Source organism: Hesperophylax consimilis, chromosome 2, assembly GCF_061612785.1.
Source record: "Hesperophylax consimilis isolate HC1 chromosome 2, BYU_Hcon_1.0, whole genome shotgun sequence".
Taxonomy (NCBI): domain Eukaryota; kingdom Metazoa; phylum Arthropoda; class Insecta; order Trichoptera; family Limnephilidae; genus Hesperophylax; species Hesperophylax consimilis.
Window position 1 is genome coordinate 4,711,999 of NC_142837.1, and position 72,089 is coordinate 4,784,087.

A 72,089-nucleotide genomic window follows, 5' to 3' on the forward strand; every position below is an offset into this window, starting at 1 on the left:
TTTGGGTCCCTGACCATTTGGGAATTGAGGGTAACGAGAAAGCCGATTCTCTAGCTAAACTTGGAACAATTTCTGGCTCTTATCCTTTAGATTTTAGAATTCCTATCTCTGACGTCATCCCAATTCTTAAATCCAACATGATTCGCTCCTGGGAACAAAATTGGACTAATACGAAAACCCGAACTGGTGCTTTTTATGCTGGAATACATAATCATATACCAAGTAAACCTTGGTTCCACGGCAAGAAAAAATCCAAAAGAATTATATCCTGTATCTCGAGAATGAGAATTGGTCATTGCTCCATTGCATCCCATTTGTTTAAAATCCGGGTCCTAGATAGTCCACTCTGCCAGTGCGGCATGGAAAATGAGACTCTTGATCATGTTTTCTTTAATTGTAAAAATCATTCGTCTTTTAAAGGCATTTATCGTTTACTTATAAAAATCACCCACCAATCTCCCCTTAGTATTCCTTATTTACTTTTTCTCAACAATTCCCGCATTTTCTCAGTTCTATACAAGTTCATAGACTTGAATGACTTCAATATTTGAGATTTCCTATTCCCGTATAGATTTCCCATAAAAGTATAACCATCTCCCCTAATTTTAACGGCACATAGCACTCTTTTTAGGGTGAAAGGGTGAAAAAAAAAGGAAAGAAAAAATGCAACGTAGATGCAAGATCAGCGCAGTAGCCGAGATTTAGTGTGAAAGAGAGAGCTTGAGCAAGTGTTATTGTTTTTATAAACAGTAAACTCTTTCTGTCTCACTGATACGGTGATCAAGTAATTTCAGCATTTAAATAAACAACATTGTATTTTTCATTTTACTGTATTCGTGTTATTATTGAAATTTCCAAATTACTAGGATGAAAGGGGATGAAGTTTATAAGTATTTAGGATACCCACTATCAAATAGATTATACTAGTATTAAAAATGATATTAGGATTAAATTTCAAACTAGGTTCAGGAAAATTTTAAAATACAATCTATCTGCTAAAAAATTTGTAAAACAATAAATACTTGGGCAATACCTCTATTAACTTACGCATTTGGCAAAATTAAATGGTCCAATACAGATTTAGATAAATTAGAACGATTAATTAGAACTACGCTAGCAAAATGTAATTTCCATCATCCAAATTCAGCTATAGAACGAATTAATTTACCTTGAAATTTAGGAGGTAGAGGCATAGTCAAAATAACTTATTTGAAACATAATCAGGTAGAAATGCTAAGAAATTTTTTCCATAGAAAGCTAATGGCTCAGAAATGCACAATATAATTTGCAAGGCAGATAGAAACATTACACTTTTAAATTTATACGACGAGAATGCCAACATTTTTATAAATCCCAACAAAGAATTATTAGATTCCTGGTCAAATAAAATTTTACACGCAAAACACTTCAATTATCTCAATCAAACGTATGTTGATAAACTTTCTTCAAACAAATGGCTGATTATTGGAGAGTTAAGCGCAGAAATAGAAGGATTTATGCTTGCCATTCAGGAAAAAGTCATTAATACTAAGAATTATAGGAAGCATATAATCAAAAATACAAATCGAATTGATGATTTATGTAGAAAATGTTTGTTTTTCCGGAAACAATAGAACATATTATATCGGGATATTCTATACTAGCGCCGTCCGAGTATACATTTAGGCTCAATCAAGTTTTAAAAATAATTCACCGAAGTTTGGTAACTAAACATAACTTGATTGACTGCCGTAATATAGTACCATATTATGAATACGAACCAAATTCATTTTTAGAAAATGAATTTTATAAAATATATTATGATAAAACTATACTAACAGACCGATATTGTTTTACATGACTTATATCATTGATGTCGCTATTCCGAATTCCTGTAATATTCAAAATTATAAATTTAAATCTGCTTCTTGAGTCGCCCAGTATAGTTATGAGTCTATTCCTGTCCTGTTCAGTCCATTTATATTACCTACATAGTATGTAATCAAATACCTCACTGTACTTTACCGTACGTACCTCGTAGAAGGCCAAAGTTAGTAAGCTACTTGGAGTGATGTGATTTTCCATTGAATGGTTTCTATAACTCCCCACATTACCGACCTCTTAAATTCAAAATACACTTCTTAAACATACTTACACACAACTTACTCACATAATTGTATGTAGGCGGGTGTATCGTCAGGTGATTATTTCTTACATTGACCCCAGATTCTTAATGGAAGTTAAAATAATATATTGAGCGCTTTCCGCAGGGTATGAATGTAAATAAATATGTCAACGTTAAAACAGTTAATTTTTTTTGAAACATTAGAAGTAATTTTAAAAAATATCAATTTTGTGCGACAAATTATACATGTGAATAAAATGGACTATATTTAAATTATGTTAATTAAACGAATTTAAATGTAATATTTGTGAATAAAATAAAATAACGTAAAGTAATAAAAATAAAATCATTAAGGCAGTAATAAAAACTAAGCAATATTTATGAAATTAATTATCCGGTTGTTTATAATATGTGTACTATGAAGGTTTATTTATTATTCTTTTAAGATAAATTTATATTGTTGTATAGCTTTTTTTGTTTTTTAATCCATATCTTAATTATATCTGTGTAATGTTTTTTGTTCCTCATTCTTTGATTTAAAAAAAGAATGATAATTTAATTAAATATAATTCTCTTCAAGAAGAGATGGGAAAGAGAAGGATTAGGAAAGAGAAAGGATTGGGGAATAAAGATAGGTGGAAATTGGTGTTCGCTAGTGGTGTGAGAAAAAATGCCATTGCAAGATCTTTAATTGCTTTAAAATATTTTGGCTTAGAATGTATATGACATTATGCAGTGAACTTATTACCGCTGAACTTGAAATTTGCAACAAATGGCATAAAAATTTGGCTGATCGGTGGCCAAGTTAATATCGCATTTGGGTCCCATTCAGGCGTAGTGTGTTCAATTCCTCGGCTGGCTAAGTCCTCCATCACAACACAAGCAAAATTTTCCGATTACTGTGTTGGTAGTAGGGAATTTTCAAGGGGATTCTCAGGAGATTTTTCACTGTCGTCAGGTTATTTGTAACCCGGGAATTTTTGTCTTTTTTTTTAAGTAATAAATATTATATCGCTCGAGAGGAGTTTGAGAGTCCCTGATCTCAGAGCGCAGTGAAGACATATTGCTAGGTAATATATCGCTATGAGGAAATGTGTCTCCAAAACTAATTCATCGGCAAAAATTTTCACTTACAAGGTCATCAATAACTCTGTTTGCTCGAGGCGGCTTCCAGGTAAACAAATCAAGGCACGCGCCCCGAGCGATAAAGTCTGTGATATTTATTTTATTTTCTGGACAAACACCGAGAGGCGATGTCAATGTATAACACATGCTTGTATGTCGTTTTGAATGTTGAAGAGGATAATTGGTTCATATAAGCGACGCGACGTATAAAAAGGGTGAATAGTTTAGAGCGTTGTTCCAGGCAACAGCCTGCAAGGTAAAGATTTCCCTGATGGTAGTCAAAAATACAATTAATGTCAAATCCTCCGTAAAAATGAGTTATTTTTCTTCGCAGTTGACTACTACAAAGAAATTTTATATATTTTCGCAAATGGATCATATTACTTTAACAATGCTGAGATCACAACTTCGGAAAATATCAAACAGTATCGAAGATATCACCTGTCAAAATGTTGATATTTACGGCCGGCCGAAAAGTTTGTGACATCACGGAACATGCAGCACTGCCATTCGAATTATAAATTCTACTGCAGCGTGTCTCCTATGACGCTACGAAACACAATTGCATACGTTTTACCCGAGTTCACTTTGAAAGCTTATAACTTTGTCACTTTTGTAAATATCGATAAACTATTTATACAGTAGTCATTACTCTTTAAAGAATATGCATTTTTATCAAAATAAAATGAAAATAGTAGACGAACTTATTTTAAAAAAAAACAAAGATCGAAAGAAAAATCTTTTAAAAACCAGGTACGTGTTTAAGCCACCATCTCTTAATTCTAATAAATAACAAATCTCTACATAATATGTTATATTATAGGAATACTGTTATAACGCTATATCGGATAACGTGATAAATACTTCAACGGCAGATGTTTTTCAGTTGCGACCCGGAAAAAGGCTTGAAAGCGCCCTGAAATATAGACAAATAGGCTGGCTACTAATAAACGTCACGAATATTTTATACAATAGATAAAAAACCGTGCACGTGAAACCGACATTTAACACACTGACATTTAGCGGGAATAATAAACCCAAACGCCCAAGCGTGGGATCAATGTCAGATGGCAAATTCGATGTTGCCGGATTTTCAAATAAATAAAGCTTAAGATTTTTTTTATTAGTACTTAATCGAATCTAAGCTTGTTAAGTATTTAAACAATGTGAAACTTTGGCACTGTTTAACGGTTGGGAAGTGTTTGTTTATTATTAAGGCTATAGTCTTTAATCAGATTCTATCATGTTGTTAACTTTTTACAAAAAAAAAAAAAATTATTTGTTTTATATACTCAATGACATTATTATTCATTTTATGAAACAGTTTATTTATAAACAAGTTCTGCTTTGTAATTATTATTACGTGTGACATCTGTTTCGCTCTCTGAAGGCATTATCTAACTGTGGCATTATCACTTACAGACGATGTATTTATATTTCTAGATAGGAAAGGAAAGATTTAATTGTTTTTTTTTTAATTATCTACTGATTTCTCTTACTAATTTCTGAGTAAAATGACTGCAATTGTTAATGGTTATTATCCTTTTAAAATTTTCCCTAATTACTGTTTTGTTTAAGTTTGACTAAAGGTCATCATTCTAATTCTTAAAATAATTATTTCTTATTTTTCCGCTGTCACAGAAACAATAAGAAATCGTTTATTTTGCAATACAGTTAAATCCGACAACTTTTATGATAGGATAGGTATAATAAAACTGGTAGTTATAATAAAACTGGATTATTTATTTTTAATGTTTTCATTTTTAATAAATCACCCAGTGCGCATAACGTCATTAGATATAATTTTTTTTAATTTTTAAAAAGTAAGACAAACATTCATGGGTTACGAATAACCTGACAATATTTGAAAATTTCCTACTACCACCACAGTAAGCGGCAAATGTTGCTTGTGTTGTGATGGAGGACTTAGGCAGCCGAGGAATTGAACACACTACGCCTGGGTGGGACCCAAATGCGATATTAGCTCAGCCACCGATCAGCCAAATTTTTTATGCCATTTGTTGCAAATTTCAAGTTCAGCGGTAATAAGTTCACTGCATAATGTCATATACATTCTAAGCCAAAATGTTTTAAAGCAATTAAAGATCTTGCAATGGCATTTTTTCTCACACCACTAGCAAACACCAATTTCCACCGATGTCAACTCGGCCACCGACCATTATAATACGTTAACATACATAAAAACTTAATTGAGTGTGTTGCGCTACCTACTTCTTTAGCCAACGTTACGGACAGCATTACATATGATGGACATTGAAAAATAAGGAGGTGGCGCAACATGGCATAATACCCCAAAAATAAATCACTATAATACATTTGGCCGTGAAAATCTCAAATAATATCTAAACTGAATTTACCTCCAATCTACAAAGATGTATAACTAAAGCGACCACTAGAGATACAATATTATAGTCAATATATTGTACAATAGATGACCCACAAGTTGCAATATTGCTGTCCAATAATTTAGTTTACGACTGAGACTTGTTCAGTCAACAACCATTCATTTAGTCATAGCTTCGAAAAAGAGGGGGAGAAAAAAACACAGATGGATGAAAGAATGGTTCAAAAAAGAAATAAATACACTCATGAAAATTTGTTAGGTGAACTAAGAATATGTGAACCAGCTGATTACCGAAACTTTCTGCAGATGGACGGTACACTATTTGATGAACTTTTGAGACTGGTTATAACTGAGATTTAAAAAAGGGACACTACAATGCGAAATCCTATTCCAGCAAGCCAACGTTTGTCAATAACATTACGTTATTTAGCTACTGGAAATAGTTTGGAGGATTTAAAATTTAAAAGTGCTATTTCTCCACAATCCAAAGACATCGTTGTATTTTAAACTTGCACAGTCATAATACACTGCTTTAAAGATTACATAAATGTAAGTAAAATCCAACCAATTTGAGAACAAATTAACGAAAAAAGTTCAGGAAAAAAAAATTATTGAAAATTTTCATGAACTTTCTTTATCAATTTGTTGTCTATACATAATTTGTACAGACGGAGCTTGTTGAAAGGTATCATAACAAATGGGGCTTGGTTGCATAATATATTATTTTTTTTATGATACATAGAGTACAAAAAAGAGAGACAAAAAATCTGCCAAAAACCAATAAACGATAATGATAATAAGAAGGTATAAAATTAGTTGATAACAATAGTTTACAAAGTCGGTAGAAATAGTTAGCACATACTCCGTTTAAAGTTTGCCAAGTTCAAATTATTGTCAAATAAATTTATATTAAGTATTTTTTACCAAAACTGTGTAAACGTTGTACTGGAGAGTAAAAACTATAGTTGGAATGAGATGTATGTATGTAAAATGTTTATATTTGCCTAGTGTACGTGAATTGAGTAGATGTGCGACTTGGAGAACTAATCTTCTTCTTTACTTATTTTATCATTCTCAGCCATCTCGATCATAAACCCATACCTCACTATTATGTTCACTGCTTGACTGCGGGGACAGAAATTAACCAATATTGTTCAATATCACCCACAAACATTCAGTATTTATTAGATAAGATCATACTGTACAGTAAATATCTAACTATTTTTGATTGACTCAATACACTTTTTACAATCCTTTTATATAACCTATAGACCTTCAATATTATTGTGCAGAATACATTATTATGCAATATACTGACCATAATATTCTATATTATTATGTAATATACCGACCATATTATTCAACATAATTGTGTAATATACTGACCATAATATTCAATATTATTGTACAATATATTGACCATAATATTGAATATCTAGGGGCCGCTTTAGACTTTATAGCTAGTGACTTACAATGAGTAAATGACTAACGACTTTCTCACGAACTTAGCACCATATTAAGTACGATAATGAGAACAACTGAGGAAATCCACCTTCCTAATTGTATTAATTCTATGTCAAAATAATATATATTATTTCCCACGTCGAGTTTCAAACCAGCATCAATATCGTCTGGGTCCAGAGCCAAGGAACCTCATGCTCTGCGACGAAATTCGTTATATTATATAATGTTTTTGTTTGCGAGACCTTTGATTACAACCGCCTCTAGGTAAAATTGAATTATGCAAAACTTGCTCAAGTTAATTGAATTTCCAAGAATAAATACAAAGGGTTTGTCCATTCGAACTAATCCTAAAGAGCGTAGTACTGATTTTATTAATTTCGCGGAAATAATTCCTCGACAATAAATAATTCTATGAATTCAATTTATCTTCATAACATTAAACAATTTTTGGCTTATTTTTTTAAAATTGTTCCAAAACAATAAAACTTCCAAGATAAAAATATTAAAATATGAGAATTTTTTTCGAAGAAATATGATAAATAAAAAAATGGCAGTAAATAAACGAGTTACGGTAGTAGAGTTGGTTAATTCATTCCTTTCGGGTAGGGGAAATTTATAAACTCTCTCTCGCAACCTAACCATTTATTTCCCTTCTGTGTCTTTTTCTATTTCATTTCGTATGAATATTATCTATATAAATATATATATATATATATATATATATATATATATATATATATATATATATATATATATATATATATATATCCCTATCCCCATATTATATATATGCTTATATTTCATTTCGTATGAATATTATCTATTCATATATATGTAGAATAATGTTCTCGGTTTACCCGCGTAAAGTAGTCCTTAAAAGGACTTTTTAATTTCTGACGTTTCGGACAGATCTCACTGTCCATCTTCAGAGGCCTTATGTCCTGAATTTCGTCTCAAACTGAACGCTTTCGCGTGTCTGTTCGGTCCGGAAGTCAAGATACAAGTGGGTGCTTATCAATTCTTATGTCTAGGACGAAGTATGCGTGTTGATATGAATAGATAATATTCATACGAAATGAAATATAAGCATATATATAATATGTGGATAGGGCATAGGAAATAAATAAGCATATATATATATATATATATATATATATATATATATATATATATATATGCTTATTTATTTCCTATGCCCTATCATTGTGGAAACTCATTATATTTACAAGCGTAGAAAAAGCTTTTTGGAATTTTGTCCTATTTCATGGCACAAAAACTTATTTTTGTTTACAATGCAATAGATCAATGATCTTTGTAATTAAATTGCCTATTAATTTTGATTTTTTCACTACTATTTATTCTATTATTTCCGGATTAACTAACCGATTAAGGAATTCAGAGGTTGCGGGTATAAATTAAATTAATTTTATTTATTTCACAAGTATAAATTGAAGAAACCGGCTCGGTTGGAGAAACAAAATCTACCGCTTCTTCGTCTTGTGCCTTCGGTCGGCCGAAAAATTGCAGTTGACAGCGAGAGAATCGATGATAATCCAGATACATCAACACATCATTCTCAACAATTAACTATTTTCACAAACTATGAATACCATTAAAAATGTGCGGAAGATTAAAAGCGTAATTAAAAAAATGTGTAATATTAATATTTGTATTCATTTTTTATTTATTTATCAACGCCGTACTGGGCTTTTACATAAAGATCACAACATAAATTTAAAACCACAGTATAACACAAATAATAAAGCATAAAATACAGTAAACTTAAATTAAGTTATTATCACAATTAACTTTAAAAGAAATTCTTTAAATTTATATACCTACGTGTAATACAAAATAAAAATAAATTATGAAAGATATTATGTATATTTAAATAAGCATATTATGTAAGTTTTTAGATTTTCACGACCAAAAGCATTTTTTTTGTTTGTTTTTGGGGTGTTATGCCGTATCTTCGGATCTACCGGATCTGCCCTGATGATGGACACTGCAACGCTGTCCGAAACGTCGGCTAAAGAAGGAGTTAGCGCAACACGGCATAACACCCCAAAAACAAACAACAAGCATATTATGCTTAAATTATTATTACCTACTCGTTATTTACATGATCCGAAAATTGCTGAACTGATTTGGATTGGTACGGGTCTAGAATTAGAACAAAAATATCAGCGACATCCGTAAACTCATTGTCCAGCCTATGTACCCTCTCGATAACTGAATTGAATACAAAGTTACTTTTCTGAAATAAAATATTCCATCTAGTATGTTTGGGAGGTTCATGTAGTGACAACAAATTTATAATGTCAGGGCTATCAAACATAGAATTAATAATTTTAAATAATAAAAGAAGATCAAATATTTTTCGCCTTTCTGATAATTTAGTTAACTTCGTCAGTTTACATAGTTGATTTTTTTTTTATTTATTTATATTACACGCCCATAGTGGCTTTTACAAACATGTGATATAATTATAATAATCAAGCACTATGTTATTATAGCCTTCTTTTAACTACATTCCGTGCAGTTGAACACATCAACTATTTCTGAGAGAACATTGCCAACTGCATGCAATCTAGGTATAAGCGAGCATCTAAATGAATCCGTCCTGACAATTCTGCTGCAATTAAAAATAATTTTAGTTCGACTAGTTCTTGTAGGTATATGAAAGATAATTAGACTCAATTAATCAGGGCTGTCTATAATACCACTAACAATTTTATAAATAAAAATCAAGTCGGAAACAAGTCTTCTGTCTGAGGGTTTTAATAAGTTTAGTTCTTTCATCAAGTGATTGTAATCAATTGATTGTAATTTTAAAACAATCCAACCCCCCACATTCCAAAACGATCTCTGGTTACAATGTCATGACGACGTATATAACGGTAGTGGGTTGTAATACGGCTGTTATCGATGATGACCTGAGTCCTGTGTGACATCAACAACGCCACTTTCGATAGTAAAAACGAACAAGTCGTTTTGGTGACAAATCAAATTTATTCGTTAACGTGAAACAATTTTAAAAAGCCTTCGTCATCGTAATTTGTTTCGAGCAAAACAAGTAAAACACCCTATTGAACATTTGCAGACCCAGTTTATTGCAGAAATGTATTCAAAAAAGGTTTAAATAGTAAATATAAGAATTATCCGTTATTAAATATTGGATAGTGCACAAGATGCAACTACAAGGTACAAGAAGCCTATACGATCATACCATTTAATTTTTCTTTATCTCTTCATACACTTTCTTCCTTTTTATTAATTTATTATTACTCGTATATTCATTAGTTATGATTAAGAACCGTTCTCATCCTAGGCAAAATTACCAAGATATTTTCTGAACATGCTAGGTTACTATGGACTATAAATAAATACTTTTTCAATCAATTTTACCTTTGTCTAATTAGGTGTATGTTTTGTATGTACTCGTATCTCTTAATTTCGTATCTTTCTAGACAAGAGTTTGCGTTCATTTTATTATTTCTAGACTCATTGTACCATCTAATGCTACTTTTAAAACTATTTGTACCCTGAGATACTTACAAGCAACTCGATTTTTGCTCGACGCGTATTCTTTGTTGTTAGCGTTCGCACACAACGCGACGCGTCGACAACTGGTTTGACGTCACTTGCATACTACTGACAGTGCTGGTAGCACGCTAAGCTATTTGCATACGCTTTTACTACCAGCTTGATAGAAATTGTATTGGAGCACAATTTATCATATCAAATTAGTTGTGGAGTTGGGAAAATATTCATGTTTTAATAAATAAATAAATAAATAACAAATGCTCTATGCTCGGGCCAGTTATTGTTACATAGTATTTGGTTCTGTTGTTTCCCACCCGCGTTCCGCGCCTTTTACCTACATGAGTCAGTTGTTAAAGTATCGCGCCGCCCGCAAGGTTCAACCGACCGCTTCCGCATAACCTATCTTGAGTTATTAAAACCACCGCGCCGCGCTATAAACGGCAAATGTTATACCGCAAAGAACGCCGTGAAAAGTTCATAAAAATAGCAATCTATAACGCATTGAACCATTTCGCAAATCCAATATCACTATTCCTTTCCTTGACCTCCTCCAATACTAACAATTACCCCACTGGTGATTACCGCAGTGCAAAGTGGAAAGGTGCCGACAGCTTGGAGATATTGGTAAGTCGATCAAACAATATCACAAAATACCGCAATTACAGTCCATTCACGCCGCAACACTCTACAAGAAATATTTACTTCGTATAGGTGAATAGAAAATCATCCTTTAGATCCTTCGAACTTATAATAAAGATAAAGATGAACAATATTGTGTTCATCGCTACAGTCACTTAACATCGTATTAACTCCACGACTCTACGTTTAAAAATAACCAAGTTCAGTATTATTCGGGTAGCGTCGTGTACGGAAACCAGCTATAAAGAGTAGCATATCAGTAGGCGACCTTGTTAAGTATCTTTGAGTATACGAAGGGCCTATTTTTTGTTTCTCGCTGGTGGCCCCGAAGAATATGTCACCAGAACCCCTCAAACGGTGGTACTCAAAAATTATTACTTCTATTTATAAAAGACAATATTAGCAATTCTTAAACTAAAATTTGTAACAGAAAAATCAGAAAGGATACGGTCTTTTCTAGGACTTGAACCCAGGACCCTCGCCTTGCCGGGGCGCAGTTCTACCAACTGAGCTAATGGGACCCTCTCATCTTCGGTCATATTTGACTGTATCATACTTCAATTAGAACTACCAACATTATCTTAATTTTGTCACCGCACATTTTTATTGGCTGCTATCTTTAACTAAATGCAATCTAGTCAGTGTCTTGGGTAAATATATCATATTTTTATTTTAGTCCTTGATGCGACCGTATCTTTTTCTGATTTATCTGTTTCGAATTTTCGCTTAAAAATCGCTAACGTTGTTTTCAATAATTAAATATTACAATTTGAGGTTTTACTCAGTACGTTATTCCAAAAATATTACTTTTTTTTTTTTTTTTACATTTCGTTTTTTCTCACCGCGCAAGAGTCCCAAATTCCTAGAGCCTCTAAGACTATGGTAATTATGGTATGTTATCAGGCTGAAGGGAGTGAAAAGGCTAATGAAATTGAATAAAGGTAGGTGGGGAAATACCTGACTATTCAGATCTGGTCAACAAACGTGGCTTATAGCGATTTCAAGAAACGTTTTTACTCTAAATGATAGTCTTTACTAGAGCGGTATTAATAGTATCTAACCTTATAGTAACCTAACTTCCGAAGGGTTAATTTGTGAGGGTATTTGTTTTGCCACCGTTCAAAAGGGTGCGAAAATTTTAAATTGATAATTTTTTCAGTTTGGGAAATCCTCACCTAGATGTTTTTAAATGTCTACTAAGGTGTAATTTTGTACCAAAGGCAAGCATGCTTATATTTTTCGAAGATTACACCTATACAAACCAAGATCCGTGCTTCAATTTGTTTTAAAACTGCATCAGTGTAAAACGTAGTCTGACTCACAGGGACAACACGGAACACGTGACAACTATGTGAGCCCATAAAACAACACAACATGTCATCAACTTGCGGCCATAAAAATAAATTGTTCTATCCCTTTTTATGTTCCCGCGTTTTAATTACACCGCGGAACACATAAGTTCTGTTGGAAGCATCGGTTGTTTATGACGCCCCAGTATCGATTTGTGGAAAGGATATTGTATACACTATGGCATTATTACCTAGTCTATTTCTATTAACTCTTGGGAATAGTGGAATGTACTCGTAGATAGCTTTGCCGCCACAAAAGGGAGACGCCACAAATTCAAAGGTCTTGAAAGCTTTGTAAATAGATCAAACAATAAGCTGTTTTCATCGTGTATATCACATTGTTCTGTTTGCATCCTACGTATGTCACATTATGTTGTTTGCATCGTGTATATCATATTGTCCCGTTTGCAATGTTTATGTCACATTGTGCTGTTTGTATCGTGTATGTCACATTGTGTTGTTTTCATCGTGTATGTCACATTGTGTTGTTTTCATCGTGTATGTCACATTGTGTTGTTTTCATCGTGTATGTCACATTGTGCTGTTTGCGTCTTACATGTCATTCTGTGATGTTTGTATCGTGTGTGTCACATTGTGCTGTTTGCGTAATAATGTATTATATTTTTACAGGTATGTTTCTACAGCAGTGACGGTCAGTGACTAATGAATGCTGGACAATAACTATATTATATATATATACTTCAAAATATACAGGGTTTTCTAATAAGAGGTGTTATTTTGATATTCAATGTAAAAGATAAATGGTTTCGTTGCTTATGTGCAGAGATGTGCAAAATGGGTACCCAAAACCATTTAAAATGCAAAATGGAAATGGGTCAAAATTTTTCCATTTGAAAATGCAAAATGCAAAATGGTTTTTAGAAAAGCATTTCAAATGCAAAATGCAAAATACCTATTTTCAAAATGCATTGAAAATGAAAAATTGTTTCTCAGGTCAAACAATAAAATAATTATAGAATTTTTAAAGAATTTTGTCTCTTGATAATGGATATCAATGTAGAACAAACATATTACATGATGGTAAATCCAAAAACACCACGACTACAGATTATGAAACCACAAAAAATTTGCGCGGGACTAATGTTGCCAACGTAAAAACATAGAAACGTAGCAGTTAATATTACAGCGTCATGGCCCCATGTTCAGTATTTAAATCAGTATTTTTTGTAATGGTATCACTAAATTGCCAGGGCTCCTACCAGGGAGCAACTTGACAAATGTAAATTATCTCTCATAGCGAGGTTGAGGACTGACTGATATTTGGGGCTTATGAAAAAAAGATTAGTGGAGATAGTAGGAAGAATGTTTCAAAAAAGCATTTAAAATGGAAAATGCATTGAGAAAAGCATTTAAAATTCAAAATGCAAAATGGTTTTTACAAAAGCATTTAAAATGCCAAATGGAAAATACCCATTTTGCATTTTGCATTTCCATTTGAAATGGATTTATTTGAAATAAAGCACACCTCTGCTTATGTGGCACGAAGTTGAAAGTAAACGTTATCCAGATCAATACCATCCAATCCCGGTCATAAAAAAATCATGAATCATTTCTTGATAGCGCAATCCATTCACCGTTCCTGTTGCTCCAGCCTCATTTTCGAAAAATTAAGGTCCAATTACTCCGCTGGACCATAAACCGCACCAAACAGTCACACGTTGAGGATAGAGAGGCTTTTCAACAATAACTCTTAGTTTTTCGACCCCCAAATGCGACAATTTTGTTTGTTGACGAAGCCACCGAGGTGGTAATGGGCCTCATCACTCAAAATAATTTGCATTCGATTCACTCAAGTGAATTTTAAAAACTTCAATGCATGTTGAAGCGTGTATCGTTCCATTTTTAATAATGGCGTAGTTTTTACTTGTCAAATGTCAAAAAATGACAGCTTCAAAAGTAGCATCTACCGAAATAGTGGGCTATTCAAAATAACACCTCTTATTGGAAAAACCTGCATATGAACAAATAAGAATCTGTAAGCTTTGAGGTCATTACATAAAAAAATCTCCAGTCCTAAATTGTCAAATATTTTTAAATGAAAAATCTACTCCAATTTTTCCACTTCTAATAAATGTAATTTTTATATGATAATGGAGAGTAAGCAAATATAAAATAATGTAATGTCCAGTGTTTTTAATGTAGATTTCTCTGCGTGCGAAGTCACATCTTCTCCAAGCTTAATATTTCTAATAAAAGTGTTGTTGACGCAACTATATGCTTCTCCCTCTAACATATGTTCCAGCATTCCACTCCAAACACGTTACCCCTCTCTGACAATGTGCATTCCCTACATCAATGTCTTTTCGTATGCCACCAAGTCCTTCAAAAGCTGTAAACTATTCTTTGGCGCAGACCATGTGCAAGAAGCTGGAAACCAGTACTTTTCTTAAATTCAAACAGTTAAAATACTAATATCAATAACGCCTTTTAGTTTTCTCTGTGTAAATGTTAGCTGTTATTTAAATAGATACATATTTAAAGAATAAATTGCTTTAGCCGTCTATTTTACTCTGTTTAGTCCAGCAAGTGTTTTTAAGGACTCTCGACCACTTCTCTGACCTAGCGGGGTGAGTAGAAACGGTTTTGATAGTAATCATTTCCAGCGCATTGGCATTAGTAATATTTTCGAATATTACGTTTTATATTTTTGAATTAAACTTTCGAATCATCGCAGACGAAAGGTATTCAAACTAATCCAACCACATCTAATATTATAATATTTTATTTGTTTATTAATTCAAACGCCGTGATGACCTTCTACATGGGACATATTTTACAACATTTACTGCACAATACAATGACAAAAGTAAGTTTTTATTTTTAAAACAACATAAACAACAAAAAACTTAAAAATTGAACATAATACATTGTACTTTTTCATTTAAATATACATAATATAAGAAAAGAGAAAATTTAATAAACTAGTTTTAAAAGTGCATATGCCATAAAAATAATATTATCGCTTACATATCCTCCGCAACTAGCTCAGAATAATACTTAAATATATTGCTGTTTTATACTTACCTCTTCAGTCGTATGTCTGCCTTCTTACAAAATCGGGTCGCCTGGGTGGGGACAAGGGAGGTGAATTTAACTATAAAACGTATTGTTAATTATGAGTCTGGGATTTAATTAAGTTCGTCAATTTTTGATACGAAATTTAAATTGTGACTATGTCTACTTACATCTTAATCTTAACTAATTGTCATATGGTTCGGATACAACTAACTTCGTGAAATCTTGTCTGCGTTCCACGGGGTGGCCTTTCCAGGTGCGGCGTCGTTTGAATGCGGCAATGGGGTTGTGGCGGTGTCAGTGGCGCGCGGTGTTTATTATATTGGTTTAACACTATTTAATGTTCACAAGGTACATCGGCACTTTGCAGCACTATCCGTTGAACTGTTATTTTTGTTTGACGCGTTAAATCGAATAAGCACTTAACAATAAGTTCCCTTATTATCTTGTTTTAGTAATGTTCACTTCACGCTTTAACTGGCGATATCGACTGTCCACTTTGTACAACTCACTTTCTTCGTTTCTTAGGAACCTCTTCCTAACTGGCTTCTCTCTTTCATGTCTACCAATTGACTGTCCTAGTTCCTGAGCTCGTAGGACCTATCGCTCTAACCCGCATTTCTCACTTCTTTTTTTATAACCCAAGTCTGTCAACACTTTCTTTGTTTTTGGGTGCACAAGCGGGACACACTCAGCTTAACATTCAAATTTATTTGTGACAATATTTGATTCGTCACAGTACAATGTGTTGGATGTAAGTCATAGAATTATTCATTATTGATTTGTGTGATAAAATAAAATGAATTTAAATTTGCATCGAACATTCCTTTTTTTAATTACATAAAAATATGACATAAAATAGTGTTTCTGATACCTGTTTTATCAGTGTGAACACAACTAAGAATTTATTGCCATTGTAAGAGCAAATTTTAAATTTGTAAATTTATTCTTTAAAAAGGGATGAAATCATAGACTTAATACGACTAGACACGGCATAACCATTGAAAAATAACCCCAACATAATTTTGGTTTGGTTCACGTGCACATTTATGAAAAGGCGCACGCATTGTGTCGCAATGCGAAATGGGCACTGTGCATTGAGCTTTACCTTTTGTTGGTCTAGATTTAAGCAATTTCGCTTCTCAGCTTTACTGGGCAAGTTCATTTTTACAATCACAAGAATAACCCAGTTCCAAATATTTTAGATTGTACCTGTCGCGAACTTTATTTTAGAAAATGTAATCAGCTATATATAGACATATAGCTGATTACATTTTCCCTTCTTTTTTATTAATTTCTGATTACATTATACCTTCAAGCTATATAGATAGCTTGAAGGTAGCGCATTTCACTATCGACAAGTAAATTTTCTGACGTCATCTTTCAAACTAGTCACAATCATGACGTCATGCAGTGTGTTATACACTTTTAACGAATACATATAAACAATACGACATGGCACGAGCCTGGCACATGATAATTATTGATGTGTTGTTTAAAATCACCCGTTTTAACTTGATACGCGCAAAAAACTTTAGAATTATGGGTTATTTTTTTGGGTTTGTCTCTAATTCGAGGTTGTATTGAGCCTACAATTATTTACGTGTTAAATTATATGAAATAATCGCGTCGTTGAGTAATTTATTGTGTGTGTACTATGTTAATAACATTTTTCTTTTCATTGAAAAAATATATCTTACAAATTATATACATGCATATATATTTTTTTTTTTTTTCTTTATTCATGAAATATTAATGTGTACAGTTTTTACATGCTTTTCGACTACCACACTAGACACACGCCCGTATTATGGTAGTCGAAATTTATATACATAGGTTTATATAATTATATAAATGTAATATTTGATAACTTGTTAATCTAAGTATTTTTGAAGTGAAACTTCTTTACCCGCGTCATGCAATTTCGAGGACCGGAGTAAAACGAACTCATGACCGAAACGAAAATGCGGGACCGATTAAAGTTCATTTGATCTAGTCAAAGTTTTGAAGTAAAATATAAATGCTTCTTAGCTCATCTCGACAACTGGCGTTGGTGGTGTAATGGTCAGCGTAGTTGCTTTCCAAGCAGTTGATCCGAGTTCGATTCTCGGCCATCGCACATTATTTTTGAAGTGAAACTTCTTTACCCGCGTCATGCAATTTCGAGGACCGGAGTAAAACGAACTCATGACCGAAACGAAAATGCGGGACCGATTAAAGTTCATTTGATCTAGTCAAAGTTTTGAAGTAAAATATAAATGCTTCTTAGCTCATCTCGACAACTGGCGTTGGTGGTGTAATGGTCAGCGTAGTTGCTTTCCAAGCAGTTGATCCGAGTTCGATTCTCGGCCATCGCACATTATTTTTTTGTTTTTAACGCCTTTTTTTTTTTCAATGGTTGACCATAATATCAATCCACTAAGTAATATTTTAGGCCTGTAGCATACTTGAAAAGTTAAAGAATGATATAAGATTGTTTATGATGTTAACGATAAAAAAATAATCAATCCACTAAGTAATATTTTAGGCCTGTAGCATACTTGAAAAGTTAAAGAATTTTATGATATTATTAATGATAGTAACGATAAAAAAATAAAAAAAAACATAAAATTACCATAAAAAATGGGCCAACGGCACGCGGTGTTCCCAAGCGGTCACCCATCCAAGTACTGACCGCGCCCAATGTTGCTTAACTTCGGTGATCGGACGAGAACCGGTGTGTTCAACATGGTATGGTCGTTGGCAAACGCTAAACAATATTAATTTCTATTCTACCTGCCAATAAATATATGAAAATTAGTATAAAAAAACCCTAATAATACTGAAAACATTAGCAAGGTGTGTGCGACGTTGATAAAAATAATCATTACATACGCGCTTGAAAAAGATCGTAATTACATCCATAACTTTGCAGGAATTTTTTTTTTCAATGGTTGACCATAATATCAATCCACTAAGTAATATTTTAGGCCTGTAGCATACTTGAAAAGTTAAAGAATTTTATGATATTATTAATGATAGTAACGATAAAAAAATAAAAAAAACATGAAATTACCATAAAAAATGGGCCAACGGCACGCGGTGTTCCCAAGCGGTCACCCATCCAAGTACTGACCGCGCCCAATGTTGCTTAACTTCGGTGATCGGACGAGAACCGGTGTGTTCAACATGGTATGGTCGTTGGCAAACGCTAAACAATATTAATTTCTATTCTACCTGCCAATAAATATATGAAAATTAGTATAAAAAAGCCCTAATAATACTGAAAACATTAGCAAGGTGTGTGCGACGTTGATAAAAATAATCATTACATACGCGCTTGAAAAAGATCGTAATTACATCCATAACTTTGCAGGAATTTTTTTTTTCAATGGTTGACCATAATATCAATCCACTAAGTAATATTTTAGGCCTGTAGCATACTTGAAAAGTTAAAGAATTTTATGATATTATTAATGATAGTAACGATAAAAAAATAAAAAAAAACATGAAATTACCATAAAAAATGGGCCAACGGCACGCGGTGTTCCCAAGCGGTCACCCATCCAAGTACTGACCGCGCCCAATGTTGCTTAACTTCGGTGATCGGACGAGAACCGGTGTGTTCAACATGGTATGGTCGTTGGCAAACGCTAAACAATATTAATTTCTACTCTACCTGCCAATAAATATATGAAAATTAGTATAAAAAAGCCCTAATAATACTGAAAACATTAGCAAGGTGTATGCGACGTTGATAAAAATAATCATTACATACGCGCTTGAAAAAGATCGTAATTACATCCATAACTTTGCAGGAATTTTTTGAAGTGAAACTTCTTTACGCGCGTCATGCAATTTCGAGGACCGGAGTAAAACCGACTCATGACCGTGACGAAAAAACGGGATCATTTCGCTATAGGAGCCTAGCTAATATTATATACCTAGTTTAACTCACTCTCCTAACTCATCTTCGCTGTCTACAGGCAGAGCGCACGACTGTGGTCGTGAAGAACCGAGGTTCGATCCCCGCTTTAACTAATTTTTTTTTTCTTTTTTTATAACTTTTAATTTTTTTTATCACATGCTACTTATAAATATGTCAATAGACAGAAAAAAAGAGAGAATGAAATGAAAAGAGAGAGAGAGAAGAATACTAGAAGTTTCACTTCTGTCTTGCGTAGGCTTGACACACCCATTTTTTTTTGTTTTTAACGCCTTTTTTTTTTTCAATGGTTGACCATAATATCAATCCACTAAGTAATATTTTAGGCCTGTAGCATACTTGAAAAGTTAAAGAATGATATAAGATTGTTTATGATGTTAACGATAAAAAAATAATCAATCCACTAAGTAATATTTTAGGCCTGTAGCATACTTGAAAAGTTAAAGAATTTTATGATATTATTAATGATAGTAACGATAAAAAAATAAAAAAAAACATAAAATTACCATAAAAAATGGGCCAACGGCACGCGGTGTTCCCAAGCGGTCACCCATCCAAGTACTGACCGCGCCCAATGTTGCTTAACTTCGGTGATCGGACGAGAACCGGTGTGTTCAACATGGTATGGTCGTTGGCAAACGCTAAACAATATTAATTTCTATTCTACCTGCCAATAAATATATGAAAATTAGTATAAAAAAACCCTAATAATACTGAAAACATTAGCAAGGTGTGTGCGACGTTGATAAAAATAATCATTACATACGCGCTTGAAAAAGATCGTAATTACATCCATAACTTTGCAGGAATTTTTTTTTTCAATGGTTGACCATAATATCAATCCACTAAGTAATATTTTAGGCCTGTAGCATACTTGAAAAGTTAAAGAATTTTATGATATTATTAATGATAGTAACGATAAAAAAATAAAAAAAACATGAAATTACCATAAAAAATGGGCCAACGGCACGCGGTGTTCCCAAGCGGTCACCCATCCAAGTACTGACCGCGCCCAATGTTGCTTAACTTCGGTGATCGGACGAGAACCGGTGTGTTCAACATGGTATGGTCGTTGGCAAACGCTAAACAATATTAATTTCTATTCTACCTGCCAATAAATATATGAAAATTAGTATAAAAAAGCCCTAATAATACTGAAAACATTAGCAAGGTGTGTGCGACGTTGATAAAAATAATCATTACATACGCGCTTGAAAAAGATCGTAATTACATCCATAACTTTGCAGGAATTTTTTTTTTCAATGGTTGACCATAATATCAATCCACTAAGTAATATTTTAGGCCTGTAGCATACTTGAAAAGTTAAAGAATTTTATGATATTATTAATGATAGTAACGATAAAAAAATAAAAAAAAACATGAAATTACCATAAAAAATGGGCCAACGGCACGCGGTGTTCCCAAGCGGTCACCCATCCAAGTACTGACCGCGCCCAATGTTGCTTAACTTCGGTGATCGGACGAGAACCGGTGTGTTCAACATGGTATGGTCGTTGGCAAACGCTAAACAATATTAATTTCTACTCTACCTGCCAATAAATATATGAAAATTAGTATAAAAAAGCCCTAATAATACTGAAAACATTAGCAAGGTGTATGCGACGTTGATAAAAATAATCATTACATACGCGCTTGAAGAAGATCGTAATTACATCCATAACTTTGCAGGAATTTTTTGAAGTGAAACTTCTTTACGCGCGTCATGCAATTTCGAGGACCGGAGTATAACCGACTCATGACCGTGACGAAAAAACGGGATCATTTCGCTATAGGAGCCTAGCTAATATTATATACCTAGTTTAACTCACTCTCCTAACTCATCTTCGCTGTCTACAGGCAGAGCGCACGACTGTGGTCGTGAAGAACCGAGGTTCGATCCCCGCTTTAACTAATTTTTTTTTTCTTTTTTTATAACTTTTAATTTTTTTTATCACATGCTACTTATAAATATGTCAATAGACAGAAAAAAAGAGAGAATGAAATGAAAAGAGAGAGAGAGAAGAATACTAGAAGTTTCACTTCTGTCTTGCGTAGGCTTGACACACCCATTTTTTTTTTTTACATGCAATGTATGTGTATAATAGGTGACACTTTTACTGGTTCCCAGTTCAGTAGATTGCTCAAGTGTACATCAACCGTATTTTAAACTGTTGATATTAATGAGATAAAATGAACACAATCAGCAAATAAATAGGTTACTTTACTTGTTAAAATAATGAAAATAAAGTAGAAATTATGAAAATGAACTTGTTGAAATAATGAAAATAAAGATTAATTAATTAATTATTAAACTTTTTTCTTTACAGAATTGAATGAAAAAACAAAAATGACTAATAAAGAAAATGAGCTTAATTTAATGATGGCAGGCATTCCTTTAAAAAGTTCCTTCCCTTTATAAATAACCAATTTTGAACACTTATGACATACAAATTGTGAGTTTTTGATTTTCTGATATCAATACTCAGCGAGTTGAATATTTTGGGAGCAATATAAGAAATATATTACACTTACCTTTTTTATTATATACTGAGAAATTTTTTAAATGCTACCTTAATCAGCGCAACAGCTATTAGCGACAAGTGATGTTGTATTATAACAAAAATGTGTTGTTTTTTGTCATATTTATTTATATAATTATAAATACTGCTGTAGAGGTGATGAAGGTGGTGGAAGATATGTTACTATGTTAATGAAAAAGAAACGTTAATGTAGGCTTAAAATGTTAGGTATAGGAATAAATATTTTCTATATACATTCCGATAATTATTCTTAAAATGTCTTGTTTTCGCTTAGGTTTCCCCACAAACCGAGAAAAAATTGAGAAATGGATTTAAGAAATCTGGATTCAATTATGTGAAAATAACTGGGTAATATTTATTATATATTGTATATTTACAAATACGGAAAAAAAGAGTATTTGCTAATTTATTTAAAAAAGCGGATTGCATGCCTTTAGCGAATGAATGAACAGGTTTTTGGTTGAACTTTTAGCAAATTTCGAATACATTAATTATCACAATGTCGGAACAGAGTTTTTGTAATTTATTTAAAAAAGGGAATGCAGGCCCTTAACGAATGAATTTACAGGTTTCCTGTTAAATTTTTAGTAAATTTCGAATACATTAATTATCACGATATCGGAACACGTTGACCGTACCATCATCAGGAAACCATGTGTGCTCAAATCATTTTTATCCCAAACGTTTAGACTGAAATTTCCTTCAGGTCCTTTATAATCTTTGAGCATGCTGTGTGGAGGAGAGAATGTAATATACCTACAAATTATGTATCGTTGCTGTTGTGTTCGCACAAACAGTTCTCAGTGGAAGGAGTTTTATAGATAATTGGTTCTTTATATTAATCAGGGATTTATTAATACTCCGCGTATTGTATTGGTGACTCGATAGTCGACCTAGCTATAAGCTGGCTAATTGGCATCTGGGCCAGTGAGATCCTTTGAGAGCCTTTGCACTGTCCATGGCGACAACTGGCCACTGGTTTCATCTTGCGGACTTCCCCGCAAGCTCTATGCACTGCCATCTGTGCGTATATCTACAAAGCTTCCTACCAGTTGCTTAATCTGAGAAAGGTTATTTTAATTACTGGTTGTTATTGTCTAGCTTTGATTAAGCACCATCTATATATTTCACAAAAATGGCACTACAAAAATAAACCGTATAGGCATTTCTCTGAAATCGTATGACATTACAGCAGTTAATATAGGAAATAAATGTCGGTCCTAACCCGATTGGCATGCATTTGCCAAAGTTGTTGACGCAGTTCACCCCAATCCTTGGGAAGGAAGGTACAATCATAATTTTTTTCCGTAGATATGTAAAATTGTTCCTATATTCGAAAAAAGGAGACAAACACAGTGTAAAAATGTAAAAGCTTATTTAATGGGCATAAATAAATTGATATTATTATCATGTAAACCCCACCTTCCCTTTTCCCACCCCACCACACCCTCTCTGAAGCTCTGTCCTCATCTAATATGATTTATCTCGCTTTATTTCAATATAATATTTCATACCTTATTAATGTTTGTACCTAGACTAGTTTTTTATAATGCTGTCTTATAAACCTAACAAAGTCGTTAAAAACAAAATAACTTTTCATTTGATTAAAGTTTTAAGCCACAAAGAAAACGCTTTCTTTGATAATTTTATACTATTTTATATAAATAATTTTGTAAATTCATAAAACTTCTGCTCCATAGTAAATATGTGTACGTTTCCCGTTTTTGTTCAACATGTAGTGTACAGAATCCAAAACATAAAATGTGAAAATAAAAATGATTTTGTATTATTTATTAGTCCTTTACTTTATTCAGACCTGGTTTAGCAAAAATGTTGGTTTGGTGACGGCTTTGTATTCAAATATCAACAACACCTCATTAACAAAATGAACGCTTTTCCTTGGTTTCGCTTTCGAGTTTGAACGCTTGTAGAAGGAGTTTAAACAGAGTTGGGTTGTTAAGTTCATCTCCATATTTGTGACGTACGCTATGTGGTGTCGTTTTTAAAATGAATTTAAATAGACAGGGCTAATCTATTATAATACATCAATGGATGAAATATTATATTTCACTATCCGAAATCACAAAAAACACACCAAATAATAAATTCAAATTAGATTTCAAGAACCACATTAAACAACATAAAATTTAAATAGTATCTAAGATATAATTAGTATGTTTTTATATTAAATATACAAATAACTAAAATAAAATAAATAAACAAATTACTTAGCCCATATTTCAAATCTACCAGATGGTACTTAAAAACAATCTGACTTCTTAGAATTAAATATCTTAAATTACTTCCAAGAACTTTCCGATGTCTGTAAAAATAATGACCAAGTTTTTTTCCTAATTTATCGTTTCCTTCACAACGCCACTGTTTTCTTGAAGAGTGAAATAAAGCAAAGTTTCAAGAGTCGCAGGTAGGCCCCAGGGGCGCGTCATTTGTCCGTCAAGATTAAGTGTAACCCGGGGCAGGGGCGGGCAGTGATTTGTCTTTTGTAATAACAATCCTGTTAAACTTGGCCGAATTCCGTCAGGCGGGTTGTGGAACTGAAGGAGAAGTTAGATTTTAATACAAAACTTGAAAAGTTCTCTAAAAACCTTAATCTTAGTGTAAAGTATTACCAGATCTTCTTAAGGTACCTTTATTATCCTAAATCATGTTCTTAATATACCAACTTCAGTGGTCGCACACGCATGACTTGAATGTAATGCAATCTATAACATAATTGTTACCACAAGGGTCGCATTTAGGCCCAATACTTTTCATATTTTTTATAAACGATATTGTCACTGTTTTCGATGACAATGTTGAAGTGTTGCTTTTCGCCAATGATTTAAAACTATTTAATATTATAAAAACACTATCTCACTGTATCAACATTCAAATTAATTTAAACAAATTACAAGATTGGTGCCAACTTAACAAACTTCATCTTAACATTAATAAATGCTTCATTATAAGATTTTACAGACTAACTCAACCCTTCAACTACCAATATAAAATCAATAATGTTCCTCTCACCTCTTTCAGTGAAATTAACAATCTTGGCGTTATTTTCGATTCAAAATTTAACATCCTTTCACCTATAAATTCAGACACCAACAAAGGATTAAAAATGATTGGTTTCATTCTTCGAAATGGCAGAGACTTTCGTAATATTTCAACATTAAAAATCTTATATTCTTCTTTAGTTCATAGTCAAGTCGAATATAATTTTTCTATCTGGTCCTCTCACTTCAAAATCCACTCTGACTCCATTGAAAAAATTCAGCATAAATTCGTAAGATTCATTAGCTATAAACTCGGTCTACCAATTGAAACATTAAACTACAATCACTTGATGAAAGAATTTAACTTATAAAAACTCTTAGGTAGAAGACCTGTTTCCGACTTGATTTTTTATTTATAAAATTGTTAGTGCTGTTATAGACAGTCCAAAATTCTTTTTAACCACAACAAAATTATCAGGACTGAGTCATTTAGATACTCGCTTGTACCTAGATTGGCAATGTTTTCTCAGAAGTAGTTGATGTGTCCATCTGCACGGAATGTAGTTACAAAAAGGTTACAATAACATACCTCATAAATAAATATTAATGTTAGCTTTTGTTATATTAGTGCTAAATTATTATAATTATATCACATGTTTGTAAAAACCACTATGGGCGTGTAATATAAAAAATAAATAAAATAAAATCAATTATCATAACTTTAACGAAGTTAACTAAATTTATCTAAATTATCAGAAAGGCGACAAAAATTTGATCTTCATATATTATTTAAAATTATTAATTCTATTTTTGACAACCCTGACATTATAAGTTTGCTGTCACTACATGAACCTCCCAAACATACTAGATGGAATATTTTATTTCACAAAAATAACTTTGTATTCAATTCAGTTATCGAGAGGGTACAAAGGCTGGGCAATGAGTTTACGGATGTCGCTGATATTTTTGTTCTAATTCTAGACCCGTACAAATCCAAATCAGTTCAGCAATTTTCGGATAATGTAAATAACGAGTAGGTAATCATAATTTAAGCATAATATGCTTAATTAAATATACATAATATATTTAATAATTTATTTTGTATTACACGTATATAAATTTAAATAGTTTCTTTTAAAGTTAATTGTGATAGTAACTTTATTTAAGTTTACTGTAATTTATGCTTTATTATTTGTGTTATACTGTGGTTTTAAATTTATGTTGTGATCTTTATGTAAAAGCCCAGCAGAGCGTTGATAAATAAATAAATAAATAATTGATGTGCCCTAGATTACAAAATTTCGACGAATCTACTATCTGAAATCTGAAAAACATTAATTAACGTCTTATTATTTTTCTCTCACGTACGTCTCGACACAGGTATTTACACACTTTACGTACATTCATTAAAAATTTATGCTTTGACAGATTTTACCCATACCCATACCCCCTCCAAAATTGATTTTGGTCATAGAATTCAAGTGATTACATTTTTTTGTGTTCTTTACAACCATCATACTAGGCTCATGCCCGTATTATGGTAGTCATAATTCTTTAAATTACAGTGTTAAGATGTACACAAATAGTATGTTGTAATACAAAAATTAATTAAATAAATACAAATTATTTTTATTTTTTGTATAAATAAATTAATTACACGATTATACATATATTATACGTGTTATTCATTGAACATTTCAATAACCCAGTTAGTAGAGAAATCTCGGGTCTAACTGGGGAGCTAGTCTATTTACTAATTAAATACATAATATTTATAAATAGTTAAGGTGGTCATAAATAGTGGGCATCGCTATTACAAAAATACAGTATCTAAGTATTAAAAGACAAAAGTAAAAAAAATAACAATACATAAATAAATTGCAACAGTGTATATCAGAAATTAATTGATCATTGTGTAGGTTTTCTGTAAAAAAAGTAATGTCGGTTGTTTTTTAAATTTTAAATAGTTTTTTTCACTTTTCATTATATCGAGTAAATCGTTGAAAAGCTTAGGGCCTAAGTATTCATAATGGTGTTGTGCATTATTTATAACAAAATTACTTACAATATTAAGATGTACATAGACAAATAGTATGTTGTAAAATAAAATAAAATATGTGTAATAAAACATAAAAAATGAGAAATAGAAAAAAAAAGAATTGAAAAAAAAGAAAACTTATTTAAGATTGATGATTGGTTCCGTTTAGTGGTGGCTAATAGTGCTTAACACATTTTCGCAATAAAATTAAGATATTCGTTCAATGTTTGTGCTCTTAGCTTTACAGCACAAATAAATCAGGTGAAAACGATTCAAAGAAAATAAATTACTTATTTCTTAATTATAGAAATAAGCTTGGTATATTTTGGGGGCCCGTTTTTAGCAATGGGCTTATACTACTTCTGCGTGCATTCATAGAATCGTTAATCCGCCGCTGAGTTTGAAGGGCAGTCAAGAACAAAGTCATTATTAATTTATAAGCTGAATTATGTCTGACTAAAAAGCGTGCCCTTCTTCGGCTGCGAAGGGCAGACTGAAAATCACACGTTGAAAAGGTTCACCGAATCCTGAAAATCTCAAACTTACGGCTCCTATCAGATGATAAATAAATCAGAAAAGGGCCATTGTTTTAATTTTCAGTTACAATGCATTTAGTTTCACGTGGCCTGGAGCCCTTTGAAATGATTAAATTAATAAATAATGGCCTCTCACAAAATGGCTAAATATTACTTCAATTGGAAGAAACCCAGCAGACTGACATATTTTATAGAAAAACCAACATTTCCAAGTTATGCTAACCTTTCAGTTTGATTAGTGGAAGCCGTGTTTGAGAGAAATATACATGCAAGTGCTTCAAGTAGATACCCTTTATTTAACGAAAAATTAAGTTGTATGATTTTTTTAAATCATTAATGAGATTGTATGAATAAAAATGAAATAATAATATATCTTTATTTTAAAAAATTACATTTTACCTAAGAATAAATGTTAAGTGTCATACATTTACATTTGTTTATGAATTAGGTAGTAAATAGAATTAACAACAGAAAATAATAATAAAAAATATAGAACGATAAACTATACTAACAGACCGAACGATTAGTCATAATATACCCGATATAGTTTTACATGACAAAATGAAAAAAAAACTTACATAATTGATGTCGCTATTCCAAATTCTTGTTTTGTTAAAAAATCTTTTAATGAAAAAATAAGAAAATACACAGATTTAGGAAATGAGACTAAAAGAATTTGACATTCTCAGACTATAAAAATATTACCATTCGTTATTTCGGCTACTGGCATTATACCTAGCTCTCTCATTAAAAATTTAGGCGTATTAGATCTATCAAAAAATTTATATATAAAGATGCAAAAGTCGGTCATTTTGAATACATTTAGGATAACGAAAGATTTTTTAAATATTTATGTTGAGGGATCAATAGGATTTATAGGCCCTGTTAGGAGTTCTACCGAGCCTAACCCTCTGATATGAAAATATCTGAAGTCGATGAATTATTTTCCCATTTGATCTCTGGTGAGTTGACGTGTTGTTCTTGTATTGTTTTGTATTTATTTTGCTTATATAATGCATTTGCATAATGTTGTTTGACTAGATGATCATTTGTGGAAAAGTGTGTGGAAGGGTTTAGTTTTTCCTATGGGGAAGATTTAACCCGGACAATAAAATTGGAAGTTAATGTAATATTTAACTGCCTCACTAGGCAAGCCTGTGTTGAAGCAGTCATTTTAAAAGTTAATTTTAATATATATGAATATATCTTCACTTATATAGTAATCGCTCACTATTTTTTTAGATCAATAATAGGCGAGGGTACCGATAAAGGCCTTATTATTACTTTTGATCCAAATTATAATGTTCTTTTTGAAATTTATTTGAGTATCACAATTTTTTATGTTCTCTCGAAGAGTATTGTACAATCTTGTTGTAATATACCTTAAATTTCTTCGACTGAAAGTAGAATGCATTACAGGAATTTTTGGCAAATATTTTTTATTGTTTCGAGTTCAGCGAGTATTTAAACTTCTTGTGTAATATTTATGTATGTTTGTATACAGGTGCGTGGTTATTGTTTTTGTGCATATCTGCCAAACGTCAAACATATTCATAATATTAAAAATTAAGTTGGAGTCTGTAATTAGAGGTAGCCTAAGGATTATTTTTGTAATGGTATTCTGTGCTTTTAACAGTAAGACAGTGACATCGGAAAAACTAACAATTTTTCCCTGAATATGAATGTTGCATAATTCGTTAATGTACAACAGGAACAAAAATTGTCTTAAAATGCTTCATTGTGGTATACCATATTGGTTGCACTGGGAGTACTGGTTGCTAATTATGTTATTTATTTATTTAATTATTGACGCCCTATTTGGCTTTTAAGTACATAACAATTTCAAATTTCATTTTTATCAACAGTATAAAACAAACAATACAAAATCGAAATAAAATATAATGATCTCTCATGCATTATTTACATTTAAAAGTGGTGGACTATTTTGCTTTAAATGTATTGAAGTTTAAATTAAATATGTCAGCGACATCACTTAGTTCATTGCCCAACCTATGTATTTTTTCTAACACAGAATTCGTAGCAAAGTTATTGTTGTAGAATAAAATATTTCGTCTAGTAAATTTAGGAGGTATATGTAAAGATAGCAAGTTTATAGTGTCAGGGCAGTCTAACCTTGAATGAACAATTTTATATAATAAAAGGAGATCAAATATTTTTCGCCTTTCAGATAATTTCGATAAGTTAAGTTTACTGCGTAAATTGACATAATTGATTTCAATAATAGGAATACCAATTTTGAAATTAATATAACGTAAAAATTTATTTTGAATTTTTTCAATTTGTAAACAATGAGAGTTGAAATGAGGACACCAAATGGTTGCATTGTATTCAACCTTACTTCTAACCAGAGACGTGTATAGTAATTTTATAGTTTTTATGTTATTAAAGTCTTTAGCGATTCTGAGAATAAATCCAAGCATTTGTAATCCCTTACTAGTAATGCTATTAATGTGATTCAATAAGCGTAATTTGGAGTCAAATATAACTCCAAGGTCATTGAATTCAAAAACTCTTTTTAGATTGGCATTGTTAATTGAGTAGTCGAATAATAAAGGGGTTTTAGATCTATGGAAACTGATCGTTTGGCATTTGTTGATATCAAGATGTAATTTGTTTACGATGCACCATTCATAAAGTTTATTTAAGTTCATTTGTAGAGTTAAACAATCAGAAGAATTACCGATCGATTTAAACATTTTTAGGTCGTCGGCGAATAGAAGAAAGTGAATATTATCGAAAATTAGTGAAATGTCATTAATAAATAGTAGGAAAAGAATTGGTCCTAGGTGGGAACCTTGGGGTACCCCACTTAAGGCTAAAAAAGTGTAAGAAGTTGTGGAAGTAATTTTTACAGATAATTTTTTGTATGATAGGTAACTTCTAAGCCATTCGAGAAAGTTGCCGCTTATTCCCAAGTGTTCTAATTTTTCCATTAAAATGCGATGAGAAACAGTATCAAAGGCTTTGCTAAAGTCAAGTATAAATTGTATCAACTTGAAGACCCTTGGACAGTGCATTAGAAATAAAAAATTTGTAAAGCAATAAGTTAGATGACGTAGATCTGTCTGGCTTAAAACCATGTTGAAATCTTGATATAATTGGTTTAATTTGATGCATGATTTTACTTAATATAATCTTTTCTAATAGTTTAGGTAGTGATGACATAATACATATGGGTCTATAATTTTCAATTTGACATTTATCTCCTTTTTTAAAAATAGGTGTTATAAAGCTACTTTTCCAAATTTCAGGAAAACAACCTGTAGATAAGGATAAATTGAAAATTATAGTAATAGGAAGAGCTAGAACATGAATACAGTTTTTAAGTAATATTGAGGGAATCATATCTGGCCCCGAATTCGACCTGGTATCCAGCTGTTTGATAAAAGTCACAACATCATTTACTACCACATGGATGTTATGCAAGTTGAGTGAGCTTTCGGTAAATTGGGGTTTATCAGATAATATGTTGTCATTGTCTTCAACATATACACTCTTGAAGAAATCTGCAAATAAATTTACAATATCGTTTTTGTCATGACCCACTTTTTTCCCGTAAAACATTGTACCGGGAAAGTTAGAGTTATTTTTCCGAAAGGAGTTAGCGTAATTCCAAAATTTATTGATATTTGTTAAAATAGAATTTTCAACATTGTTGGTGTATTTCTTGAAACATATTTTCGATTTCCTAGTACAATCTTTACGCAGAATGGAGAATGCGATATAATTATCTAGCGTTCTATTAATATTATAACGTTTGTGGGCAATTTTTTATCGTACGTTAGATTAATTAGTTCAGAATCGAACCATTTAGGGAATTTAGAAGTGTAATATTTTTGTAGGGGTACAAATCTATCGATTGCTTGATAAATTACATTGTAAAAGTATTCTAAGGCCTCATTTAAACTTGAGCTTTTACAAGTGAGATCATAAGCCCAATTATAAGTAAATAAAAATTCTATAATCTTCGGGTAATCTGCTTTTTCAAAATTACGCTTGACAATCGTGGGGTCAATTACCTTAACATAAGCATTGAGGTAATTGATTATTAGAAGAGGGTGGTATTTATCGAATGGAAGAATCATTTCATCAGAGGCATACACATTAACACTAGAAGAATTTGTAAAGACAAGATCGAGAAGACGAGAATTGATGTTGTACACATGGTTTTTCTGATGCAGATTTAAAAAGTTTGACATTTCTATAATTTCATGGGAGCCATGATTGATATTGTCCGGAGTCGAGGACGCGATGTTCTCAATGTCCCATACAATATTTGGAAGGTTGTAATCACCCATCAGAATAAATGTAGCATCAGGAAATTTTCTTCGCATAGTTTCAACTTCAAGGTGGTGCTCTTTATATTTTTGCAGGCCGGAGGATGGTGGTATATATGTGCAACCGATTATAAGTTTTTCATTTTTTAAGGAAACCATTACAAACACTTTTTCGAGATGTTTGTGAATGCATTTCAGTTTCTTCGAATTCAGTTTGGTTGATCTGACAATAGTACGCCGCCACCTCTTGTTTTATTGCTGGAACTTTGACATCTGTCGTTTCTGTAAATGAAATGATCAAAAAACCCCAGTTCTTGATCGTTTATGCCAGTATTTAGCCATGTTTCAGTAAGGGCATAAATTTCGTAATTCATTGTTGGTAATGTAAATTTTAGTTCTTAAAGTTTCGTTCTCAGTCCTCTTACATTTTAATAATATATTATTAGTTTGTTGGTCAGTTTTTTGGATTTAGTTTTACAATTGTTGGGTGATTATTAATGTTCTTGATTGTAATGTCTTGCTCACCTGATGATTGCCAATTTTTTAGTTCGATTCGTAAATTATTTAGAAAGTTCTTTTGAGCAACTGATTGATCAGGGTACATGCGGATGTTATTCTTCAGCGAGTGTTTTTTGCCGAGTAGGATTTTCGGCCATTTAAACTCAGGGAACTCCACTTTTACACCCCTCGGTTTATTAGTATCCCTTTTTCCGATTCTGTAAACTTTCAGGTCAAGAGAATTGGTAGAGTTGTCCAGGTCAAAAATGATTTTTTTTATGCTGGTAGTGTCGTCTTTCATAATATCAGTCTGGGTTATTGCTTTGCTTTCGGGGAAGTTACATATTATAATATTTTTTCCCTTAAATTTTGATCATTCATCTCAGCAATAATATCGCAGATGTTATTTTTTTTTCAAATTAGTAGTGGTAACAGCAGGAAGAATATTTTTGTACACTAATAATTCGCCTTCTAGGGTAGCCATTCTTGCAGCCATTTGGCCTATGGACCCTAGGATATTATTAGTTTTGGGCATTATTTTGGCAATATGCTCCTTGGTAAATTTGTTATTGGGATCCATCAAAATATTTGTTAGTGCATTGATGGCATCTTGTGCAAGGGATATGTATGTCTGCGCATCCATGATGAGTTCGGATTTAGGTTAGTAAAAATTAAAAATTAATAGTAGGTTGAACTCCCCTGATTACTGTCTGGAATCAAGTTCTCTTACAGGTAGTAATGAGTAGGCATCAGTACATACTACGGTCACAAGGCGTGCGGAAATGCAGGTTACCTGCCTTTGGTGTAACAATAATATTAAATATTGATTTTAAGTAAAGTTATTATTATTTGTTATTAAAACTTCGGACTTTTATTTTATTGTTGAGGACACAAAGAAATGAACAAATTCACAACTTTTACACTGAAACACAATGGCACAGGAATAGTGTGTTAAGTTTTATTTTAAATATTTTGTGGACAGAAATAATTCGTGACTGGTTTAGTTTATTGTTGTTGAGTGAGTGAATGAGTAAAGTTGAGTTAGTGAATGTTATTTATTTTAAATTGTTGCTTGCGTCCATTTAGGTAACTTTTAAAAAACTTTTTAACGAACTACCGATTTTTTAAAGTTTACTTATTAATTTACGGTGGAATACTGTATCAAAGGCTTTAAAATGGTCGAAGAAGATTGAAATATATTTATTTCTTTTATCGAGGTTTTTAACATTAAAATCAGTACCAGCGGTAATAGCGTCTGAGGTACTCTTGTTTTCTTGAAACTCGTATTGATTTTCTGAGAGCAGTTTATGGCTCACAAGAAATTTTACCAACTTGATAACTTTTTCAAATATTTTAGATAAACTGTTCAGTAGAGTTATTAGTATTTAATTATATTTATACTTGTTTTATTTATAGGAATAACAATACCTTGTTTGAGGTTTGGGGGTCCCTGAGTAATGTTAAGGTTTATTAGATGTTCTAAGGGCAGTGCAATTTCCGTAAACATCTGGGTTGTTATCCCATCAGCTTCGGCAGAAGAAGTTTTAATTATGGAATTAATTATTTTTAGAATCTCTTCCCCCGTCACAGTTTGAAGATTGAATTTTCTTTTGGAATATTGAAGTCTTGCTTCAGTAAGTTGATCATTTTCACGAATTGATAGATGAGAAGCAAGATTTGAGCCAATATTATTTTTTTTTAATATTGATACGATTTACAACTAGCTTTGGGTTTTTTGATCTATCAATAATATTTCCGTTAATACAGAGTTTTCTTATGTACTGATTGTCTTTGGTATTTTCTATTTTTGCTGCTTCTCTTAGAATCTGCCATATTTTTTTGGAATCATTGTTGTTTCCTTTGATTTTGTCTCTGTAGTAGATTTCTTTTGGCTTTCTGATAACATCACCGCAGTTATTTCTATATCTTTTATAGATGTTTAATGTATTATGTCATATAGATTTCCTTTCATTTTTTGGGCATAGAGCGTTTACTCTACGAATGCAGTTGATGAATAAATAGTTTATCCATGATTTCCGCGGTTTATTTTTGTTGAAACAATTGTCACAATTGTGGTATTACTAGTTAATATTTTTTTCAAAAAGTCAACAAAATATCTCCATGAGTTTTTTATTTTGGAAAAACTCTTGCCAAGATTTATTTTTAATGATGTTTTTTAAATTATGAAAATTATTTATTTAATAATTGAAGACAAGACAAGAAAAATTAGAAAAAGGTACGGTCACATCTAGGACTAGATATCATCGTAACTTTTTCTGATTAAAATTTTCGTTGAAGGATCGCTAATATTGTCTTCAATAATTAAAAATTGCAATTTGAGGTTTTACTCATTCAGTTATTCCAATTGCCTGATCTCTTCTAATTTTAGTGGTTTCGGACTGCAATGTGAGCATTGTTGTGTAATGATCCATAATTGTTGATAAACAATGATTTTGTTTTGTTAATTAGTCTTGACCATTATGTGATCAATGCATGATGTTGATTCATTAACTATTGGTGTTGATATATTGATGGTACTAATAAGTCCATGAAACTCTAACATATTCATCTAGTTGTGACATTGGTGGTGTGGGTGTTTTGTGAGTGCGTTTATATTTAAATGGCCCATAATTATTAAGTTTTTAGTATTGGAAAAAATAGAGATTATAATAATAACATGGCATTTATACAGCGCAGTTTAGTGTCATTTAAACTGTTAAGAGATGGTGTAATATTACAAATCGCTGGAGAGCGGTATATGGCAAGAATGCACATATCATTTTTCTATGTTATTTGCATACAGCTGAGAACAATTTTTATTTCAGTTACAGCGGAATTCATATATTTTTTGTGTATACCGCTACTCCATCGTTCTGACTATAATGTTTTGTCAAATCAAAGGAAGAGAAAGGATTTACAAATATTGTAGTGTAAGTATTTGTCTACCAACATTTTGTAGGAATGATTGTAATAATTTACTATAAATCATTTAATATTATTTATAAATTAAGACTTTGATGTATCAAAGATAGATGGTTGAGCTGTATCTTGAGTACTTTAAAGTTTTTATTAACTAACCTAATATTTTGGTGCATGTAGTGTTTTTGCATCTTTTATCAGATATTTAAATGTTGTAAAAAATTAATGTTATCATCTAGTTCTTCTTAGTAGATAGTAGATGTATTATTCATGTGTATAGCTATCTTAATTTATACTAGCGACCCGCCCTGGCTTTGCGCGGGTGCAATGCCCTAATGTGGCATCATGGGAGTCCGAGCGACACATGTACTATCCGATCCATTTTTTGCGTTTTTACATTGACAGTTTATAGTTTCAAAAAGTGCGTTTAACAATATTACTTTAAGTAATGTGCTTAATTTTTTAAAACAACATTATATTGGAGACCTACATTTTTAGCATATCTTTTTTAGATTGTATAAAGTGTAAATTTCAATTTTTATCTTGAATCAGACTATACTACCCGTAACTACAGAGTTTCTTTATGTACAATGTTTACAGCTGTTTTTTCATTAGACAGCACAAACAGATTTTGCTTAGAAGTTACACGCAAAAGGACTACATGTAGTTGTCCACGTGAAAAACGCTCAAATCTAAACCTAAAACATTGAATGTTTGAGCCCTGTGACTTGGTCAACGAAAAAGACAGTTTTGCTGGAAATTACAGTCGTTTAAATTAAAACGGTAAATCCATCGGTATTAAAGGAATCCAGGGAATTAAAACAATTTCTCCGGTTCCACACCCGGCAAGTATTGTACACTCTATTATAAAACCTTTTAAAAGATTTTTACCTGCAAACTTGTAACATTGCACAATTGGTTAGGATTAAGGTTCAGTAATAAAATAATAGGACGCCCTACTTTCAACATCAATTTATGTAGGGGGAGTCTAGATGGCTGCAAGATATTGATAAATTCCGTAGGAAAATGAACAGCCTCTTCAACATCGAGCACAGGTCTAAAGAGCAGCATCATTGCGTCGGTGCATCAATCTTAGAGAGAATCAAGTTATTTACATTCTCTACTTGTTCGTTAGTAGGTGACAGAATAGCTCTCTCATTGAACCAAAATGTAGTCTTACAACTTATTTCATTACTTTCGGGATAAATATTGTCGACCAATTCTTGAAGGTCATTAACGAAAACTCAAAGGCTTTCACTGTCGAGACTAATTCTCCCATTGTATTGTGGTAGCTGCCCATTCCCAATTTTGAGCAACAACTCTAAAAGCCGTTTTTATGTGTAGATAATAAGACTCTCGTATTGATTTTATGTTCCAATTTACTTACTCATATGAGTCTCGTTTATGAGGTATATGAGCTTCTGCACTTTTAAGTTGAATACTCTATGCGCTATATCGTATCTATCTTATGAAGTTAAATAGATGTTGATATTTTCTTTGATTTCTGTCCAGTTCAGGTTACGAGTTGCAATTATAAAGAGATCAGATTCACCGTTATGTTTGGCATAAGTCATTGAGTCCTGTGATTTTCTTACAAATGTCGAGGCCCACCCGTGAACGATGAAGGCAGTACAACCAATTGTCCAATGTCACTGTTGTGTTCATTAAAGTATCGTAAAGCATCCTGAAGATGAACGTAATTTCCTGCTCTCAATTTATTATGGTAGTTACGGATGTAAGCTAATCGCTTTGATTCATTTTCTTTAATATTTATCTAGCAAGTCTTTTCATTGTATGATAGCAATAGTAGTTCATGCATGAAACCGTTTTACGTAGACGTGCTCCACTAATCGGGTGAACTTGAGAAACCTTCATGGCATATCCGCCTTCTCACCAACGCTACGTAGCATCAAAGGATACTGAAAGCTGTCGTAAGTCTTGTGGAACTCAGAGATTTTTTGCAAATTTTCATCACGGCCGCCAAATACAATATCTCTTTTTATCAAATTATTGTCTAGCTATCAATACTGCTACTTCACTTGTGGATGGGGCATTATAACGGCCGCTGTATTCTTCGAAAGGTACTTTATTTGTATGGACAACAATATTGAAGTTGGCTGTGCCTGGTGGAACGCTCTCAATAACAGTTTTGAAAGACTGCATGTAGTTGTAGTGGGAATGTAACGTATTTTGTAGAGCTCTTACCAAAACACTATCAATTGGTTATGCGACACTGTTAATTTGCGTTGATTCTTGTGTTTCTGGAACTGAGATTGAAAAAAAATGCAAAATTTATGATCATCAGGCTGATATGGAAGCAAGCTCCCTGCTAAATGATATACTTGCCCTTGAATTTTAAATGTAGGCATAAAACCTCGCTCAACTACCTGCGTACTCTTCAAAGATATTATAATATACATTCTATTATCTTTGGCACTCTTAAAAAAAGACTCTTAAAACAAGATAATGTAGTGGTTCGGTGGAGGAAGAATTTCCTCTAATTTTAATTTTCCTTGTAAGCAACACATACCTTCAAATTCATTATTCCATTTCAAAGCAGAGCTATTTTCACAGACAAAAGACATTGTACGTATTGAAACTACAGGATCGATCTTGTATTCAATCGTAATCGTAATTCATGACAGCATTATCTCTATTTGAATACAAATTAGTAATCTTAATTTACTTCATCTATTTCGATCGGTGAGAAATCGATTGTTTCTTTGTACGGAAGACTCTCTCTCGGAAAGCTCTCTGGGATCTGTGCCTATCCCGATCAAGACTAAGGCGAGCCTCGCGTTCAACAGACGATTATCTACCTCTTCGCGAAGAAGTATTTTCTCTGTTATTTCACAGCCGGATTTCCCTGTCTTCTTCGTTTTCATCATTAAGACGTACCAAACGCATTCCTTGTACTACGACCTTTATTCACGTTTACTAACTACTACGTTTTCAAGACATAATTTAAATACAAATATAAATAAAAAAGAACTAATATTCGCAATATTCACAAAATAACAACACTAAAATAAGAAAACCTTGTGTTTCATCCTTGAAAACCAAATAATATTGTAATATTCTTATTATCACGACAAAAATAGGTACTCGCCTACTCGAGTTTTGTTGCAAGTGATTTTTTAAATTGCGATATCTTGAAGATATTGATACAAATTATCTGTAGCAAAGGTCAATTTTAATATTTTCACCCAGTGAGGCCAACATTACTGGAAAACTTTGAAATGAAAAAAAATATTGTAACAAATAAAAAAATAAAATATATATATTCATTAAATGCTCAACATAACTAACATATTCAGTTGGATAAGAATTGATATTTTATTGGTCATCAGTTAGATCTTTTTTGGGGGTCAGTTAATCTTACTTAGAATTTTGGACTCCCGGTCATCTATCTGAAATTTTCTTGATGGCTGGTATATCTTTGCCTTATAAATCAACTTCTGTGGCTGCGGCCATCCATTTAATTATTTCTGCAGACTGTCTAATTCCTGCAAATTCCAGGCTGACAATATAATGACAAATGAAGAAATTACACATGATAAAATGACACGGAAAGAAACAAACTATTACAAATGGAAAAATTCTGACTTTCACAACGGTGAAAAAAACCTAACCTCACCTGAAACAAACTTACAAAACTTGACCCAACTTACGATACTGAATTTCATTAAATTTTATAAGATGTGGGATGAGCGGATGTGGACAATATATTCAAAAATTTTCTATTATTTCAACTAGTAATAGCTGTGGCGTAGCTATAGCATTCACATTGGGGGGTTTACGGCAAGGGCGAATGGGGGATTGGAAAATGTATTGGAATGTTTTTTTGACCTCTACTTACTTCAACTCATTATTTACCTGACGTTGATAAAAGATGTGTGGCAAATAATATTGTTGTATTTTCCAGGAATTACATTACGAGTGCTATTTTTATTTTTTCATACGCAATACCGAGGTCAATTAGTTACGGCAATTTGGGAGGCGGGTACATTCACATAAATACAAAGACGCGTTATGTTCATATAAATCGAACAAAAAATAAGGATAATAAATAATGTTTCCAGATTGAAATCGAATAACGAAACGCACGAAAAAAGGATATCCACAACGATTTTGTATGAATTAACAAAATGGCTACAAATAACATTATACATAAGTAAATTAACTGAACGCATTAGAAAGAGATAGCCACTCAAGAATGTGTGTACGGGTGAAACGGCTATATTTTTTATGAATGCCCCTCGTTTCTCTTTCCTCCCTCATTCTTGACCAATAAACGAGCAAGCAGAGTTGTCCTTCATACTCTTGTGTGTTTGTTCGTTCGTTGTCTCGCTTATTTTATTTGAAAAACATTATGAATTGTTATTTTTAACGAATAAAATAAAAAGTAATTTGTGCCAGTCGGTGACAGCTTGTCTGACTGACCGACGGACTTAAGTGCAATACTAAATGCATTAAATCACCAGTTTGTCCACTGGACCCAGTTCAGTGCAACCACGCGCGTTGTTTCAATAAACTATCATCCCTTTTAATTCATCTTGGGGCGGGTATGCTTACCGCCGCCCACTAGAACCTTTATTCGGATAACCAACACCCCTGCAATGGATCATCCCAAGTGTCCAAGTATCTCCTATCCTTATCTTTTAATTATTTTCCTTTACTTTTTTGCTAAAATTAATTTTAAGACTTAATAAAACTCCATCTTTAAGTAACTTTAGTACCATGAATTTTTTTGGCTAAACTTTAGTTGACCTAATAAGATATATTTATCTTTGTATTCTACGTATAAGCAGTTTAATAAGTAAATAAAAATAAAAAGCTGTTTATTAAATAAATAAGTAAAACTAGTTATATCAAACTGTATCACACAAATTTAAATCTGGTAACCCTTGGAATATGTGTGCGAAATTTATCATGTGTTCAAATTATTTTCTCATGTTCTAAATTATTTTATAGTATCAAAATTATGCCACACATAGTTATATGATAGCATTATGGACGTAAAATGTATATAATAAAAAAATTAAATAAATAAATGAAAAATTGAATAGGTATTATAACCTAATCGAATACAACTCAGTAGTTTAGTCTCGTTCTTACAAAATTCACATTAATAACATCGAGGGAATACAAAAAACTACTACCGCCGCGCCACCCCGGGAATCATTTATTGGGTAACCAACACCTCTGCCATAAATCACCCCAAGTTGTTCGCTACGTTTGGGGATAGAGCAGGGGTGCCTGGGTTCATCGGGTGAGGTGTGTTTGGGTTGCGCATGCCCTCCAGCTGCGCGGCTTGCCAGATCGGAAGAGGCTGGTTTGGGGAAACCTTTTGACCTCTTTTGAACTGGTTCTCTCGACCCATCGCCTTTCAAATAAATTTCATCCCGTGTAAGGTTTGTCTCGACTTAATTAAGTTTAATTGAAATAATTTTAATTCACATCATCATGTCAAGATAAAATCCCAGAGGAATGCATTGTAAACCCTCGTATACTATGAATTCCTCTGAGGTATACATTTGTTGTCCCAATACTTGTCGTGACATCACAAATCCGGTCAAATGCAGTTTTAAGTAGTCTGCGGTATATTAATGATGTTGTGAAATAGTTTTGTTTGACTACCAATATGAACAATGTTCGTTACGTTGGTAAAGAGAAACGAGAATGGACGGAACATGTTTAGTTTTGCATAATATAAAAGCATGTATTTATACCAGGAATGAGATCAATTAAAAGGAATTAACTTTTTTTAATAATACACGAACTAAGGTAAAAATTTCGCCCTATGTGGGGAAATCCGTTCGCAGGAGCGGAATCCAGTACTTAACTATAGACAGATAAGTTCTTTGGAAAATTCCATACGCACAATGTTCTGTCTAGTAGAGTGAGAGGTACGCACCTCTCTATCTCTAAGAACAAAATAGTCATATTTTATGGCACTGCACCTTCCACTAGCGTTTACAGTGCATTGTAAGCGTGAAATCCGAGCTTTTGTAAAATTCGCCAGATATCAATCACATTTGAGTGTGTCTCATAAAAAGTTACAAATTATTACGCTGTAAAAAATTTTGTACAAATATTTAATGCTTTTGAAAACATATATTTTTTTAATTACGTGAAACGAGATTTTATTCATTTTATGGTTCCTCTCTAATCTTTTATTGAACCTCCATTGGGAATGACCACGAACCACCAATAAATTTATTTCAGTGAAGGTGTATTTAAAGATGCGAATTCTGCAATATTATTTTTTTTTGTTAAATTTGAACAATATGCATATATTAACTGTGATAATCGCGTAGACCATCAACACATGGGTTAGATTATAATGGTTATAATCTAGGCAGATATGTGCCTATGTAAATTAACGCTCCGTTCGCTGAACCAAAAAGATAAGTATTCGCAAATGTGACTTACGGAAGAGTTGATTGTGATGTTCGATGAAATGGTTCTTTTGGTATCGCTCGTATGGTAACGGAATTCACAGGCACTCGTATAAGATTGAAGTAATTATAACTCCGGCTAAAAATCGAATTGACACATCGGTTGTTTTCTCGGTACGGTGTTTTTGTCCACTGTCATTAGCTGACGTTTTCGCTACGGCCCCGTGGCGCGGGCAGCTCGATTCAACTCAAAGCAACACTGGGCAGATTCAGACAAGTAAAATTTGAATCCTAGCCTCCTTATTGGTTGGAGCGGAAAAAACGTTAAACAATTCAACGTCACGAAACATACTATGTTTGAAAAAAAATGAATCCATGACCACATACATATACAATTTCGTTATTGAGTAATTCACGCCATTGCCCTTCTTGTAAAAATAATATGGCTGCCCATCCTCCTACTCATCCATCCACATTTTAATTAAACACTGTTCATTAAAATGCTATACTTTGATCCTTCAGTCAAAGCAAACATTAATCTAAAAACGTTATTTCCACGCTTATCCCGGAAAACACACAGATACACCTTCACATATCATTTCGGATACGTTTTTTAACGCGAAACGGTCGTGTAAATTGATGTCGATATTTTGTATGCTAATGCCGCACAGAGATCTATTTTTTTAGTTAATGTGGCCAAAAGTACAATTTCGAGCACGTTAAGTCACAATTTCGTATATTAATCGTATCGTAATGTCAATAGGCTATTAAAGTAACTAGCAAAGACAGCACCGCAAAACCACCGCATCATCTTTTTCCGCGTTGATCGTATTTGGGAAAAATAGGTACTTTCCAATCTTTCTCTGCACATCTCCTCCTCCTCCTCACTCCTTTCAGCCTAATCATATAACCCATTTGGGAGTGCATACCATACTCCTTTGGCGGATCAAAACATAAAATTTAAATGTGTCTTATGTAAGAGATCGTTTTTTTTAATCCCGTTTGTGACACCAATGAACATCCAGTCATCAGTATGTTGTAAGCCTCGTTATCTTCAAATTTTTCATTATTTAACCTCATTTCTGAATCACATATTGTGATTAGCTGAAACAAAACCCCATTGTTAGTAAATAAAGTTACGCAGTTGTTAAAAAATAATTGAAAACCCAAATATCAAGTGTCCAAATGGTTCAGTTAGTTATAGCATTTCTATGATAATTTTACCAAGCTCTATGAAATTTTGTGAAAATTATAACATTATTAATTGAGAGGTTTACATTATTCATTTTTTTAGAAATGATACGATTATACTCGTATTAGTATTTTTGTTCGTTATTATTTTTTGGACAGCTTAAGTTGCGATTCTGCCCTTTGTGTTACGGGCCGAAACCCTAAATTAAAGCTTGCCAAGCGGAGATTTGTGAACCGGGCCCTATCGAATGGATAATTCCTATATACCAATCCCACCATTATTAAGCCAGGTTACACAATCGCCAATCCGTATTTTTGTGTGTAAAACCTTTGTGTACTGTAACCTTTATCTGAAATAGAAAGGTGTTATCTTTACCCAGAATTTAATTATTAGAACCCTAGTGTGATAAAATGCCGGAGGGAAGCGATCTAACAACTATACAATCGACAAACTACGTCGAGTTAGAATTAAGAATTTATTATCGCTAATTTTTTTTACCAATCAAAATTTTAGAATTTCAATAGGTGTCTAGATTAATCCTAATCATCCATCCTAAGATACGGGATTCGAACTTGGGGACAAGCAAGCACTATTTACATTAAACATATTCAAAATTTACAAACTGCCATAGTAAAAAACATTGTCACATCTAATATTTACAATCAGAGACATAACTTAAAAGTACTATATGGATCAGATAGCCTGCTTACAATAAAAGGTCTCTTATGGTTCACTATTATTATGGATAACATGTGGGAAAGCTCATACAAACACCCACTGGTACACAAACATACCACAAGATTTAAAGAAGGAAAGGGTCTAATAACTCCTCGAATATTAAATAAATATGGAAGCCGTACTCTTCAATATGTAATTTCAGTGATTTTCAATAAAATCAATAAAAATCTTAAATTTGAAAAAAATGAGAGACTATGTCCAAAAATGGTAAAGCTGTGGCTAATGTATGAAAATTTCATGTATCCTTGATTTTTTTTTATGTATCTACCTATATGTATAACATGTTTTTTGTAGAATGTTTAATTGGTAGAACCTACAGACAAGCTGCCATATGACAGCTTTGTGGGACTACCTTAATTTTGTACAATAATTGTTTCTATTTACTTAATAAATAAAAAAAATAAAATAAAATAAAAAAATAAATAAAAAAAATAAAAAAATAAAAAAAATTGTTGAAAATGAGGTTACCAGATGAAAGTACATATTAACGCCAGTCCGCACCGTTGGAGAAATTTTGACGAGCTAATAGTTTTCTGCTTTGTGGTTATGTTTGTCATCATGCAATTAATATCTTGACAACAAGAACGGGAGTTCAGAATTGCATCGAGCATTTAATAAGGAAACTCAAAAATTCAGTCTGCTTTGATCAAAATGCGTTAGTAGCTTCTGGCAGTTTCGGTATCTATTTTATTTTAATATAATTTAAAATGTCCAGAGATACAGAGAATACTTACATTGCTTATCATTACAGTCATAGGGGGTTGTTTATCTGTTGTATAATAAACGGGAAATTATAATAATTTTTCATTGAATTTCGGAATTTTTCCAAGGTATTTTAAATGTTCTACGTATTTCATAATTTTAAAGATATAGTTACAAATTTTTCTGCGAGAAATTCGCAAGAAAACTGTCGCTTCACTCTTTATCTCGTTCATACAGTAAAATATGTTTTTTGTTTTAATTTCTTGGAAACAATGCCAAAAAACTGAACTTTCACATTTTAAATCATATATTTCTTCGCCACTTTACGCATTAGGCATTTATTTTATAAAAAACTTCTGTTTAAAAAATTTATTGTAAAATTTAGACCATAAAATTCAACATACAAACCGGCATAACCGTTTAACTTAACTTTATGACATAACATAGAAGTAAATTTTACAAATGAAATTTTATATAACTTTTTATGTAAAATTGACAAAAAATAACACAAATAAGTTGTAAATATGTTGAATTAATTCATTAATTAATGCGCATGTGTGAAGTCGCAAAAAGAATTGTTGCCAAATTTAAAAAACAGAGTTAAATGTTTTTTTATTAGTACCAACTTGAATCTTAACTTTGACATTCTCTTAACAATATGTAATAAAAACACAGTTTAACCAGCTGCTAGTTTTTAGCGCAAGTTACACATCTGAAATTAGTCGTACACACGCGTAAAATCAGCGAAACTTCACATGATAATTTTATTTCTCTCGGAAAAAAAGTTATGCTTGATTTAAAGTAGATGTTTTATAACTTAATTCAATTGTATGTATGAATAATACATTCATATCGTAAACAAAATTAGACCAAGCACGGGTGCATCACGTTAACTCAAGTGGTCACTGACAAAAAAGATCGCATTTAAATCTCGATAAAATTAAGGTGCATTTCGATAGGGTTTAAGTGAACTTACATTAAGTGAACTTAGGCAGCGTACTTGCCTCAATCCTATTCCTTATGTATATTAACGATCCATCTCACCCCCAAATAGACGGGGGAATTAAAAGCTTTGCTGATGACACTGTGTTACTTTTTAAGGCCACTGACTGGAACACACTAATCATAAAAGCTGAAGTTGGACTAAATATTACAAAAAAATGGCTTTACTCTAACTTATTAACTTTAAATATAGATAAGACTAAATTCACAACCTTTAGCATAAACTTAAGAGGCCAACCCTCAAAAAAAAATCTAGCTTAAAATACATTCCTGTCACTCAGCGAGCACCCCATGCAATTGTCCTCCAATCAAACAAACGGAAAATATCAAAAATCTTGGTATTTAGTTCGACCGTTAATGGGACAGACATATTATGGTGCTGCCACACGCAAAGCTCACATCAACAGATAATATAAAGCACAATAGCGCTCGCCATACAATCCCATACAGACCCGACACACGTAAAAAGATAACGCGCTATAAGTGTGGTTCTGAACTTCGCCAACCGAATTTATTTTACGTAACCGCTCCCGACGCGATATTTGAAAAGTTATGCGTCCCCCTCTCCGCCGTAAAAAGGAGAGGGGGTCATTTTAATTACGGAGCTACCAACTAAGTTCCGTGTTCCCTTTGACAGCCATGACATAAGCAGCCTAATAATGCATTTCTTATTTATTATGTTAGCTCATATCGTCTCATGTGTGCTAGTACATTTAGAAACATAAAAAAAAACTTTATTTGGCAAACATACTTAACATATATTTAAAATATAAATATAATCGATATTTGAATTTGAAGTAAACAAATTTTCGCCCTTTCAAAGTTAATCATATTTTTAATCTCAGTATGTTTATATGGTAATATCATTCAGTTTTTTGATAAAAGTTGGACGGCTTGGACGAAAGTTTATTTTACAATAATTTATTATATGTCGCTTTCGTCGATCGGCGTGCGAACTGCGAATTTCCTGATTCGACGGAGAGGTTATGTCAGGTTATGTGAAAATGCGCTATTTACGCGCAGATTGTTTAAAATCTAAAAAGTTTATAAATAGCATTTATAATTATATAGTTGGCGGCATCATCATCTGAGGATGAGCTGTCCAACAGATCCAGCAATAGGCGACAAGTATCATCCATTTCGAAAACGTGCTCAAGCTGTCAGTAAGTAAAGTTGTCACTTTGACAGATGAAATTATGTTCCTCGGCCGCTCTCGAATTCAACTGACCCCCTCTCCTACCATAGGAAGAAATATTTGATAGCGTCGTGTGTCGGTAGAAAAGATGATGCGCTGTACATTAACTTTTGATGTGAGCTTTGCGTGTGGCAGCACCATTGAGTCGGTTAAAGGAAAGCTAAAGAAATTAATTTACTTTTTCAAAAACGTAAGAAATATAAAAATCATATATGATATAAAGAATATATATCTCGCAATAGCACAATCCAGAATGGAATACGGCATTATTGCCTGGGGCTATGCCAGTAAAAAATACATAGACACACTGTATAAAACTTAGAAAACCTTAATAAAAGTAATACTCAAAGTACTTATACTAACACCCACTTCAACCATATTCAAAAAATTCCCAGTGTTGAAGATTCAAAAATAATATTCAAAACAAATACTCACTTTCCTTTACAAGAACTTTAACACATTTAAAACTTCACAATACTAGAACAAGACATGCTCACTAACTACTATAACCAAAAACCAACACATACTTTGTACAAAAACACTACAGATTCCAGGCTATAAAACTATATAATTCACTTCCAACACAATTTAAAACATCTAATCTTACATAATACAAAAAAACTCTTTATATGGAATATGGAACTGGCTACAATCCTTTTAAATATTTAATTTTGTAATATTTTGCATTTGTTTTTGTTAAAACTATGTAAAAATCGATATTATATTTTAATTTTTATGGTTTCTCGGTGTAAATAATCTCCACTGTATTGTTTACTATTATATAACTATACAATTGAAAAAGTCCTCCACAACACAGGTGAACGTTTAGCGTGGGGGACAATGTATTATACATACCTTTGTAATACTAATTTATTTAAGAATAAATAAAAAATAAATAAACTTGATTTTTTTTATTTCAGCAGGATAATTTGTTCTTTATTTAATTATTCTGTTCAAATATTCAAGAAGAATGAATAAGAGGCAAACAAGAAGACACAATAAAATCAAATAAGAGCCAAGATGAACCAAGAATAGGCAAAGAGAAGTAAGAAGAACCAAGAAAAAGCAGGAATAGGCTATAAAATTCAAGAAGACACAAAAAAGCTACGACAGGGCAAGAAGGTTAAAATGAATCAAAAAGACCCAAGAAAATGTCTCCATAAACAAGGAGAGTAAAAAAAAACACGAAAAATAGGAGAACCGAGATGAAGTAAAAAAAAAAGACACAGAAGAGGCAGTTGAAAGTTAATGTCAGATATACTAAGAAGAACCAAAAAGAGGCTAATAGAAATAAGAAGATCTAAGCGAAGACTAGGAGAGCCAAGAAAACGCAAGAGACTAGGTGAACCAAGAACAACCCAGAAGAAGCAAAAACAAGATGGAAGAAGCAAAATGAAGAGAACAGGGAACCAAAAAAATCAAAAAAGGCTAGTACAAGCAATAAAATGCAAGCAAAGAGTAGGAATTACTGAATTAGTCAAGAAAATGCCAAGACAAAGTAATAATATACAAAAAATAAGAGGTAATAAAATCACAGAAACAAGAAGCTGGAAATAAGAAGAAGTAGGAAGCAAAAAGAATCCGGAGGCAAGAAATAATTCATTTATTCCTGCCCATTCCGTTATTGGGAAATAATAAGAATACTCAAGATGATATAAGAATTCACAAGTTGAGACAAGAAGATTCAAGAGGAGCCAAGAAAAACCAAGCAGAGATAAGAAGATCGAAAAGAGCCAAGAAGAGCCAGAAATAGAAGACTTAAGAAAAGCCAAGAAGAGGAAAGAAGAAGGAAGACACAAAGAAAGAGAAAACAACTCTCAATCAGTTCCTTTATTTCTGTCTATCCTAAATTCCAGATATTTGCTTATTAGATTGCCATATATACCATTTGATTAAACTCAAACCTCCTTTCCATCCTTAGAGCACATTTTCCAAGTCCTGGCAAATCAGTGCCCATAGTCGTATTGTATATGACTTTTGTACTCATATATCGGAAAAATTCTTACGGCCTACCCTAACGTACAATTTGCACCTGAATATAAAAAAAACGTGACTTTAAATAATTCGTTCGTAAAAATAAATTTGTAAAATACTTTTTTGCTTCTATTTCTTCATTTTTGTTTTTAAATCCAATCCCAGTCATTTCGGAGAATTTTTCTCACAGCTGTAACAGATGATACCTGGGGCTTTTTCACTTTATTTCTAAGCATTTTAGAAATAAAGTGAAATAAAATAACAGTTTGTTTGAATTCCCGTAATAATCCTTTGAGTGACGGAAGAAATCCAATTTACATTTGTGAAAATTGCTAGGAATGATTTTTACAGGCTTAAATTCTTTGGAAATGTTTTGTTGGTAACACGTAGCATAAAGCCCGTCTCGGAACTTGTATCTTAAATAGACTTACTTACTCACTTACAAATTGAATAGCAGAATAGAAAAAATCTGGGATCAGCTTTAAATTCATAATATAAATATTCACAACCCTATTCTCTTATAATACCCTTGCATGAGTCTGGCTTATGTCTTTTTTATAGAATAGAGAACACAATATCATATTATTATCATTTGTTCACATTCGTACACATCTGTTAAGTTTTAACAAAGCAATTAAAGCGACATTAAGTGAAGCGTAAATGTGCCCACCGCCAATTATCAGCGACCTATTTCTGTTGAATAAAGATTGATGGTGACTTTGAGGTAAGAATTTAATATTTTAAAAATATTGAATTGAAAAGTATTAAAGCATTTAAATACTTAAGTAAAAACTCAGTATAAATAAACATAAACCATTTCGAAGGACAATAAAAATCACGTTTATTTTGATGGTCTCAGTGGTCGGTCACGGATTCAAATCTATTTTATTTGATAAATTTGTGTTATTTCACAATTTACTAATTTAGAAGATACTTTCAGTATCGCCCTGGTATAAGACCACCGTTCAGAATAGAAACGTTGCTTAAAATGGCTTTAACCACGTTTGGTTACCAGATCTTCCCCACATCTTTCAGCCTCACAACATATCCCAATAGTGGATGTCATGGTCTCAGTGGCTCCAGAAGGTTGGGAGGAGTTGGAACTCTTGTGCAGTATTAACATTAAAAAATAATAATAACTCACTGCTTTTACATACATTCATTCATTAGTAAGTACTAAAGTATCATTATTTCTTGTAAAAATAAATGTTTGAGCAAATATCATTTTTTTCATTAAGTCGTTCCACAACTTAATTTTAGGGGCGTGTTAATAAAACGCTAAAGTATTCAAAAATGGAAAAAGCAGTTGGAATTTATTAGTAAAATAAAATGTTCTTCTATTCGTGGCGTCGCGTCGCGGAGCCAATAAACTCACTTTCGTAATATTTTCTCCACAAATTTGAGTAAAAAATGTGTCGTTTCTTGGGGAAAGAAAATTACTTTGACTTGTGTACGTCAATAAAACATTAAAAAAAACTTTTCGCGTAGACTGTAAACAGAATCTATACCACGAAACTTAATTTCCATTTATTCAAACTTCACTAAATGTTCGCCCGCCATGTTTTACGTGGCCTTTGTAAGAAATTGTTGAAAATTCAGAAAGTTTGTACACAGGAGTCCTGATAACGCGGAGGGATGCTGGTTTTAATTATATATTCATTTAATTATTATTGAAACAATTTCAGTTGTTTTATTTGAAACAACACAAGAGTTGCAACTGTTCCCAACCTTCTGGAGACAGTTAGATTATGACATCCAGAATTGGAGAATGTTTTGAGGCTAGAGGTAGCGGGGAGAGGAAGAAGATGTGAGAGAGGAAGGTGGGGAAGTACCTAGCTATTCAGATCTGGTCACTAAAGACGGCCAAAGACATTTTAAGCAACGTTTCAATTCTGAATGGTGGTCTTACACCAGGGCGATACTGAGAATATTTTCCACTCTGGAACGTGCTGCAAATAAACAATACATTATTTTTTTAAGTAATTTGTAATAAAATTTATATATATATATATATATAGAACCCGCGACCTCCAGTTCACTAGTCCAGAGCTTTACCTTTCGACCACGGAGGCCATCAAATTGTTAAATATTTAAGCCATATGTTGTCACCACGAAACAGGCAGCCACTTGGTGTGGTGATTTATTGTATATATTCTCTGTAAATGTCTTTATTAACTTTATTGCAATTATTTCAAGAAGCTAAACTCTTAGATTTAAGAAAAAATTACTTTATGCAATGTCTGAAATATATATTTTCACGAAATGTACATTTTACAAAAAACGAAAATCGTTCTAGCAGTAGAGTAAATAATGCATATGAGGTTCCACTATGCAAAACTAGGCTTGCGCAGAGACATGATTTTTTCATTGCCCCAAAAATCTACAATGCACTATCAGACTTTCTTTTTTTTTATAGTGAATACCTCACAAGAGTCCCAACTGCTCCCGTCTGGAGCCAGTGAGACTATGGCATCCCCAATTGGGGGATGTTGTGAGGCTGAAGGTAGGTGGGGAAGGGAAAGAGGAAGGTGGGGAAGTACCTGGCTATTCAGATCTAGTCACTAAACACGGCTAAAGCCATTTGGAGCAATGTTTCAATTCTGAATGGTGGTCTTACACCAGGGCGATACTGGTAGTATCTTCCACTCTGAGATTAGATCTAAAAATATATCGTCTTACAGCATATACAAAAATGTAATAAAGACTTGGATCACTACCATTGACACAACTACTTACCTGCTATAACATCCTACCTTTTGTAAATTTACAAATCCTTAATTTTTCTATTTTTTAACCTTTTTTTCTTAATTATAATTTTGTAAAAACGGAATTATTTGTTTTATAAACTGCACTAAACAAAATAAGTATATCCACGAACTGGCGATGCCTATGTGGGATTTTTTTTGGTATATATGCATACTATTCTATTATATTTTTTTATTTAATTGTATCATTTTATTTTTCTTATCTTAAAGCTACCTTTTTTTATTTTTTAGTACCTTCTTTACCTGTGAATGAAATACTTTTTGTAATACTATAATAATTTTAATAATGTAATACTTTTTTTGTAATACTTGATTTTTGTAATAATATTTTTATGCATTTAACAAAAGAAAATTATAAATAAAAAAAATAAAAACTACCATGTATTTTACAAATAAATGAAGAATTATAAATATATTAATGACATTCGAACAGTGAAATAGAAAACACGCAGATTTCAGATGCCACCCGGACGTAAACCCGGTTCTACTGCTTGTCGAGCGGTCCCCGGTCTTGATCATCATTACGCCACCATGTCATTCCTCACCTCCACTTTCCAACCTGAAATTTATAGGTGTACATACTATTAAAACAGATATACTAAATGAACAACGACGCTAATAAACTTTAAATTTCATCCAATAATATGTATAATCAACTAACGCAGACCCGTGAAACTCCCATTTCAAAAACGGAAAAATGTATAAAATAATAGTAATAATAAACAGGTGTTAAAAAATGAAACAATTTCCACAGCCTAGAATCGAACCCCGGATTAACTGTTTGCAAGGGAACTATGCTGACCATTGCACTACCAATTATGTTAAGAACGGTGGCATAAATTCTTTTTTTTTTGAAAATAAGTATTTTGTATTTTCTAATTTTAAACTGTGACGTATTATACACAACCAAAATGTATCGAACATGAAAAATTATTTTATTGCATTTAATATCAATTGCGGCTAAAGTTGTACACCTGCAAGTTTGATGACCCCTTTTTCCAAATCATAATATTTACCAGTTGAAAAATGCATCAATCTTTTACCAGGCGGCAAAAAGACTGGATCAAACATGAAACAGTTCGATAACTCTATTTTCTAAAACGAAATTAAAATATTGACAATGCCAGTTATTCGCACCACAATACCTGCCTTTTGAAAACGTGAACATGTTTTTGCAAGCTGACGTCACACAAACGCTTGTAGTAGATATTATAAATAGCCGATTAAAACAAAATATTGGCGGATTCAAGTTTTAAAACTAGGAGTAGCGACAACGCCAGGAACAACCCGATCTGTTCTTGCAATTTCTGAGTGTCAACTGAAATCTGGTTTTGCTTCTGTTCCTCCATCACATCATTACAATAATGGGGTGTCTCCGTGTGCCGGCCCCTCTTATCAAATGACCATGCCGCCACTGAATTCCTGCCACCGATGCTGATAACCTAAAGGCTGAAGAATATCTGCTGGCTACCGACTGAATTAGCCAGTGCCGCTGATCACTGAGAGGCTGGCCAATCCCTGCTGCATTGATGCTGACAACCTGGAGGCTGGTGAATTCATCCTGGCTACCGACTGAACCAACCACTGATGCTGACAACCTAAAAGCTGACGAATACCCGCTGGCTACCGACTGAATTAGCCAGTGCTGCTGATAACCTAGAGGCTGGCCAATTCTTCCTGGCTACCAACTGAATTTGGCACTGATGCTGACAACCTAGAGGCTGGACAATTATTCCTGGCTACCAACTGAATAAGCCATTGATGCTGATAACCTAGAGGCTCTCCAATTCTTCCTGGCTACTGACTGAATTAACCACGGATGCTGACAACATAGAGGCTGGACAATTCCTGTTGGCTACCGATTGAATCAGCCAATGATGCTGATTACCTAAAGGCTGACCAATTTCTGCTGGCTGCCAATTGAACTGGCCACTGCTGCAACAGTTGCCTACGCTATTTGCTATATCGTATGGCGCAATGATGCACAATGTGCTCCAATCTGAAATTATCTATAATATGGAATTATTGCTTGGGGAGGAGCAACAAACTCGGCTATCAATTACATAGAAACCGCACAGAAAACGATCTTAAAGGTAATACTAAAAAAACATAGACTGACTGATACAGACCAAATATTCAACAGCTGTGACCTACTAGATATACGCCAACTATACGTTAAAACACTACTAAACTACATTTTTGACAAAAAAAAATTAATTTCAAATACACAAAAGTACACTAACAGACCAGTTATACAAGCGTACAAAGAAAACATAAAAACTCCGACAGTAAATTCAAGCTTTGGACAAAGACACTACCAATACCATGCTATAAAAGCTTTCAACAGTTAAAAACTTGAAATTAAAATTGAGGAAAATAAAAATAAACTCACACACAAAATTACAAAATGGATTAAAGAACAACAAAGACAATATTTCCAAAATGTCATAGCATAAAATAAAAATTAAACCTACACGTAACACACAAAACCAATAAAAACACACATCACTCACAAACACACAAGATTATTTTCATTGTACTACTTTTTAATTTTAAATGTATTATTATGTTTTTCGTATTTTTAATTTTAAATGTACTTTTAATTTTAAATGTATTATTTTCTTTTTAAATGTATTATTTTCTCTTTAAATAATATGTAGATTATATTTTTATATTATAAAATGAAGGCCTCAGTACGGGCAAGCCACCCAGTGAGGCCTACATTACTGGAAAACATAAATTGTAAAAAATAATGTACCAAATAAAAATAAAATCTCTGAAAGAATTCCGACTGTCTCAGTTTCTATCTGTGTATTAAAACCCAGTTGTATGGATTAACAAACGGATTAGTTGTTAAAAATTGCCATCAGATAAATAAGCCCGCCCATAACAAACATTATGCGGAAAGTTTTAATAAAAAAATTTCTGAAGAGTAAAATGAAAATTATTATATAATTTTTTTTTAATAAAACGTCCATTATCCAGGTAATCCACTTTCCTTAGAAATCCGACGTTTTACCCAGCATCTCTGAGAAACTTCGTTCGATATAATGAATAAACAAGGGCTTCGTTCATTTTATAGCCTGTAATATAATATACTTAGATAAATGTATTTTGAGATAATATTTTTGATGAAAACTATCATAATTAAACTTTGTCTTTAAGGTATTCAATTCATTAGATTCCAATGTCAAAAGCGGTTACTGCAAAATAAAAAATAGAAATGCTTTTAAACTTAGGCCCTCCTTCCACAGGGATACGCAAGTATCCGGTACTCGACTATTGCAGTATCTTGGCGACTACCACCATATAACTCGCCGCGACCATCCGGATGAGGTTGTCGCCACTCACATCGAGTCATCAGACTTTAAAGATGGCGTTACTTGTGTCACACACTTTCAAGCAAAGCGTGTCCCTTAGATTTTAGATCAATGTTGGAAATTTTGGGGATCTGATGAGAGGCACGAAATGAAAGTCGGTCGTGAAGGTCACAGTGTTTATTTGTGAGTCAGGTAGCCGTGATGAGAGTTGACGTAGGACTGGTTTTGAATTCTCCGGATGCAGGCGGTGATGTGCTGGTCAAGCGCGGGTCAGTGAGTCGACGCCGGGCGCTGGTGACCGGACTCGATGACGGTCAGACACTGGCGAAGAACGTGGGTCTTCAGGTACTCCAGTGCTAACGGGAAGGCCGAAGGTGCGGTGGATCTTGTAGGCGGTTGAGCGGGAGGTGCATAGATCAGTGAGGATGCTGCGTGTTCTCGCGGTGTTCATGGTGCATAGATGAAGCGCTGGTCAGATGCGCTGGAACCAGGGCGCTATGATCCGTTGTAGCGCTGGCCAGGGACGGCGGCCGGGGCCAAGGCGCTATGATGATGTCCCGATGGAGTCCATAGTTGAGCCGGGCGGAGCCGGGAATATTATCCTAACGCGCGAGTAAGAGGTGCGCGGGATATCACTCGTTGAGCCTTGTTAACTGACGGCTGATTGATGACTGATTGACTGCTCGCTGCGTCGGGCTTATTTATACGGTACAGCCGACGGCGACAGTAGGTAGGTGAAATCGCAAATAAAACAGAGACACCCGCTCAGTCTGGGCCTTTCGGGAACTTTCGGCGGCGTCGCTATCATGCATAGGCAATAGGCTAGAACCTTCTAGCGAGTTGGCGTAATGTGCCAGACCAACTTGCAACGTATTGTCGTAGGTAGGTCGCGTTGTTTACAAATAGTTTTCGGTAGTAATTTGCAAGTACCTAAGTAGGTCGAGCTGTTTACTATTAATGAGTTAATTCTGGATTATTCTCTCGACGCCACAACATAAAATAATGACAAGTTATTAAACATAAATATACAGCAACTGTTTGATGAGAAAGCATTCTAGTTTTGACATTTTGAAAGAATTCATTCTAATATTTATATCAAAACAGATCTAATATTATAACACTAAATATACTGTTTGTGAAAAGTGATGACAATACTTAGAATAACAATAACAGCAGGACAGGACAAAACAAGAATATTAAAACTAAAACATAATATAAACAGAAGGCAGTTTGTGCTCAGAAATGAGATCTTCTGAGCAGACGTTTTGAAAGGTACAATAAGGAGGCAACCGAAACCAAACAATTACCGGAAGTTTTGGAAAATGGCTTATCATAAAATATTGAAAAAAAGTTAAGATTTATGAATGATATATTCTTCTCTATTATACTTTAATAAAGTTGCCATTCGAGTCTGTTTGTGCGCTTAGTTCTTCTAAATTTGATAGGGTTTTCATTATCATTTTAAAAAATTGTTCCGAAAGTAATACATATATAATTTTTTTAATTTTATTTTATTTAAATGCCCATAGGGCTTCTAAGGCCGTGTTAACGAAATACAGGTTACATAAAAAAATATCAGAGTTATCAAAATATGTTACATAAAATATAAGAGTTAAAAAAATGTAGGTATGGATACAGTACAAATAAGTGAAACAAAAAATAGAAAATCTGCCAAAATCCTACAAATCAACCATAATGATAATAAGAAAGTGTAACAATAGTTTACAAATTAGGTAAAAATAGTTCGCACATAGGTACTTCGTTTAAAGTTTGCCAAGTTCAAATTATTGTCAAATACATTTATATTGTTTTGTTTTGTTATTCCTATAGATTGAAGTTTTTGGATCAGTACTTTGTGAGACACTTTATCAAAGGCTTTCGAGAAATCAGTATATATACAGTCAACTTGTTTATTTTTTGAAAAAGACTCCAATATATAGTTTTGAAACAGTAGTAAATTTGTTGTAGTTGATTTACCTGTAATGAAGCCATGTTGTTTGTCATGTATTAACTTTGTTAGTGTGGGATATATTTCTTCCAAAACTAAGGATTCAAAGATTTTGGGTAATACAGATTGTATGCATATTGGTCGATAGTTTGAAATGTCAGTCTCGTCACCTTTTTTAAATATTGGAATAATAGCTGGATTTCCAGTAGACGAGAAAATATCCAGAAGATAGTAGGTGGTTAAATAAAATGGTTAGTGGTTTAGACAATACGGCGGAGCACTGTTTTAGGAAAATTGACGGGATGGTGTCCGGGCCTACAGATTTGTTTATGTCTAAGGAACTTAGTTTTTTTTTGCAAGATTCTTCGGTGATGTAGCAGTCTTTTGAATGTGTGGTTTTTTTAATGTGTATGAAGGAATATTTTCTTCTGGTGTTTCATCACCATAAACATTTTTTAAATAAATCAGAAAAAAGATTTACAATGTCTTGCGTATTGTTGGCGTATTTTTCGTCCATGTGCATTTCTGGAGGATAGTCTGTGCTGTCGTCGTTTATTTTTTTAATAAATTTCCAGAGATTGTTTGAGTTTAAGGCTGTGTTCTCGATAGAATTTATATATGTTTTATAACAGATTTTAGAGAGATCTTTGCATTTTTTCCTACTTTCACTGAAATTTGTATAGTCGATTTTCTTCAGATTTTTTGAAATTATTATGAAGTATTTTTTTTTGTTGTAGTGAGGCTATTAGTTCTGATGAGAAGTAAGTTGGATATGTATGTTTTTCAGGAGTAAATAGTGGTACATATGATTTGGTAGTGGTGGAGAATATTGAATAAAGGTTTTCTAAGGAATCGTCAGTATTAACGTCAGACAAAAAAAGACCAGTCAACATGCGAAAGATGAGAATTTATAGATTCAAAATCTGCTTTTTTGTAGTTTCGGCTTGACGCCACATATATTTAACTTAATATAAAGAGGGGGGTGATGGTTATCAGAAAGTAACAAAGGATAATTACATTTCTCAATGAACAATTTAGGAAAATTTGATATTGCTAGATCTAGTAAGCGATCATTTGTGTTGTATATAAAGTTATGTTGTAAAAGGTTTAAAAAAATTGTCATATCTAAAATCTCACGTGCATTATCACTTTCGCTTTCATTAACAATGAAACCATTATCACTTGTTTTCCATTTTAGGTTAGGGAGGTTGTAATCCCCGAGAATAATAATTTTAAAGTTAGGGTATTTGTAGAGTAGATTTTCAACGTCTTTAGAGTGGCTTCGATAGTTTCCGGCATCAGATAGTGGCGGTGTGTATAAAGTTGCAATTATTATCTTTTCTACAGTGGTATTAATTTGTACAAATATTTGTATTATTTTTTGTTTTGAGTTTTCTTGACATCAATTTCTTCTTTATTTCAATTAGTACTCCGGCTCCCCTTGTTTTGGAACTGGATTTAGAGTTTCTATCGCAGCGAAAAATTTTGTGGTAGTCCGAGTTCTGTTGATTTTATTTCCGAGTCGAGCCAAGTTTCTGTCAGCACATATACGTCGTAATGTAATGGTGTAGATATATTGTAGAACGTAGTTCATTTAATTTGGTGCGTAGTCCCTGCGCGTTCTGGTAGTATATCTTGAGTTTGCATAAAACATGTATAGAAAGTAGAGAAAAGTTAAACAACGCCGAGTACACGTCAGCTAGTAGTAACTAAATGGATGATTGTCGCTACTTATCACCTGTGTTTTGACAGCCTCCTTGGTTTAGGACTAAGGCTCTTGACTAGCAATCCGGAAGTCGCAGGTTGAAATACCGGCGTGCGCAGGTAATTTTTCAATATTAATTTGTGGTTCTTCACAATGTGTTGTATTATTCACAACAATGCGCAACACGCAATATGGCTGCTTTTCTGAGTATTTTTTTTTCTTATTTCTAACAAGTCATCTCTATTTGTGGTAGGATTTTTTGAGATCGAGGAGAGTGGGAGGGGCAATAGATGTGGAAGAGAAAAGTTGGAAGGTATCTAGCTATTCTATTTCAAGTAATATTTTAATTCTGAACAGTGGTTTTTCACCAAGGCCACACTGAGAGTATCTACCACTCTGGAAATTTTCAACTGATTTTCAAAGCTCCATAACTTACGATGAAAACGGTATTAGTGAACTGAAAAAAAAATGCGGTGACATAAAATTTCAAATAAACGAAGCTTTTTAAATACTTATATCTCACCAGAGCGTATTATTCCATGTTTCTTTCTAATAAAATTTTCCAACCGCCTTATTTCATAGGCAAGTACTAAGTAACTTCCCATTTCCAAATATTTGTATAGTGTGCTCCACAAGTTTTTTCACTCATGAAAACTCAATAAATAGAAAACTACAAGTCAAACGAAAATGAATGTTTATATTAATGAAAGGGGATAAAAGACTTTACTTTTAAGTATGCTGTTTAAATACTTACAATCGTGCCGCAGGCAATACTTGAATCTGAGACTGACTAGAAGAATATTAACGACCCGATTTTTGAGATAACTTTGTAAAAAAAGTCAGGGGGTGTCAATTCTGGGCTGCGGAGGGGGGGTCATGGGATGTCACCTCTTGGTAAAATATGTTTTTCAGGGAACATTAAATTTATTTCACCACCGGTATAATATGAATGGATGTATAGTAAGTTGCCCCATTACTCAAATCCTGGTGTTGTACCGATGGATTTCTGTAACTTCGGTAGAAAATATTCTGTCAACATCTTGGTAGAGCATAATTAACATAAACAGATTTTTCGCGTGCATCATCAAAGAAATAAATTAATACCAATAATGCCATTTGGTTTTCCTTGCTCCAAAATCCAGATGTTTTTATTAACTTGCCCGTTCAAATGAAAATGACCCTTGTCCGAACACAATATCTTGTAAAACTGGGGAACCTTTTGAGAATTGTGTCCACGAATATTTTCTGCACCAATTGGATTTTGTCAGGGAATAAATTGTGAATTCAATTTTAATAATCAACGTAAATTCGGGCACCGCCAAAGCAACTAAAACCCTGCGCGATTACAAGCTCTGAGCTTCTCGTACAGACTCGCTAACTTGCGCGACATTCTCATTGCAACTCCCGTTCCGTGGCCGTCCTGTTTTTTTTCTCATTTTTGCATGAACCGTCCGCATCGAACTTATTGATTCATATTTCAATTAAGAGGGCGCTTTCCGTGTAAAGAATTCAGATTTGGGTAACATCCACAAAAAAACAATATTTAGTTTTAAAAGAATCCGACAGAGGTGTCACTGTCCGAATTCGTATTAAGAATAATTTTGGGGATTTAATAATTTAAATGACGGAATTAAATTACCGACATCTATTGCCATTTTAGAAAAACTAACCCATTTTAGTTAGCACCGAACAAATTAGAACAAAAGTTGAATTGAAGATGGTTCTCAAAATATGGGTTTATTACGGATTTAATTAATTAAATATATTTTTTAAATTTTACTTTACTAAAATACTACATAAAATACTTTCATAACTTTTATAAAAGTTAATTTATTACTTTTATAAAATCAATTAATATTTATATATCAATAAGGTTTTTCTTATATGGTTATCTTTACGGTTTGGTTATGGTGTCCGGGGGTAAAGTGCTCAAACTTCAGGAGGTTATTCTAAATGCTAGTAGAAGTAAAAAAGAAATGAAAATTTTTCGAATTTCCAAATTTTTTCCACAAAAATTTATTTTCCGTAGAAGAAATTGTTTTTTCTATACAAAAAATAAACCTTTTTACCCGAAAACTATCTTAAAACGTTGGAATTCCAAAAAAGTTTTTCTTTCTTTTTAACTTGTACTATCAAGTAGAATCACCTCCCGAAGTTTGTGCACTTTACCCCGAAATCTTGTATAATATGCGTAATAAAATATTTATACACATGTAATATCTACTTTTTTTCATTTATATAAATTATATAGATGCTTACATTTTTATGCTCATCAAATTTATTATATTATAAAGATAGATAGAAAGACCCTTAGTGCCTCCTAAGGACTTGCAAATCAGAAGACTTTTTTGTTATTATTTATTTATTCATTTAAACAATTCAATAATTATAAAGAGTAATAAAACATGCATGCAACATAAAATTACATTCTAAAATGTGAAAGGGGCTTTATTTATTAACATTTTTATGAAATTACTACTTTTAATAGTTTAAGCTTTCAGTGAACATTCAATTTTATTTTTAACTTCTCTAAATATTATTTGTTTAAATTGTCAAATATAATTTAATTACAAACACAAGTTTCACTCAAAATGAAGGATTGGTGGTTCCGAAATGTTCCCATAAATACGGTGAAAGAACCCTAAAGTATAAACTTATTACCCTAAACATGCTTCGAGCAAAATGCGGATCTGTAAACCTTATCGTCAATCTGAGCAAAACATACCATGAACGTCAATATAGCAACATATAGTTTCATTAAATGCTGAGAGATCCATTTACAGTCTCCAACAAGCAATACTGGGGCACAACCCTAGAAGCAAAGCTAAATAATTGGAATACAGAAAGATAAAAACACACCATTGTCAAAAATATCTTCGCCGTAAATGATTAAATAAAAGTAGATTTATTCAGGAAGGCAAGCATTACGGTGATCGATGTTAAAAATCTAACATAGCCCTAGAATAACTCCAGTATCTTTAAGAAACCTTTCTCTTAAACCTCAGAAAAAACTTTTCGTGACAGTTAGATATACCACTCTACAACAAGACCGCGTACGGTTGAAATTGTGAAACCAGGTCATAACCGCCTCAACCTTTGGAAATATTGTAAAAACAAAAATAAACAAATGGACTTTCAATCGTTAAAACTTTATAACACAAACAAGACCTTTTTAAATGTACAATCCATCAGACATGGTGTCAATAATGAAATGAAAGCTCTTAATCAGTTGTTATCGCATCTTGGTATTATCATGCCAAGTGGCTTATGTATTGATTGATAATATAATTAATATTAATATTCCATATTTGGCTTAGTTGACGACTGTAAAATTTTTAAAACTAAGTGTCCATTTATAGCATAAATTTAGAGATCAATTGAAGAGTTAATACAGCAAAAGAAATTTAACTTCTTTAAACTCGAAGGAGAAGGATTGTATTCTTACATACGTTCAAATGTAAGAATACAATCAGTCGCTTCTAAAATTTGAGATGATATCGTAGGGTTACTTCTTTTTTCTGACCTTTCTGAAATAACTGTAGGGAAAAGTACAGATGTTTTTTTTTAATGACTGGTGGTTTGCGAATTGGTAAATTTCTCGCGAGGCGAGGGTCTACCAACTCAGGCAAAACATATTCCATATAAAAAACTTGGAGCTTATCAACCATAGTTTTCCTCCAAAATTCATCGTCCCGTTGAATCATCTCTACTTTGAGATCGTTTTTCTCACCTGACCATATTCCGAAAATACAAATCTCTCTTTTGGTAACGTGAAGTTGACCTTGGACCTGAAAGAAAGAACAAATTTGCTATCATTAAAAATAATAATGTATTAACTTCTGCATAAAGTAATCATTATGAATGTTTGTCTTCAACTATTTACAAAAAAACCCACCTGAAAGTACCAATCGTGATTCTTGTTGATAACCAATTCTTCTCCTTTGAGTTTATAGAAGTTAAATTTATTTTGTTGTACCAACTTTTTTATTAGTTTTGAATTGAATGCTATAAATGGACACTTAATCTCAACAATTTTGCCGTCGTCAACTAAGCCATCAGGCGTAGCACCTAAATATGGAATATCCTTAGAGTAATAATATACAAGAGACCGTGCTATGCGAAATGTTGTAAGTGGTTTTGGACCAAAGATGACCAAAAGGCATTTGGTCTACAAACTGATGCAGGGTTGTCAAAAGTTAAAACAATTAAGTATTTTGTCGTGAGTCGTAAATAATCAAATGCAATTTCTAGTATATATATTTTAATATATTACATTATAAATATGAACAATTAGAAAGTTATTATCATGTGAATAAAATTATAAAATAAATTTCATTTCCATCGAAAATTAACCTAACTCTTCAGGCCTCGACAGTATTTTTTCAGAGAGTCGAAATATTTCCGTTTAGCAAAAAAATCCAAATAAATAGAATATTTCTGAATGTATCCGAAAACTAAAAACTGTTTTGGAAAGATGATAAAATACGCTTCCAAATGTTATAATTCAAAATAAACATAATTTTTTTAATATAAAAATTTTGCATGCTAACATAAAAAAATTTTAAAAATGGCAGACATCACAGTATTTCTAATTCTCCTAGGTTCTCCAGTGGTGACTGGTCTAACATGTGAGAAAGTAAGATATCATTAAGATATTACATTATTTTACCGCCAGATCGGCTAAGCGCCTCTCTGAAAACCCGTTCACTATTTGTACAAGTTAAAATTACGTCATCTGATGGATAAACTAATCTGACACAGGCGGGGAGGACACATTTGAGTTTGGTATAATCTGAAGATATTATTCTGTATTAGTTAAAAGTAAGTTAGTGGTTTATTAGTCAATAGTCATTACCAAATATTTTTTATGGTGGTGTCAAAGCGGATGAAAAAAAAATCATAAAAACCTTTTGTGTAACCAAGGGTACTCTTAAATTAGATTGAGGCACCGCGAAATCCGTTAGACGGACCTTTGTTTTCGTTGTGTCTAAGTGCTCAAATGTGCGGAACAGATTGCACTGTGGTATTTGGGAGTCCAATTTTCCCGATTTGTTGCACGAATCCATTTCATTAGCCTTTTTTCATCCTTTAGAAAACTGTAAATAGTTAAATATTTAATACTAAACCAATTTCAGCACAGCCCTGAATTTTTTACAACGAAAAAAAAAACAAAGACAAAAATTATTCCGTCTCTGTCCATTTACCAACAAATTAGCGTTCATATTATGAGAGAGAAAGAGACAGAGATACATTCAGATGCCGACTGAAATAGGTAAGTTGCATTATTATAATTTAGCCAAGATTTCTTGTTAGTTAAACATATTAAAAGTGCATTAAAACGCATACAAAACGGATGTTTATTATATAGATACAAATAGTGCAAGGATTGTTTATATAATGGTGGAAGTTACTTGTGGTTTTGTAGTTAAGGATATAAAATATTTGATATCAAAGATGAATACAGTGAAAAACATGAATTCTTTAATAAATACCTGTGAAAACTGATTTTTTTTGTTCCTTTCGAGCTTCGGTTGAAGCACCCATACATAGCACATATAGCCATAGCGTTTTTTTTTTTAAATTCGCTCAATTAACGTAAAAATATCAATATGTTTGCACTTTTGAGCCTACGCACGGATGACAGATCACACTGGTGTGAACTTCGCCCGCTTTAAAAACTCGCTTCATACCGTTTAGACAGTATGTTTTTAACAGAAATTGTTTGTCTCTGTTTTTTGTACGTTAATGGAACCGAGCTAAAAGGGAGAGCATTATTTTGCGAGTATGTCAACGATTTGTACAAATATTAGTGCGGTCTCTTGTATATTATTACTCTAAGGGAATATCACAATCAATAAATAAGCCACACTGCCGTATGGTAATTCCAAGTTGCAATGACAACTGGTTTAATGCTTTCATTTCATTATTCACACCATGTCTGATGGATTGCACATTAGAAAGGTCTTGTTTATACAGTAAAGCTTTAACGATTAAAGGTCCAGTTGTTTCTCTTTTTTTAATAATCTTTCCGAAATTTGAGGTGGTTATGAGATTTCTTCGTAATTCCAGCCATTCACTACAATCGCGTTGTAGAATGGTGTCTCTTTCTGTTATTTTCCTTTCTTCTTCAGATTTTTTAAGATTATTCAAAAACGTTTCTTTTAACTGCTGGAGTTGTTCAGGAGCCAAGTCAGGTTTTTGACATTGATCGCCATAATGTTTGTCATATTGAACAGACCGTGATTTGTTAAACAATTTACGACGAAGACATTTTCGGTTCAGGAATTTTTTTTTTATACTTCTGTTTGCAAATTCTTTAGATTTGCTAGTAGGACTGTGCCCCAGCATAGATTTGTGGAGGCTGTAAATTGGTGTCTTGGTATTAAACGAAACAACTGCGGCTGAACAACGGCTCTGGTAAGTTTGTCGAAGACTATAATTCACTCTTTTCCCCCCAACAAATTTCGCTATTATATTGTTAAAGGATTCAACGCGATTACTATCAACATCATTGATCAAACTTCTTGCGTTTGATGCAACGGTCCCAATAATAAATTGTACTCTACACCATAAAGTAGAAGCAACAAGCTTTTTGACGAGATTATCATTCTTTTTACCACTCTGACAATAATGATTTTTGCAATTTTCATGTTCCACTGAACGCGTGATTATAACTGTTGCTGACGTCTACGTACAAGTTATTAATTCTGTTTAATAAGTTCTCAGATCCTTGTTTATGCTCTCAAATGGCGTGACAAATCACCTTTCTTATGGCCAGTATCCGTTGTGTGGTGATCATCTTTTGCTGATATAAAGGATACTTTGTGTCTTTCGTTAGAGCGGATAATTTGTTGCACATATTTCTAAGCAAATGATTGCGACACTCAATTTTTTCGATGGTGTAATTTGGATACGGTCTCGTTTGGATAAGCTTATGATAATTACTACTGTCGCCATCCGCTATTAGCCGCCCATATATCAAATTATAAGATGAAACTGAAGTTTTGAACCCTTCTACAAGAATTTCAGCTTCCATTCCTGTTGAAGGTCCTGTGTAATTCTTGTAGCAAGCATGTTCTTTAGGTAATATTCCTTGGTTCTCAGCCCTTGCACAAATGCAACAGTATTTATTTTTAACTCCGAGGTATAAAACTTCTCCAAATCTTCTGCCGATAATTGTTGCCGCACCGGAGAGGGCGGTATAATTTTTTCTATATGATCGCTTCGACCAACAGCCATCCGCAATCACGTCTATCACTGCCACTACGTCCTGCAGAGAACCTTCTTCGATAGCTGCTTGACGTTCTCGTTCCGCTGCGACTTCCATGGCGACTAACGCGCATTTTTCCCACTCCCTTGACACTAACACATTTTTCTTGTTGAACAATTTTTGGGACATTGGGGTATGTTAACAGCCGTCAAAAGCTCGTAGAGTTGAGCAAGTCCAATTCCTGCAGGAGTCATCCCTGATACTGCTGCTACATTGACATCCATTGTATGTTTAGGTTTTGGGTCGCATGTGTTGACTGTAAATTTAGCGCGACACATGTTACATTGAAACAGTATTTTGGACATAAGGCCAAATCTTTTCTCAGATATGACAACAAGATTTCCAAATCCGCATCCAAAAGGAGGATGGTCCAATATGGATTTCAATTAGTCCATAAAATAAAAAGTGTCGACGATACGTTTTTCTTGTCCTCCTTCGGCTGTATCATTTTTATCTAACCTAGAAAAGCAAAATCTGCGTTAAAAATGGAAACCGATTTATGAAAAAATACATTGATTTGGATGCCAATATAAGACTATTATAAACTTTTGAATGCTTGTATTACTGAAGATTATTTTTTTCTTATGAAGCAGATATTCTTTTTTCCGATGAAGCAGATAGTTTGTAGATTAATAATTCATCTCTTTGGAACATAACGTTTATCGATGGTAAAATAACAAACATTAGTAAAATTGATCACTATAACATACATTTTGTCAATGCATTGCGAAAGACCACTTCGGTCGATAAATTTCGTGTTTATGGCTTTGTTTTGGTTCTTGTTTACGTAGACACGTACATCAGATAAACTGTAAAAAAAATAAAGTAATAAATAACAAAATAAATATTTCACAACACAATAATTTCATCGAAAATCTTAAATCCGTTTCATCTTTCTACATGTTCTATATTCTCCTTAAGAGTATAATCCTTAGGTAATGCCTTTTCAGATTGTTCGTGGAAGCTAGAAAAAAATAAAATCATTGATTATAACTGCACTTCAAGTGACCTTTTAAATAACAGTAAAGGGCTCAAATGATTTTATTATTACCTCCGTGCTTTAACATCTTTACAAGACTCGGGCAAAACATTCTGGAGCGGAGTATAGATTTCACATCTGAAACATAATTAAAGAGTTTATTGAAAATAGAACACCTAGGTACGGTTAATCAAAAAACGTACAATAAAGTTAATTCTGGGTAGAAATTGTACAGTTGACATTCTGGACAGGTTCACTCCCTCCTCCTCAAAAAAGACCCTCTATACAGCATTCTCAAAGATGACACAGGCTCTGAGAGAAATTATTTTCTTCAGGGCCTTCTTCCGACATAAAAAAGTATTTAAAAATATCATTGAACTAAATTAAATTCCCCACAGTTTCAGAACTTTCAATAGCTGTTTTCGTGCACGTTCATTATTTTTCTGGATTCCACGTTCGAGTATTGTTATTTGAAACAGATGGCCCTTGGATGGCCCATATATTATTATTACATATTATATTATGTTGCAGTGTCAATCATTAGAGCAGATGTAAAGTGACGTATCGCTGCCTTAGGTCTTGTATGTTCAATAGACCATTTAGCAAATTTTACAGGAGACTTTTTTTTTGTTTTTACAGGCAAATTCTAAAAAATTCTCGATTTTGGTCATTTCGTTTAATACATATGTGTAACAGGAAATTATTAAAGATCATTTTTCGAAGATTGAAGCTATAATATGCCCATATTATGACTTTAAAGGTGGACGTTGAACATGGCTTGAAAATTATAAATGATTATTTTGGATATTGAACATATCGTCTGGAGATTGAACAATTCGGCTCCCATAAGTTTGAGGTATTTTTTGTTCAATTAGCCAATCAGTGGTAAATTGTATATACAGGGTGATTTTCAGATTTCAAATACTTTACTTTTATCTTAGTTAGTAGTTTACTTAAAGTATTACTTTAAAATATATGAACAGAGTCCTTGAGTTGATTTTTCACAAAAACTGCTCTATATAAACCATCCAATATTTTGGAAGTTTGAAAACAATGCTCAAGTACAAAGGTACCTTCCGCTAATATACTACTATCGGTTGTCGGTGCATGCGTGATGTGAAATATTCTTACATCGTACGTATTACGGCCTCCGTGGTCTAGGGGTACTCTTGACTAGAAATCCGGAGGTTGCGGATTCAAATCCCGGCGTGCGCAAGTAAATTTTATTTTACTCATTTATGTTATTTTCACAAATTATTAATTTAAAATAACATATACCTAGTCTATTTGCGGCATGTTCCAGAGAGGAAGATATGGTGTAAAGACCACCATAAGAATTGAAATGGCTTTAGCCGTGTTTGGTGATCAGATCTGAATAGATACTCACATACTATCTCTCTTCTCCTTCATCCTCCTTCTTCTCTTTCTCCTCTCCACCTCCTTCCCATCCCCTCTACTTTCAGCCTCACAATATACTAATATACCCCAATTGGGGATTCCATAGTTTCACTGGCTCCAGATGGTTGGGAGCAGTTGAGACTGTGTGCGGTATTCCATAAAAAAAAATCCCGAGTGATGCGTAAAACTATTAAAGTTCAATTTTCAGTTGAAAATTTGTTTTATTTTTATTGTTTCGTTACCTACATTTGATAAATGTAATTTTTAAAGTTAACTTACTTTAGAAAGATTTTTTCTTTCGGAAGGTCTTATTTGCCGTGAGCTTATTATTTATGTTGATTATCGTGACTAAAATATTATTTTTTTAAATACTTTCAGCTCGTACAATCCTAAAATTATAATATCCCGCGATTTGGGATATGGGTGTGCGCTATTTAACGTTACATTTATTGTTGTTAGTCTTTTGCCTAGTTGGTTTTATTGTAGTTCCTACATAAGAATATGTTTATTGTTTTTTATGTGACTAAAAAAAACAAAAAATCAAAAACTTTTAATTGAATGAATTCAAAATTGAAATATTTGGACTTCGTTTTCATCAGCGATCTCAGCAGTAATAACGGACTAAATATGTGTCGTAGATGTCTTTCAATCAGACTATGAGGACAGTCGACTTTTTGCACATTTCCATGTCCTGGCTCTTTTGTTGTATTTCTTGAATATGAAGTTTTTATGCACTAATATAATTTATTAATACTCATTTTAGGTAAAAGTCCTATGTTTGTAAATAAATAATTGAATAAATAAACATTAAATGAAGCATCCTGTATATTTGCCCAGCAAATTCAAGAAGTACATGTAAAATATGGTGAAAAAGCCTATAAATGACATATTTTTAAGACTTACCTTTCTACTTGAACTACTGTTATAAGGTTTATTGATTCTGGAGTCGGTGAAGTCATTTTTTAGTTCAATAACAGTATAAATTCACAATTAAGCGTATTTTTAGTGGAACAATTTAGTTGTTAGAAAACAACTAAAAATCAACATGGCCGCACATTTTAACTGGCCGGCTCCTGATTGGTTGAGAGTGGAGATTGAACATTCAAGACCTCAACCTTCTGCGGGATGTTGAACAAATATCTATGAACTTTAAAAAAATATTATATTCATAACTTTGAGTGTCTGAATGTTCAATATCCAGGAGATTGAACAAATAAGAAGTGAAACATTGTTCCGTGAGTGGATATTGGCACTCGAAAAATGCTTAAAATGTCACTTAAAAACCAAAAAATTTGGTTTTTTTTAGCTTCATTAATGCGCAATAGGCTAATGAACATATTGGCATTCATAACTCAGTTTTGCAAAAAATGGTCTATTGAACATACAAGAACTAAGACAGCGGTATGTGTTTTTGTACATAGAAAGTTAATTCACAAATAAATCACGATCATATAGGGTAATCCTCAACAAACAAACTAAATAAATAAAAACTTACCCCGTAATTTCTAATGCATTGGAATTAGTTTTATTTCCCAAAGTACGTATTCTGAAAAAAATAAAATAATATTTTTTATAACTTTTTACTACACAATACATAAATAAAAATATGAATTACAAATGTTTGTAATAAATTATCGTTTATAATAAATATAAGCTTATAAATCAAATATTGAAATTTTTTCTTCTCACCTATTAGCTTGCATCATGCGTTGAACCCTTTGGAGATATATAGTTTTCTTTGAAATACGAGATGTCTTCCACTTATTTCCCATCTTTGAAAAAACAATATTTATGAACTGATATACTTTACACGCTTAAAATTATCTTTATAGGTTCAAATATTTGCACGTAATCGCACGTCTGTAGATCATAAAACGTTGAACAACACGTCTGCTCACAAAGCCGTCGAGTTGGCGAATGAAATTTTGCAATGAAAGATAATGTTAATCTTCATGTCGGAGCGAGCGCGCTATAATAAATGTGATTTAAAAGTAATAAGCGTAAGCGACAGTTGTGAAAATATTTAATAAAACACGACTTATTAACAATATAGAAAAAATTTCTTTAAAATTATCTTAAGTAGCATTTAAAGAAGCAATTTGAAATTGTTCATACCTGTAACTTGGAATATAACAGAAACACATGTGTAAATAATAATTTTTTGTAATTAACGTTTTGGCACTAAATATTTTCAGATAATATCTTGAAAAATAGCATATATTTTTTTAAGAACTTAGAAACTTAAAGTGTTCAAGGGAAATATGATATAAATCGGTAGAATATCGGAATTCCGGCCCTTTAATCAACTCTGTAACACTGAATTACATTATGTGTTCGATAATGAACATGACGAAGGTGACGAAAAATCACATAGGAATCGTAATTTTTTAACTGTTTTACACAGAAAGCGCGGTATTCCCCATTAAGCCATCCAAGGCGAAAAAAATCCAATAATTGAGATTTCGAATACCACTTACCGCGCGCACCTCCTTCGTTCGATTCCCGGCAAGAACAATTTCAAAGTGCAAAAATTATGGGGCACCCTATATTTTGGGCCTAATCCAAAATTTTACCACATAATTATGGCCAATATCTCTGTTCGTATATACGAGTGTACGCGTTGGCAAATACGTAGGTACAAGCGCTTTACCGGTCATTACTTACGGACATTAAAATATGTAGGTGCCTACTTCCATAAATATACGTGCATGGTATTTACGGTGAAAATTATTGATTGTGGATTTCAAGATAAACATAATGACACTAATAGTAAGTACGTACCTACCCACGATCTAACAAACACCAACCTTTAGGTTGAGCCCACTCAAATTGCCAAATACCGACGTAATTATTTAAGCATGCTCATCATATTCATAGGAATGTGTCAACTAAACTAGGTAGGTAGGGGAAGAGTGTAAAAATGACATAGGCGGAAAAACACAGCGGCTTTATCTCAGCAACTGACCACTCGATTGCGTCCACATCTGCACGAAAACAAGCATCGAGATGCGCCACGATTACTAACTAACTAACCATCACGCCGTTTCCCCTAAAGGCACACACATCTTGCCTCATTCACATTCATACATACTCTTCTATTATTCTGACTCCTGTCATGGCCCGACTCGAGTATCTGCTTCACTTGATAGTGCCATGTCTTCCTCGGGCGTCCCCGAATTCTGCTACCATTCGCATTCGCATCATATATTCTCCTTACACTCCTTTCTCACTAACATTTAGTGATCCTAAATCCCACGGCAGTGGTGCGGAACTGACGCGATGTTGGCAGTTTTCTAGGAACAAACAATATTTTCATCCCTAGCCATATCGATGTGTACTAGAATAATTCGAGCCGTTCGCAGCGAAATCTAGAACCATCGAGACTTCTGGCAAGGGAGCACTGGGAGCTTCTAGATACGAAAGCACGCCGGTTTTCCTATGATTTCTAGAAAACTGAAAATGAAGAGTTCGCACTCGTAGTTCGAGGCCGGAGACGCATGCTGGCCTCGGACGTGTCTGGTGATGCGCGTGTCGCCAGTAACGATTGTGTGCCAGGAGATCGAATGAGTACACTAGGCTGACGCACGGTGCCTTGTAGAGCCTGGAAAATTTCGAAAAAAAAATTTAATACATATATATCAACCAAAAGCTATAATAAAAACCATCTCCTCAACAAATAAAACACTGAACATTCCGATGACACACGGACAAAGACACTTTCAGTACTATTGCGAATTAAACAAACTTGTTATTAACATCGCAAAATGCAATAAATTAACATTTACACGTGATAAAAATAAAATATCCTTTGTATACACACTAAACGGCACACACATCAATGAAGTAAAATATATCAGGGACCTTGGGGTAACACTGGATGTTAAATTAAACTTTATCCAACACACTGATGACATCATTAACAAAGCCAACAAAATGCTGGGATTTATAATTCGCATAGCAAAACCCTTCCATAACATAAACACTCTATATTCCCTTTACACCTCATATATTCGCCCGCACCTGGAACACTGTACACCGATCTGGACTCCTCTATACCAAGCCCATATCGAAAGAATAGAAAGAATTAAAAAAAAAATTTAAACAAATAAATTATAAACT

The 72,089-nt window shown here is 32.9% G+C and overlaps 2 long non-coding RNA genes, 6 other non-coding genes and 1 pseudogene across 8 annotated transcripts; all 9 read right to left on the reverse strand.

Annotated features, from left to right (window-relative positions):
* Positions 1–18,253: 18,253 nt before the first annotated feature.
* Positions 18,254–18,372, reverse strand: LOC149425631 (5S ribosomal RNA). Its single transcript, XR_016304657.1, has one exon. It is a non-coding gene; the product is annotated as a 5S ribosomal RNA (ribosomal RNA).
* A 322-nt stretch (positions 18,373–18,694) lies between these two features.
* On the reverse strand, positions 18,695–18,813 carry LOC149425632 (5S ribosomal RNA). The gene has a single exon (XR_016304678.1). It is a non-coding gene; the product is annotated as a 5S ribosomal RNA (ribosomal RNA).
* A 323-nt stretch (positions 18,814–19,136) lies between these two features.
* LOC149425633 (5S ribosomal RNA) lies at positions 19,137–19,255 on the reverse strand. Its single transcript, XR_016304694.1, has one exon. It is a non-coding gene; the product is annotated as a 5S ribosomal RNA (ribosomal RNA).
* Positions 19,256–20,070: 815 nt separating this feature from the next.
* Positions 20,071–20,189, reverse strand: LOC149425634 (5S ribosomal RNA). Its single transcript, XR_016304722.1, has one exon. It is a non-coding gene; the product is annotated as a 5S ribosomal RNA (ribosomal RNA).
* A 322-nt stretch (positions 20,190–20,511) lies between these two features.
* Positions 20,512–20,630, reverse strand: LOC149425635 (5S ribosomal RNA). Its single transcript, XR_016304646.1, has one exon. It is a non-coding gene; the product is annotated as a 5S ribosomal RNA (ribosomal RNA).
* A 323-nt stretch (positions 20,631–20,953) lies between these two features.
* On the reverse strand, positions 20,954–21,072 carry LOC149425636 (5S ribosomal RNA). The gene has a single exon (XR_016304647.1). It is a non-coding gene; the product is annotated as a 5S ribosomal RNA (ribosomal RNA).
* Positions 21,073–55,086: 34,014 nt separating this feature from the next.
* LOC149425637 (uncharacterized) lies at positions 55,087–65,722 on the reverse strand (annotated as a pseudogene).
* Positions 62,951–64,086, reverse strand: LOC149425638 (uncharacterized). The gene is made up of 3 exons (XR_016304134.1): positions 63,816–64,086; positions 63,231–63,419; positions 62,951–63,115 (listed from the first exon to the last, which is right to left on the reverse strand). It is a non-coding gene; the product is annotated as an uncharacterized LOC149425638 (long non-coding RNA).
* A 722-nt stretch (positions 65,723–66,444) lies between the features above and the next one.
* LOC149425639 (uncharacterized) lies at positions 66,445–69,721 on the reverse strand. Its single transcript, XR_016304137.1, has 4 exons — positions 69,660–69,721; positions 69,466–69,516; positions 66,645–66,710; positions 66,445–66,557 (listed from the first exon to the last, which is right to left on the reverse strand). It is a non-coding gene; the product is annotated as an uncharacterized LOC149425639 (long non-coding RNA).
* Between the last annotated feature and the right edge of the window lie 2,368 nt (positions 69,722–72,089).